Source organism: Crocodylus siamensis, chromosome 3 (assembly GCF_052110815.1).
Source record: "Crocodylus siamensis isolate JL-2025a chromosome 3, ASM5211081v1, whole genome shotgun sequence".
NCBI lineage: Eukaryota > Metazoa > Chordata > Crocodylia > Crocodylidae > Crocodylus > Crocodylus siamensis.
In genome coordinates, this window is record NC_143397.1 from 157,446,915 (window position 1) to 157,519,003 (window position 72,089).

Genomic DNA, 72,089 nt, shown 5'->3' on the forward strand with positions numbered 1-72,089 from the left:
CAGCATGCTGCATTGCCAGGCAGTAGTTGAGTCCCTTCTGTACATGTTAGCTTGGGTATCAGTTACAGCACCATACTCAAATGACTTCCTATATCACTGACCAGGCCATGTAGATGTAGTGTTTATAGAGAGAAAATAACTCAAAAAAGGGCATAAATGGGAGGAGACATGACACAGCACCTTCTTAGAACACTTTTGCATAGATAGGTCTGAGGGCATGGCAAGAAACAAACTGCAACATCTGTACAGTTACAGGTTCAGACTGATCACTGAAACCAAGTCTGAGTATAAGGTCCACACATGGGTAAACTAAGCTGGATCAGGTGGCCATTTTGAATCTGATCTTACCTCCCACTAACTCCCCCAAATGTCTGCACTTAGCCTTCAATGTCTGTTCAGGCATCTCCAAATAAGTTTTTCTACCAGGAGAACAAACCTGGGAGAAATCTCCTAAATTATTTGAATGTGTGTACACAGCTTCTGTGTATGTGTGTATATAGATTTTACTTCCTGTGGAGAGTGATATCCAAAAAAGTGGAGGTACGTGATCGTTTCTGAAAAAATTGCCAGTAATTATAATTATGTTTGTCTAGCAGAAGTGTCCCTTGTAATCTGCCATTTGTGAACATAAGAGCCAATTATAGATATGAAACAGGGAATGAGAAAGCCCTGACACTATAACATGTCTGATTACAAGTGGACACTCACTGTGGTCTCAGAGGTCAGATCTGGCTTCCGATTCAATGTGTACAAAGGAACTAAAATAATAACTGCCTCTTCTGTAGAAATAAGAAAGCATTTCTGAATGAGGCCATTAGAAGTGATACTCACTTGGAACATTTTATTTTAAATAAAGCATATATTTGCTTTTTAAAAATCTCTTCTGAAAATTTAACTCATAGCTCCCCACTTCAGCAAATAAACGCATATTTCATAGATTCCACAAACACTTGGGCTGGAAGGGACCCTGAAGTTTCATCGAGCCCAACCCCCAGCCCCAGGGGCAGGAAGTCAGCAGGGATAATAGGATCCCATTAAGATAAAAATCCAAATGTGTCTTGAAGGTGTTCAAAGTTGGTGCTTGAATTCACCTCCAGCAGCAGTCTATTCCAAACCTTGGGGGCTTGGACAGAAAAGAAGTTCTTCCTTATGTCCAGCCTGAATCAGTTGCAGCAGAGTTTGTGACTGTTCAATCTTGTCATCCCTTGGAGTGCTCTGGTGAACAGATGTTCCCCTAGATCTTGGTGAATACCCTTGATAAACTTACAAGTGGCCACCAGATTACCCCTGAGCCTGTGCTTTTCCAGGCTGAAGAGTCCCATGGCTCTCAGCCTCTCATCATAAGGTCTGTTTTCCTGACTTCTGATAATGTGTGTGGCTCTCCTCTGGACTCTCTCAAGCTTCTCCACATCCTTTGTGAATTCTGTAGCCCAAACCTGGATGCAGTACTCCAGCTGCAACCTCACTAAGGCCGAGTATAACAGGAAAATGATGTCCATGATTTGCCTGAGAAGAATCTATGGAGAAGCATATGAATGATAGTCCCTTAGCATGATATTGCCTGCCACCCCAGGATCCAAGCGGCAGGGTTGGTAGGGGGCGGAGCCACCAGCACGCACTTCCGGCCTAGCCAGAAGGCCTGATAGGCTGAGGGATCAACCGCGGGAATTTCAAACCACGGGATTTAAAAAGCCCATGGTTTGAAATTCCCCTGGCAGTTGGGGAGCAGGAGCAGAGGGAGCAGGGCGCACGTGTGCCACACGTGTACCCCCTTACCTCGGCGCTGAAGGCAGCAGCTGCGGAGGAGACAGTGGCGGGGGCAGCAACAGCTGATTCCCCCTAAGATAAGTGGGGCAGAGGGTACAGCGCAGTTGAGGTGGATCCAGAGGGGAATCCCTTCAGAGCCTTCTTAGCTTGCCCGACAGGGAGCCGCGTTCCCGAGGCACATGCAGGCAGCGTGTGCAAACAGTGAGTGCAAACAAGTGCACTCTGTAAGGGCGCACCAGTATTTGCGCCAGCGTTCATGTAAGGCGGGCGTGAGATAGCTACCAAGAGCGGCACCTCCAGCGAGCATAAGCTGTAGGCACGGCTCTGCAGACATGGTGCAGACTCGGAGCACAGCTGCCAGGAGTCCCGCCCTGCTGCTGCCACCTGCCATGGGCTCTTCTGAGGCCTCCACCCAGACGGAGATCATGGCAGGGTCAGTGGCTCCTTGCCCCCTGTCTGTGGGGGGGCTCAGTGGGGTCCTGGGGGAGGTGGGGCCTGGTGGTCCCCTTGCATGTCCGTCCTGTGCACAACTTAGGGCCCTGGAGGAGCAGGTGAGGGAGCTCCAGGCTGAGGTGAGCAGGCTGAGGGGGATCAGGGATGCAGAGGATGAAATTGATGCCTCTCTCTGTTATCTGCAGGCCCGGTCATCCACTGTACAGCCCCCACAGGAGATGCATCCAATGCAGGAGTGGCAGAAGGTGTCCAAATCCAGAGCTGCTGGGCCTAGAGTGGTGGAAGCTCTCTGGGTTCACCTGGGAAACAGGTTCGATGCCCTGGCAGCTGACACGGAGAAAGACAGAGGAATCTCCTCCAGTGAGGACGATGCCACTCCCCACATGACAAAGAATGAGCAAAGAGCGAACAACAGCAGCAAGAAACACCAGAACCTTGTCATCAGAAACTCCATCCTACAAGGATTGGAAGGTCCTATCTGCTGGCCTGACCCCATGACGCGAGAGGTCTGCTTCATGTCTGGGGCTAGGGTTAAGGACATCATGGAGAGGATCCCAGCCTACATCCGATCTGCAGACGAGTACCCCATGGTTGTTATCCACGTGGGAATGAATGACTTGGCCAGGGGCAACCCTGACCGCATTATGAAGGATTTCAAGGCTCTGGGGGACAAGCTGAAGGAGACGGGGGCACAGGTGGTATTCTCCTCTCTTCTTCTGGTGAGTAGGTGAAGACATCAACATGAGGCCTGCATTTGCGAGGTCAACCAGCACTTATGCAGTTGGTGCCACAAGGCAGGCCTTGGGTTCCTAGATAATGACCCATGCTTTCAGGCGGGGGACTTGCTGGGGTGGGATGGGCTTCACCTCTTTCCTAAAGGTAAGCATGTCTTCTCTTCCAGGTTGGCTGATCTCATACAGCGAGCTTTAAATTAGCCTCGCCGGGGGAGGGGGCCACAGGAAGATGAGGAGACACCACCCGAGCAAGACAGGTGACAAATGCAAGGAGTGCCCAGGTAAGAAACAGGGGTCCAGACAGTCTCCCAAATCAGGGGGTGGCACACACAGCTAGGCAAGGCCTTAAATGCTTATATACCAATGCTCGTAGTATGGGGAACAAACAGGAGGAACTCTCCCTCAGAATAGCCAGTTCAGACCCAGACATAATAGGGCTTACAGAAACGAAGTGGGATTCATCCCACAACTGGGCAGTTAGCATTAGGGGCTATAGGCTTTGCAGGCAGGATAGAGAAGGAAGGAAAGTTGGGGGTGTGGCGCTCTATGTCAAGGAGCAATACACATCCTATGGCAGCAGAATGGGGTCAGATCAGGGGCAAGCTGAAGTGCTCTGGGTCAAGATACAAGGGGGCCATGGGGAGAAGGCTCTAACGGTGGGGGTTTACTACAGACCCCCCAACCAGGGGGAGGAGCTGGACCGGGAATTTTTGGGCCAGCTTGCAGAGGCACTTAAGGCAAGGGATGTAGTTATCATGGGTGATTTAAATTACCCGGACATCTGCTGGGAGGAAGAGTAAGCCAGGTCGGATCGTTCCAGGAGGTTCCTGGCCGAGATACAGGACCTCCACTTAATTCAGGAGGTGCACAGTCCCACCAGAGGAAATGCCCTGTTGGACCAGGCGATGACCTGGTAAGGGGCCTCCAGGATCTTGTCCACCTGGGTGATAGCGATCATTGCTTGCTGGAATTCACCATCCAGCCCAGGGTGTCAAGGGCCTGCAGCAAGGCGGTAGCCCCAGACTTCAAGAGGGCCAACTTCAACAAGTTGAGGAGATTAGTGGGAGTGGTGCTGGGGTTCTCGAGAGCAGGGGAACTCAGTGCCCAAGATGAGTGGTCATTCCTTAAGGAGACGATACTCAGGGCCCAAGGGGTGACCATCCCAACAAGAGTGCCTGAAAGCCCCCCTGACTCACCAAGGGTGTCCCGGAATGCATGATTGCCAAAAAGGCGGCATACAACTGGTGGAAGGGGGGGTGTTATCTCCAAAGAGGAGTATACCTCCTCTGCTCGGGCCTGTAGGGGGGCTGTCAGGAAAGCTAAGGCGGACATAGAGCTAGGACTAGCATCCAAGATCAAAGATAATATAAAGTCCTTTTTCAAATATATAGGGAGGATGAAGAAAACACTGGGAAATGTGGGACCCCTGCAAGATTCTCTGGGCAATCTGGTGGTTGTGCCAGAGAAAGCAGACCTCTTTAACCAATACTTCAACTCCGTTTTCTTGTGCGGGGACCGGGACTTCCCCACCATGATGCAAGATGGACTTGAGGGGAACGCCTCCAGACCTCAGGTTGGGGAGGACCGGGTTAGAGAGCTTCTGGAGGGGCTGGACGTGTTCAAATAAGTGGATCCAGATGCTCTCCACCTCAGGGTGTTGAGGGAGCTAGCAGGGGTTATTGCAGGGCCCTTGGCATGGCTTTACAAGCACTCATGGTGCTCGGGCCAGGTGCCAGATGATTGGAAGATAGCCAACGTGGTCCTTATCTTTTAAAAAGGGAGGAGGGAGGACCTGGGCAACTACAGGCCCGTCAGTCTTACCTCAATCCTAGGGAAACTCTTTGAGAAGATCATCAAGGAGCACATCTACGATGGGCCAGCTTCAGAGATGATGCTTAAGGGCAACCAGCATGGTTTCATTAGAGGCAGGTCATGTCAGACCAACCTGATTGCATTTTATGATCAGGTCACAAAAGCATTGGATGCAGGTGTTGCCGTGGACATAGTCTTTCTGGACTTCAGCAAGGCCTTTGACACCGTCTCCCACCCCATCCTTATTAAAAAAACTAGGCATTGATGCCTACACAGTCAGATGAATTGTGGATTGGCTGAAGGGTTGTACTCAGAGGGTGGTGATGGACAGGTCATATTTGACCTGGGGGGAAGTGGGCAGCGGAGTCCCCCAGGGCTCCGTCCTTGGGCCCGCGCTGTTCAATTTCTTTATCCGCAATTTGGGCGACAGGGTGAAAAGCAACCTGTTTAAATTTGCTGATGATACCAAAATTTGGGGTGAGGTGAGCATGTTAGTAGGGAGGTAAAGACTGCAGCAAGACCTGGATAGGTTACAGGGGTGGGCTAACAAAAACAGGATGCGTTTCAATACTGACAAATGCAGGGTATTGCACTTGGGCAGTAGTAACCATCAGCACACTTATAAGATAGGAAACTCCCTTCTTGAGAGCACAGAGGCAGAAAGGGATCTTGGAGTCATTACTGACTCCAAGATGAACATGGGCCGACAATGCAAGGTCACGGTTGGCAGGGCTAACTGAACCTTGTCATGCATCCACAGGTGCATCTCAAGTAGGGCCAAGGAGGTGATCCTCCCCCTCTATGCAATGCTGGTCAGGCCACAGCTGCAGTACTGTGTCCAGTTCTGTGTGCCCCAATTCAGGAGGGATGTGGACAACATTGAGAGGGTCCAGAGGAGGGCCACCCGCATAATCCGGGGACAACAGGGCAGACCCTACAATAACAGACTGCAGGACATTAACCTGTTCAGCCTTCACCATCTATAAACTCACTACGGGGGACCAGAAGGGTTTGGGAGAGACCTTGTTTCCCCTAGTGCCCCCTGGCATAACAAGGAATAATGGCCATAAGTTGTTGGAGAGTAGGTTTAGACTAGACATCCATAAGAACTACTTCACAGTTAGGGCAGCTAGGATCTGGAACCAACTTCCAAGGGAAGTGGTGCTGGCTTCTACCCTGGGGGTCTTTAAGAAGAGGCTTGATGCCTACCTGGCTGGAGTAATTTGATCCCAGTTTTTCTCCTTCCCAGGCAGGGGGTCAGACTTGAAGATCTACAAGGTCCCTTCCGACCCTACTTCTATGATTTTATGATTCTATGATATACTACAATGAACTGCAAAAGAAAGAGATTTAATAACACTTATCCTCTGGGATTAGTGTTCATCTCATTCATCATGTGCTGTTTAGCTAATAGATAAGACAAAAAATTATTAAACTTTATCCCTCCAGTCACATAATGGAGTATGATCATTTAGGGAAAAAAAATAATTTAGAAAAATGACTCGTCCTTTTTCTGTGATAGCTAAAAAGTAACAAATATGACCTTTTTTAAACACTTTAACTTAGAGAGAAAAGACTCCCATTACCTACATTAGAGTACCTTCTTGTTTGGAGCATGTACTATTGTGGAAAAAGGTGGGTAGCCCTCAAGGGTTTGGAACCCAGATGCAGGCAGCCAGCAGCTGATAGTGTACCTGGCTGGGAGCCAGCAGGAAGTGATAACCCATGAATAAGGATGAAGCCACGAAGAGGCTTAAGAACACCAGGACAAAGCACAAGAGGAAGAGAAGGCAGGCTACTGTACTGGGGTTCTCCCCCAGAGTGAAAATTATACCTCTCAATACCTGGAGAAAGAAAGAAGATTTTTGACTTATTTATGTTTGTTCAGTTTATTGTAGTATAAATTGGTCTGAGAACCTGAAACTAGGATTGACTCACTTATGTTATAATGTTCATGCAAACCTTTATTTTAAAAACCTAACAAAAACTAAAATAGTATATTGCCCCATGGGGATGATAAGAAAGGGGCAGGAGACCCCTTCCCTGGTGTGGGTTGCAGCGGAGATAACCTGCCATGGCAATGGAAAAAAAAAAAAAAAAACTCTGAAGACAGGGCAAACTCACCCCTTCCGGACATAGCCAGGCCAGATGAGCCTCAAAGGGGTGGAGCACCTGCATGTTTTGTCAGCTGCTTTTCTCTGCAGCTGGGGCCAGCGTGCCCTCATGATGTCATCCCAGAACGCCGGTCAGCAAGAATAAAAGCTGGTAGTGGGAAAGCAGCAAGGGGGATGCAGTAGGGAGGGAACTGCAGGATCACCCCTCCAGGCCAAGCAGAGACCCTGGACACTCACAAGGAGGGGCTAGAGATGGTACTCCACAGGAGGGTCCAACGCCTAAGTTAAAGGGCCACAAAATATGAGGTAACAAGGGAGTCAGCCAAGAAGATGCCGAGAGGCAGCAAAGCCAACAAATGTACCAGAGTCTGAGATTTTTATTACATTAGAGAATGTATTACATGTATTACATTAGAGAATGATCAGGCTCTTGGGGGAAGGGAGGGATCCAAACTAGTTTGTGTTGTTAAAAGCACTGACAGAAGTGATGTTTTGTCATGAGATCAGCTGCTTGAAAGAAGCTGTACAGTCATTCCCTGGCAGAAGTGCATGGCTGCAGAGCACTTTAAAAGTGCCTGAATCCATGACAAATGAACCCTCACTATATGAGGATTCAGATGAAGGAGCTTCAAAGTGGAACACCTTCATTAACATCTGTCAGTCTCTGTGTGCAAGCAGGTCTGGGCTGATGCAACCCCTGTCTGCAGGCTGGGAGGGGGAGAGGTAGAGGATGCAATCCACCTGCTCCCCCTCCAGTGCAGGCTGGGCAAACCTCAGTCTACAGCTCCCTCACCCTCCCTTTACCCGCTCCCATCCTTTAGACAGCACCAGAGCTGGGAGAAAAGGAGGCGAAACTAAGGGAGAGAAGTTGCGGACAGGCAGGTCCTCCTGGATCTGCTTCAAAGTGGAGCTTGATCCCCCACTTCTCTGAACCAACGGTGAACATCAGGTGGGTCAGGGGGGTTGTTGTAACTCATAGCACTAGTTACAGCAGAGAGCTGCACGTTAGGACTGTGCAAAGCTTTTCCGGCTGTTTCATTTTGATGCTGTTTTGACTTGTTTTGAGCTTGAAACAACAAAATCAAAATGAAATGAAGGGCTTCAAAACAGCCTCAAAATAAAATAAGGCCAGTTGAAATATTTCAAAAGTTTCAAAATGTTTCAAGTTTCAAAGCAGCAGCCACATGGTGGGAAGCAGGGGAGAGCCAAGGCTGCACTTTAAGTACAGCCAGGAGGGAGCACAGCCCTGGCTCTCCCTGCCTCTGTGCTCCATGGGGCTGGTGGAGATCAGAGCACAACACTGGCTCTGCCCACTTCCCACCACCAGGCTGCACTCTGATCAGCTTCACCAGCCCCATGGAGCTTAGCCCGGTGGCAGGAGGTGGCAGAGTCTGTGCTCCACTCTGCCCCCCGCCACTGAGCTCAGTTCCATAGGGCTGAAAGCCACTGGGCAATGAGCCCTGTTGAGGGAGGTGAAGCACAGCCCCAGTGCTACATGCCACCTGCCTCCACTGGGCTGCAAGCTGCTGGGCACTTGCAGCCCAATGGAACGATGCTTTCAAAATGAAACTAAACTCAAAACAAAACACTGTCCAGCGAAACATCAGAATAGAAGTAGAAGCAGAATGGTGCTGTTTTGCATAACCCTACTGTACATCTCATGTCCTAAGTCATGAACCTGAAGAAGCCATGTTTTCAGCTGGTTGGAATTGTACATACCATCATTGAAGTTAATAAAGAAGTGTTAATTTATGGCTGCTTAAAAGCTGTGCCTCCTGTGCTTAAACCTGGTATATCTCTCTTAAAAAGGGAGGGTAATACACATCCATTCTTCTTTACAATCAGTTAGCACTAGGGAGGGAAATATGCTTAGAATCCAATCTGCAGGTGTGTTTTATATCAGAAGAAAATTCTATATACTGGGTTTAAGACTGCACAAGATTAATAAAGGTATGGTTCTTCTCATTGTCCATCCTTCTCTGTTTTATTTGTCACCCAAGAACAGCACCACATATTCCTGAGCACCTATATTCAAGGTCCAGCTAACATACAGTATTTCTAAGTTTCTCTTATTCCTTTCCGGGATAAGATAGTCTAGTGCAGTAAGGGTATTTTGACATCCTCCTGATGTGTATTCCACTGGTTGTCATGATGTCATAACCTTGAAAACTAATACTGCCACATAATAGTGTTTTAAACTGGTGCAAGCTACACAGAAATCTCAACAATTCAAAGATCAGCTTACTGAATGCCATTTGTCACTCATCTGCATCTGAAAAGAAGCATGTGTTTCTCAAAGGCAATATTTCTGCAGTAGAATATATTGGAATTGGAATAAGAAAATGAAGGTGATTCCTCTTAGGATTTCACTACAGTAAAATTGAAGTCAGTATCTTGGAAATAAATGTCTCAGGAAACAATTGGTTTTCTCTAGAAGTAGTAGTAAATTAAGCAAAGAACATGTGGTGTAATTGTAAGAATTCTTCTGTATCCATTGATAAAAATAATGCCACTCTTCCTCATATCACTATCAAGAAGAGTGCATTATGGACATTTAGATTTACATGAAAGATATATTTGTGGTAATTATTATCTCAGATGAGATTTGGCAACACTGATTTTTTATGTTTAATTTTCATTTCTGTAGAAAGACTGAAAACAGAATGAAATTCCTCATAGCGTCTCATTTCTTTTAACAAATCAGTTCCTCTTATTGCATTCTGTTTTATTACTCCAGTAAACTGTAGGCTCAATTTCATTTTTCAAAAGTATGCTTTGTTTTAAAACACAGGCCATATGTGCCATTTAAATATAACTTAATCCAACAAAAGAGGATTTAGACAGGATTTATGTGGTGCCTGGGCCATGTACTGGCCTCCTGGACAGGAGCTTAGGTCACACTTCCAGCAGACATAATCAATACTGTAGTCACTTATCACATTACAGAGTCAGATTGCCTGATTTCAAAAGACGTAACTAAAACATTTGTAACACATCCAGAGAGCCTGATTGTGATACTAATTTAAGAACATACAGCAGCTTATATGATAACACCCATAATGATGTTCCCTTCTGAGAGACTATTATAGCAACACACAAAAATTGAATTTTATCATTTTTCCTTTCAAAATGTAAATTACATTAAAATGTAATAAAGTAATATTAACTTTGTGAAGTCAAACACTTCAATATTAGATGTATTGCTGTCCATTGCAACTTCTCGTTCCGTTATGTATATATATTATGATATCATCTCTAACTACAGAGGGCACCCATCTCAATGAGAAATGTACCCTCTAGCTTCTTCTTTTCCTCCTGACCCTAGTATTTCCTTCTCTTGGCTAGTCAATAGGCCTGCTTCAACAAGGATTGCTAAACAGAGAATACTACCTACCTCATGGTGCGGTGGGATGTCAGAGACTCAAGTTCAAGCTCCTCTGGACGTTGCTTCCTAGACAAATACCCTAACCATTTAGCTATTAGAGCTAAAATGTGGGATGGTTCTCATCTTTTTTCTAACTCCTACTGGTGATGATTTTTGGAGGTTTTATAGACCAATTAAATAATATGTATACAGAGAGAGAGAGAGAGCACAAGCCTTCATGAACCCAAGTTCACTTCATCAGATTCTGTGAAAGGAGAACATATTGCAAAGTCTAAAGTGGAACAAGTTATTAGACTACAATAGGTGGCAAAGCTAGAGGGAAGGAAAAGGGATAAGGGAGTACTGTAAACAGCATACAAGCAAAGCTCTTTTTCTGTATATACTATTCAGTTAGTCTATAAAGGTGCATATCTATGCTACCTTCTGACTGACTTCAGACTAATACAGCCAACCATCTCTCTTTGCTCATGGATGTTATGTCCAGCTACAGTTTCATGACTTATGCACATACAGTGGTGTGCATATGTAGCTATCTACTTGACAAGCTAGTGTGCACCCTACTGAATATACTCAGATGTTTTGACATCTATGGCATCTAAACATATGCTCTGGGGTGGAGGGGATGCTTTAATTAAAGCAGCTCTAAGACCAGCTCCAATTAAAGTGCCTGCAGCATCACATGTATTCAGGGTCCCATGCTTCAAAATGGTGGTGGGGGCCCTTTAACTAAAGCTTGTTTGATGAGATTTAGTTAAAGCTCCACTGCCACCATTTTGAAATGTGAGAGTGCTGAATATATGTAACACGGAGGCTGCTGGAGTGTGCTAATTAGGACGTTCAGCAGACTCAATTAATCTGAGAATTAAGAATTCTGCTCAGTGTGTTCACAGTAGTGGTTAGGGTGGGAGGGACCTCACCCCTGTAATAACCAATACAGGTATCCACTACAAGTGCAAAAGTTGGCTTCAATAGAGTGCTACATATTTAAACGTGATGTAGATTTGGCCTCAAATGCCTTGCCTAGTTTGCGTTCCAAAAAAATGTTAACATCCTCAAACCTAAAAATAAGACATCTAAATTACTTTATCTGTGCCCTCAGAGGTCTCTGCCACAACCCAGTTCTATTAGATATTTTTCCATTGACTTCAGTGACAAAAAGACTGGACTTAATACCTACTGCCTCCTACAGGCACAAAATTCAGGATAGTTTTGAAAATTCTTTCTTGTAGTCATGGTGCAGTTTCTATTGAGAGTACTGCTGATAAACATGGCTGTGAGGGAGTGGGGCCTAGGAGCGGCCGTGAACTCCCTAGCACCCCCTACCACCACGTTAGGGTGGACTGGGCACCCTTGAATCCTCGCCCGCCACGACTTTGATGACAAATAAGTTGTATGGGAGGCTGCCTCTGTTCCCCTAGTTAACGGTACCGATGTTCCTGCCCCTACTCCGAAATGGGGCATCTCTATGCGCCCCGCCTTAAGGGCTATGCGTGCCTCCAACCTCCCCTTCAGCACGCCCCAAGCCTCGCAGCTGTTCCGTGGGATGTTGTACAGTCCCTCGCCCCTCTGGTGCCCTCTCTCTCTCTCTCGGGCACCCTGGGCTCCTCCCCCGCCTGGCACCCCCTTGGGCCGGGCTCCTATCCTCCAGCCCACTCCCTGCACCCTGGGCCTGTCTCGCCGGCATCCAGCTATTGCTGGCGCCCCCTGGGCCTGGCTCGCTACCACCGCCCTACTACCGGCGCCCTTGCTGTCGTCCCTCGCCTGCTCTCTCTCTCTCTCTGCCCCGCTCTGGGGCCTTGCCCTCTCTGGGGTCGACACCACGCACCTCGCGCTCTCTCTTGGCCCGCTCTAGGGCCTTGCCCTCCCTGGCTCAAACACTAGTGCCCCTCTGGCACTGGGCGGCCGTTGCCCCCACTGGGCAAATGCCGCCCGTATGGGCTGGGGTCTCTGACCCCTCTCGCCGCGCCTTGCCAGCGCAAACCGCGCCCCTCTGGCACAAACAATAATGCCCCTCTGGCACAAACAATAGTGCCCCTCTGGCACTGTGCCCTAGCTGGGCACCAGGAACCCCCAGGCTGCTGGGGAGCTCCCCTGAGGCCTCCTCGCTCCCCTACAGCCTCACCCAGTCCTCTGGATTAACTGTAACAAATTCAATCCCGATGGCTGCAACCCAAACAATAGAGCCTCCTGCTCATAATAAACTCCAAGCCCGTCTGGGGCTTGTAACCCTACCTCACTTTAGAGTATCGTGGTTCCCCGCCTCATCGCAGCGCATCAGCCCAACACGGCAGCAACCACTGACTCTGGCCGCTCAGCTCAGCCGCAGAGCTCCCGCTCCTGCGGCAGCCGGGGAGAACTGCCAGGCAGGCTCCGGCCTAAGCTGTTTATAAAGGCCCGGCCCTGCCCCCTTCTAGCCACCTGACCCACCTGGTCACCCTGGTAACCGGCACCTGAGCTGCCCGGGTGATTGGCAGCTCTGCCAATCACCCTCACAGTCACAGGGCACTTACGTGACTCCGTTACAATGGCCTTGTCTACCTATTCCTGCTCTATGTGTACCAAATGCAGAAATGAGTCCGTGAATTGGCCTTGAGAGCACCCACCTACCAGACACAGGCTGACAAAATGATTGGGTTTAATTCCTACCATTAAATGGAGACCCAAAACTCAAGTTTTTCAAAATTCTCTTTTATAGTCATCTTGTAGTCACTATTATTCATGGTTTTTTATTAGAACTTTGCTTCCTTGTCTGCCTGCACAACTGGTATCTATCTAAATCAGTTCTTCTTAAAGTATGTATACAACTTTCTGATTAACCTTTCAGTACAATAATTATAACAACAACAGTAACACACATGGTTGTTTTAAATAGCTTGCCCAGTTTCTTATTGTAATCTAGCTAAGTGCCCATGACAAAAGTAAGTCACCTGCTCCAAACACAAGGATTTGTAAAAGAAAAGAAGCATACCTGATCATATTACAAATGTGCAATTAAAGGGCCTGATGTTGATATTTACATGCATTTTGTGTTTAGCACCATCTCACTGCTTCATAATTAGAGCCTACTCCCATGAGGTAGAATGTAATTGCTCATTTTGTAGATGAGGTACTTCTGGATCAAGAAGTGATTAAAATATTTATATTTCACAGCTTGTTCAATTCACTTATATTATCAGATTAATTTACTTTAATTCACTGTGCATCACCACTTACACGGTTTTCTCCAAAAATGGTATTTGAAGTAGAATAACTTATGTCACCTATAGTTTTGCCTAATAATGTCAGTACTGAGGAAAGATAGATGCAGATATGGCTAGTCTTTTCCCTATGAGCAGAATTTTGTGCACCAGAGATAACATAATTGAAGATACTACTAGTGAAAATAATTTTGAGTCTAGGATCACTACAGAATTAAATAAAATAATAATAAAGATTTATTAGTGGCACACTTAGATAATTTTACTAGGCCTAAGCAAAGCTGGCATTTTTTTTTTTTAGTCAAATGAATGGGTTTGTAAATGAAGATTTTATCAATCTTCTTGATCTTCTACTCAACCTTCATAGTCTAAGAAACTAAAAACGAAAAGTTTCTTAGGAGATAACATTGAGTCTGAAACTGGACAAGTTACTGTTTTCTTTTATGTCATCAATTTTTGTGGTCCATCAAGAAAAAGAGAAAAAGAGAAAGCAGAAAAATGCATACTTGCCAGAACAAGTCTACAGTGTCTCTCTGACCAAAACGTGCCTCTTTGGTCCGTGTTAGTAATTTCACCTGACGCAAAAATGAAAGAACATCATGAAAAGAGGACTTCACTCAGCGACAGTCTCTCTGAAAAAAACAGAGACATCTAAAACTACAAATGGAAGTGATTCTAAATAAAGAAAACATTTTAAAATGAAAATGGAAATGAGTATTATTATTTTACATTCTGAGGCTGTGTCCAGATTAGCGCGGCTGTGCAATATGTGGCACCACACAAACATGTCTGTGGCACTACATATTGCACATTTAGATGTTCTCCTCCACACTGCAAGGGCATGCTGCCCCTTGCGTGGGCTGCTCCACCCTTTTTTTCATGGGCTTTTTTGACCCCTGGACATCACATGTACAGGTAGCACACACTGCTCAAAAGCAGAGCCGAGCCACACTGTGGCTGCCAGCCAGGCTCCTTGCAGCAGAATCAGCACTGCTGCTGCCCCAGGAGGACCCCAAGGCCCCAGTCTGATGCAGCCAGCCCAGTGCTGGCTCTAGACTCCCCTACCCCACCCAAGGTAAGCTGCTGCATGCAAAAGTACATGTGACATGGGCATTCCCCAGGGACAAGTAGTGGCAGTGCAAGGCATGCCACCATTACTTGTCTCTGGGGAACCAAACATCCACGTTCATCTTGACATGCACTGATGGTGCAATCAGCTTTAAGTCCTTCTCATTAATAATGGAGAAAAAGGAGGAGGGAAATATTCTGACACAAAATCAAACAGAAGGCTTAGATTCAGTCACTTAAAGTTTACACTTGATACTGTTTACCTCTGCAGATTTTTTGAAGTAATTTATTCTGCTTTCATCCTTATTAATATTATCTTCTTTTTTGATCTGAAAAAAAGATCAAGAACATACAATTCGCAATAGGTAATCAGGGTGTCAGTCTATAAAAGATACCTATCAGATATTTTCCTTTTCAGAAGAATTGAAAAATAAACACTTTGTAACATTTTTAGATGAACATGTAATGTTGTTTATAAGAAAATAAGTTATTTTCTTAGCATGTACAGCTAAAAACAGGAACTTATTCAAAGTTTGAGACTTACCCCCTTGCTCCTGAAGTGAGAATTCTATCCCTGAATACACTATCCAGAAATATGATGTGTACAGTCCTTTACCAGGTGTTCACATTGTTTTGTTTGATATTCAAGATTTTAAATAATTCTGTCATAAATGTGAGTGAGGATGGATTACTGTTGATTATGGTTCAAGATACAGGGTCAGTTTTTTAATTCACATACCATGTGACATGCTGTTAAATGGGGCTCATTGATAAAGAATATTTTGTTTTCAAAAAGGTGAAAAGTTTAAATATTTGTACATTATTTTTGCTCGAACTCATATAAAATCAGTCATTTCCTCAGTTTTATAGTTCAATATGGCCTTGTATAAAGACCAATGTAACTGTACAGTTCAAGCATTGTTATGTGCTTGTTTGAAATCTATTAACAAGTAGGAATTATACCATGAAACATCTGCCCTGCCCCTGAGGCTGGAGGTCACTCTTGTATTACAGATTTCCAGTCAGACACTATGGAAACTCTAAATTTTCCTGGAGGCACCAGGCAGTGGCAGATCCAGAATGGCAAAAGAGGGACGCAGTAATAGTGAAGAGTTCACTGCACATGAATCTGGCAGCCAAGACTGGAGCTATCACCAGTGAACTGGCAGCAAATGGTGGGTATGGACTGCAACCCCCTAAATCTGTCCCTGGCTCCAGAAAAGACACAGATCATACAGACATTAAGTTTGTCCTGGGAAAGTCATTGATGTTCAGATATTCCAGCTTTTTCTCCCAGAATAAAAATGGCTGACCCAGGAGAAAAATAAGCTGGGAACAACCAAGGTTAAATAACTCCCAGGAGAGTTTCTTTTGGAACAGCAAATATCTGTACATACAGTGATAGTGGCTTACATGACATCTGTCTTAGCCATACCCCACTACTGCTCATTTTGGGCCCTGTTTTGGCAGAGATGCAGTGACATTCCTTCCCTTGAGACCTCCCTCCTTCAAGAACCTATGTCTATGCCAACAGAAACAAGTATGGGTCCTGGGACTAATTTTACATCTCATCTTTTTCCAGAGTACAATTAGCTCAAATAACATTTACACTTTAAATGTGTGCTGACAATGATTATTTTTTCCCCAATTTATTTATTAGTGAAGAGTATGAAGTTTGGACGTAAACATTTCCCAAAGTGGCAGGCACTTGAAAGCTGGATGCGAAATGATCTTTAATACTTGGAAGAAGACAATTGTCTGTTTCTCTCAGAGGCACTAGTGTAGAGACCTTCTTTGATGCTGGCCTTAAAAAACAAAAATCTCAGAAAAAATTTGAACTTCAAAGGAAAAACCACACAAACACACACACAAATTCTTACAGTAAGTTAAAAAATGATAAAGGTTCCAACTTGTAATGAGATGCTAGTGAAAATAGCTCTGGAGATTTCTCCAGGGGCCTCTACTTGCCAAAGACAGACATAATATTTTCTCATTATTAGCTCTTCAGCAGAAAGAAAACAGGGTAGCATATTCTTTGCAGTCACAAGGAGGAAGGGGTATTTTAACCCAGTTATTTAGAGCACTAAAATGAAGGAAAGATGGCTGAGCAACATACAGTGATGCATAATTATCTGGGTAAAAAAGACAGACTATGATTTTTTTTTGTTGATTTTGCATCTGGAAAAGCTCTCTTGAGAAATCTTTTTTAGGAAGGTGGGGAAATAACTAGAGTAACTTTGTTCTCAAGCAGAACCTAAACATTGCTACAGTAAGCCTGCCAATGTGCTAAAAGAAACATATTTTCACACCCATCCAAACACAAGAAACAGGTGAGGTATCTTGTTGTTTTAGTCATATTGCTGTGTGGCAAGCAAATCATTTTCAGATTAACACCCATCTTTGGCAAAGTGAATTGTTTTAAAGTCATGCTTCCAAGCACAGAAGACAGCTGCCATTACAAGTATACTTTTTGTAAGCATGGTATCCCTCAGAAATACATTTTGTACTCCCACAAACATTTATGGGCTTTTTTATCCCATTTTCTTTTTAAAATGCATTAAAGTTTATTACTGCCAAGTGAAATCTTTCAAAAGTGCTTGAGTTGAAATCACAGTCTCACTGGGTTTTTATGAGACTTACATTTCTATCCATTTTATTGTGGAAATTCCTAAGGGTCTCTTCTTCATCCAGATCTAGGTCCTGTTGTTCTGCATATTATACAGGTATCTTGTAAGTGACCATTACTCTGCAAAGCATAAGTGAAGGGAGAAAAAATTATTTTGAGGGGCTGAGCATGTGCACGCTTGACTGCATACAACCTACCCAGCAGGTAAATCTGTGGGGGAAGGAGTGGGGGGAAGGGAAAGGGCTGAGGGCGGGGGCAGATCAAGGACCCCATGGTGAGGGAGGGAGCAGGGCACAGGCAGGAGCTCTCCCCCCATGCCCCTGGATGAACCACCGGGCTCTGACTGTCGCATGACCCAGCCCAGCTGGGGCCCCATTCACGGTGAATGGGCCTCAGCTCTACTGGGTCATGGGACAATCCCCATACTGCAGGAGGGAGTGGGGCAGGGGCAGGGATTAATGATTCACCCATGCTGCACTCCCTCCTGCACTGTGGGGGTCTCAATCTGCACCCCCTAGCCCAGTCACAAAGTAAATTAAAACGTATCTGCCATGCTGGGCAGCCACATACCAGGGCTACGATCCTGGCCGCACAAGCTATCTGAGTTTGCATGCCCCTCCCTGCTACTGCAGCAGCCTGTGGCCGGGCTACCCTGCAGCTATATCTGTTCCCCTTTGTTTGTGGGGGGCTAATAGCCTATGGCTGCACAGGGTTAGGTAATAGGAACACTGGATTGAGATGCAACAACTCTTGAGTTCTACTTCCAGCTCAGGTGTTTACCAATAAGCTTTCTCTGGCATTTATTAAATAAGTTATCCTCATCTGTAAAATGAAGATAATAATGTTAATTTATTGGAAGTAAGTGAGAATATGAGTTACATTTGGTATTGGTTTCCCATTGAAGCTAATGGCTAAATTCTTGATGACTTTACGGAAAACAGAATGAGCCTCTTTCAAATATCATAGAAATGTGGGACTGGAAGAAACCTCAAGAGATAATCTAATCCATTCCCCAGCTTTGCAAAAGGATCAAGTCTGACAGATGTTTATCTAATCTGTTCTCAAAAATCTCCATTGATCCCAAGGTAGCTTGTTACATTTAGATTTTTTTCCCTTTAACATTCAAGCTAAATCTTCTTTGCTACAAATTAAGCCAGTTAGTACTTGTCCTAACTTCAGTGAAAATGAAAAGCAATGAATCATCATCCTCTTTTAACATCCTTTTACATATATGCAAAATTAATATAGTGTCCATCTCTCTAGCCCAATTCCTCCTGCCCTGTCTTCTCTTTTCTAATTTTTACTCAGGTTGAAGAAGCCTTTCTGAGCCTGTCATTTTTTTCTCTCTCTCTTCTATATTCTCTTCATCTTGTCAACATCTTTTGGAGATTCTGGTGCCTTAAACTAGACATAATATTCTAGATGTAACTTCATTGGTGCCAGGTAGAATACACTAATTACTTTCCATATCTTACATAGATCAAACCTGTTAATTGACTTCAGAATTTCATTTTGTTGACTCAAATTTAAATTAAGTGCAGACATTTGGGGACATTACAGGGAGGTTAGATCAGGTTTAAAATGGCCACCTCATCTAAGGTAAATCAGGATAGGAGGCTTGGGAGGAAGAGGGAGCAAGCAGGCTGAGGGTGACTAGGGATCTGTGGAGGGATGGGTGGGCAGACACAACCCATGGGACAGGGCAGGCATAGTTCATGGGTTATGGGGGGCAAGCACAATCCACAGATGGTGCTCGGAGAGGGAGAGCAGACTCAATCTGCAGGATCTATGGTGGGACAGGCAGGGTTCGCATGGAGTGCGGGGGGCTGCTGGAGTCTAGGAGGGTCTGGCAGGATCAGGGGGACTTGCAAGGTCCACAGAGGTGGGGGTTGGGCTGGCCTGGCTGGTTCACCAAGGGGGGAGATGAGCTAGGAGGCTAAAAACAGTTTAGTGCTTGGTGGGGGGCTGTAAAAAGTACAGTCCTGGAGCTAGGCCCAGCAGCTGGGGCTCTGCAGACTCCATGCTCTGGTCTAACTTAGATTGAGTAAGTCTGATACTACATCAATCCAGGTTTATCTTAGACTGGGTTCCGCAATTTTTAGACCAGTATGTGTGTGTGAAACTTATGTACTTTTATGGATTTAGATTGATTTCTAATCACTAAGATCGAGTCTGAATGTAAGGTCTGTACCTGGGCCAAATTAAGTTAGATCGGGTTGCCATTTTGAACCCAATCTAATCTCCACCTAATAACCTCAAATGTCTGCACTTAGCCTCAGTTTACAAACAGCTACAGCTGCCTAGCTAGTTTTTTCTATATTTTGTACTTGTAAATTTAGTTCCTCTTTCTTCAGTGTAGCACTTTGTACTTGTCTTTATTGAATTTCATGTTATTGATTTCAGTCCAATGCTCCAATTTATCAAACTCATTTTGAATTTCAACCTTGCCCTCCAGAGTTCCTGCATCTCCTCCCAGCTTGGTGTCATCTGCAGTTTTATGAGAATACTCCCTATCTCATCATCCAAGGCACTAATGAAAATATTTGAATACTCCTGAACTCACAACAAACCCAGGCAAGATCTCACTTCTCAGTCTGACAGCAAACTACTGATTACTCTTTGAAGTTAGATTATTCAACAAGTTATGTACCCACCTTAAATATTAAAATCTAAAAATAATTCCCTTAATTGCTTTTGAAAATATGAGATGGTACAGTGTCATAATCCTTACTAAATCTGAGTTATCACATCTACTGATTTTGTAAGACCAGTTAATTTAGCAAAATTGAATTGATTTGACAGAATTTGTTCTTGACAAATTCAGGTTGGCTGGGTTTGTGGGGGGTGGTTTCTTTCTTTGTTTTTTACATGATTAGCCTGTGGGTGTACATAAATCATTTGCCTAATAATTGGTTCTAGTATATTTTCTTAATACTGAAATTAGGCATCCTGGTCTACAACTCCCTGGGTCCTGTTGTGTGTTCCTTTATTTTTCCCTCTCCAGTTTCTGAGACTTAACTAACATTCCATGAGTTTTTAAGGAATATCACTAATGGTGTGGAGGTTGCTTTATACAACAATGATGATAGGGGGTTCAGCATTGGTAGGAACTGAAGGATATTAGCACATTGTATAATGATGTACTATTTGGTTACCATACAAATCATCTGGTAACATAAGTGATTCATGGGACTTATGTTGGTCCTTTGTGCAGGGCTGACTTTGAAATTCCACAGGCACATTCTTACCTTGGGACTTGAGCTGTGTCCCAATTGTCAGGATGTTTATTTTCATAATGCTGCTAATATGTTATATCACAACAAAGGAGCAGTCAAAGGTAGCTATAAAGTATCTACCTAAAACACTGGCTTGTGGTTCTTAATCTGAAAAGCTCAGCATTGATTATTTGGGTAATTCAGGCTGAATTAGGATGAAAATTTCTCTTCAAAGTATTTCCTGTGAAAAAAAAACCTTAGAACTGATTTTTTTAAGCCTCTTTGTATTTCCATAAGATGAACACAAATCCAAAATTAAAGGCTGCAGGGTGAAAGAAGGGAAGTTGTTTAGTGGCATTTTAAGACAGCAAAGAGTATATAGGCAGGTAAAAATTGGTACTTCTGAGGACAAAGTTAATGTCTTTTTAACTGTAACCACTTATGCCTTATTAACTGCACTCATTTGAGATGTTTTTGTACTTTAGAGCTAAGTACAGGAGTTCAAGAAGCCTGAAACGGAAGAACTCAAACTTTTGAGCTTTTCTCTAAGCATCCAAGGTTAGGTTGGGAACAAACAGAACACGCATTAGCCCTTTGGTAGGGTGAGGATCAGAGCTAGCCTGTACAGACCAAGCCTAGCAGGTAGCAGGTGCTCTTGTATGCCTCTGGGCTCCCCAGGCTGCTGAAGACTCCTGAATGTAGTCAAACAGCCAAGGCCAAGCTACTCATGATTAGCTACTGCACGCAGGCCACCATGCCCACAACGCCCTGTCATCCTGACTTGCACATACCTTTGTTTCTCAGCCTGCATGCTCAAGCAAACAGGGGAACTCAGGAGCTGTGGCAGATCCTGCTGGTCCCCCTGTGTGAGTCTGGATGGAAGCTGTGGGACCTCAGGGCCAGCTACCCGTACCTGATGTGGCAGCAGCTTGCCATTGCATAAACCCTCATAGTCACAAGCCACTAGTAGGCTGTCCTGCACATGACCACCCTGCACCCACGAAGTGTGGCTGTGTGCCTCAGATACTAGGGTTGTGTATGTGTGTGCCTGCATTTGTGTACAGTGGGTGCACACATGCACACACACACACAGAACACAGACATCTAGGACATGACTGGGCCACCAACTTTTAAGCAACGGATGAGGATGATGCCCTCATTCTGTTCAACTCTGCATTCTCCTGGCTGCTGGAGAGTGGGTCCCAGATTTCATCAGCAGTGGTGTCATTGCCCCCCAAATTCTCATCAGAGGCCCAGCCTGCCCCCTCCTGCCCTAGATTATGAAGCCCTATGGAGGGCAGCTGGACTTATGGAAGGAGCACTTCAACTGGAGACTGAGTACATGTGGTGCAGGGATGGGAGGAGAGGCAGAGCTCCCACCAATGTTGATGGCCCTGGACCTACATAGCATCAGGCTTTCTGGATCTGCAAAGCCCTGGCTGACTGCTTCCTCACTTACATGTGCCAGGAGCCCTACCTGGATGAGTAGGAATGGAGGACTTCAAGTGCCCCTACCCTGGCACTGGGCTATGGGTCTGCAGCCCCGGGCTCCTGTGGCCCATGTCCTGGGTATCGCTGACCACAACCCAGGCTGGCTGGGCACCATTACCCTTGTCCTCTCCCTCTGTAACCCCCACTGGGGGTACACACCAGGGTGCAGGGTAATGCAGCCTGAAGAAGAGATTTGCCTCATTTTAATCAAATGTTGAAGCAGTCAAAATTTAGTTTATTAAAGAAAAGCTAGGGAACATTGTCTACTTCAGAACTCAATGCCCACTCAACGCACAGTGTGGAGTATACACCCTCAGCCATCACCTAGCCCCTGCCACATAGGAATAATCCTGGTCATGTTGCCCCAGAGAAAAAAATCCCCAGAGTAGCATTCACCATGCCATGGGCATCAGCCTTTCCCAGTACTCTGGCCCCAAAGGGAGTCAGCACTGATGCCACTGAAGGTTGTTGTAGCTGAACCCCATGCCATTTTTGACACTGTGCATAAACTGCTTATCCTGGCAATGAAACTCTCTCTGTTCTGTAATGGCATGGGTGGCCTCCCTCAGACAGTGGGCTGCCATCTGGATAGCCCATTCTTGGACCTTCACAGCATGTTCCTGGACCTAGGCAGCTCATTCGGGTACTTTGGCAGCACGGGTGTAAGCAATCATCAGCCTATCCATTCCCACCCTCACATTGAGTCACATTTGTTCCTTATTTTGCCTGCGCCATCTATGCACATTTCTCATGTCAGCCACAGGTGTCTGGGCAACCATCTTGGATCCAGCTTCTTGGCCTCCATAACTGGGCCTCTTGCATACAAATGGGGAGTCTGCAGACAAGGGAGACACTGAGGGAGCCATGGTGAGTCCTCTATTTAGACCCTTTCCCCAACCTGAGGCGAGAAGCCATACAGCTTCTCACAACTTGGCATTGACCACACTGTGAAATACCTGGGTTCCATCTCCCAGTGGGGAGAGCCAAGATGCTAAATAAGGGTCTGTGTTTTCACTGGGATTTTTGGTGAAAATCCTTTTCAGGTCACTCCAAAACCACACATTTGGGCTCTGTCTCCCACCTGGGAAACAATTGACCACTGGCTGCCATATCCTTCAGGGACATGTAGCCTTTCTGTGAGAGGTCTGTGCATTGGTGTGGAACCATGTAACCCAAACTAGCCCCCAAACAGACACCAAATGGGACCAAAAGATTTTTTTGAGTCTCACAGCCAAGGTGTAACCCACAGTCACAACTGGGGATATTTGCTGGCATGCCTCTTTGGCAGAGCACCTACATATGAGCACTACTGCAGTTATGGCACAGTAGAAACAGTAAAAAGTCCCCCTAGCAAAGCACCCCAACTCCCTCCCTTCCTCTTTTCCTGATGAAGCTCATCTCTCTGGGCTTGGATGAGTTTAATCAGGGGAATATTGGGAGCCTGGACCCGGCTGGTCAGGGATGTGGGGCTGAAATGACACTCCTGAAAGGATAAATCAGGGTGGGGGGAGGGTGGCAGCATAAGTACCCCACTTGTCCAGCCTTGTGTCACCCCTGCAATTTTGGGAACTTGCTGTTGCTGTCACTCTCACAGGTGCTGATACATCTCTAAGGAAAGGATAGAGGAAAGGGAATGTTGTAGGAGATCTGCTGGCATGCCACAGTGTGGTCCTTGCTCCTTCCAGGGATAGTCCAATTCCCTGCCCAAACCAGGGTTCCAGGACCCTGGTAAAGAAGCAGAGCAGTAGCGTGGGAGCCTGGCTGTCTGTGTTCCATCTCCCAGTTGTAGGACCTCAGATGCCTTGGTTTTATTTCCTAGATGTGGGTGCCTGGATGCCTGGGTTCCATCACCCAAGTGGGAGAGCCTGAATTCTTGGGTTTCCAGGCATCCTGGCACCCACAGCAGGGAGGGAGGGAGTTGGGGGCATTTTGGGGGACCTTTTTCCCATTCCCATTGTGCCATACCTGCAATAGTGCTCATATGTAAGTGCTCTGCCAAAGAGGCATGCCAGCAAAAAAACCCAGTTGTGACTCTTGGTTACACTTTGGCTATGGGATTCAAAGAAACTCTCAGTCCCATTTGGTGTCTATGTGGGGGCTAGTTTGGATTCCACACCAATGCACAGACCTCACTCAGGAAGGCAACATGTCCTTGAGGGATATGGCAGCCAGTTGTCAATTAACCAGATTTATGTTCCCATTCAATGTAACACAGACTGATAAGCCCACAACAACACTGACCCTGACATCTCAACTTCATTCCAGGACAGTGGAATAGAGGTTGGGGGGGTAGGGGGAGTGTTGAAAGGCATGGAGCTAGTGGGAGCATCAATAAATCAGTATCATCACACTTCCAACTGGACAATCATTGAGCCAAGAGCACAGTGAATATCAAAGTAGGCACATCCTTCCCCGTGAGCCTACCCCAAGCTACCAATGAGTCATATTAGACTGTTCCCTGACCTATAAATATCACATTCAAAAAGTTAGCAGTAAAGTACAAGTAGCTGTCTTAAGATGTTTAGCCAGCACGACATGGAGTACCAACTTCAAAGTGCTCAGAATCATCGCACTTGTAGTGGTATATGCCTCAACAAAATATTGTGCTTCTATATAGTCCAGGAGTTGTCACACTAAAAAGCTCAACACTGTACTTAACAGTTCACAGAGACTCATAACAGGATGCACAACTTGTACACACACATATCTACTCCTTATACTCTTGGGCATTTGACGAAGTGACATTGGAAGACAGACCCTAACTGCTTCCCTGCTGCCAGGTTTCTTGGCCCATGGAGAGCCTGGCAGGCTGCATCATGTGGCCCTGTTGTGGAAACAAAATGATTGGTCAGACTAACCTGGTCTGAAATCTATACACCAACACCAAACAAGTCCTCCCTTGGGCACGACCTTGACAGAGAAGCATGGGTTTATTTGAACAGACTGAGATCTGGATATGGGCACTTCAAAACAACACTGTACAAAATGAATGTCTTGGACAGCCTCCTGTGTGAATATGGTGTCCAACAAAGGGCACAGGACCTAATCAAAAGCTGCCCAGATGGAACAGATGGAATCTGCACACTGAGCAATAATATCAGAGAGTCATAGATTTTGAAGTTGGTATCTGGCGCCATACAAAAGAAGAAGTGGGACCCTGGAGCATTTGGACAAAAAAAACCCTTGCAGCATGCCAGGTGTTTGTGGGCTAGAAACCTGCCAGCAGTGCCCAAGCCACAGAGACCATGGAGTCACCTCCACTCAGGTCCAGGCCTAATCTTCTGGCCCAGCAGAAGTGAGCCACCCATACCAGGACCTGCTGGGGCAGGAGGAGCTATGCTAGGTGATGGCTAACATTTCCAATTTTTTTAGAATGTCAGTGTTTATTCAGTGCTTATTATTCAATATATTCAAAATAAGTGTGGCTAACTAGTTTACTAGAAAACAAAATCAGGCTTTTGTGGCTTAGTAGGGGAGCAGCTCTGTAACAAGGCAGTTTTCACACATTCCAGAGATAGAGATTTTTTCTTTTGGAAGTAGAGAGTGTCTAATAAACCTTGAGGAGAGAAATGGCCCCATCTCTCATGTATTCAAAAGATAAGAGTGCAGCTACAGGATTTAACCTGTCCTGGTACTTACAAGTCTCAATTAGGGATGGAAAGATTCCAACTATATGATCACATCCAACCAGATGCCTGGTATATGAAGTGCATGTGGATAGTACTCCCATTGGCTGGACACACTACGTCAGACTGGACCACCAATAAATAAGCACTAGCACACAATGAATGGACTAAAGGTATAACACAAGAGAGGAACAAAGACAGTGTGTTCATCACTCAGAAACTTCCTCCAGGCAAGACCACCACAAACTGAAGCAAGAGGCCTGCAGAAGGTGTGTATTCTTCTGTGTATCAATAAATGTCTCCAAGTTATCAACAGGATATGTTGTGATTAGTCATTTTAGGGATATTGCATTCTGCCCACAATAGAGTATCAGCTGCTGATTCTTAAAATCAGGCCAACACTAGGGGCTGACTGGCAGGGTGCCTAGCCCCATGGGTTGCCTGAGAGGGTGCGCCATGCCAGGGCCTGGCTCCCATGGTGCTGTGCCTGCACATGGTGGGTTCTCCCAGTCTCAGTGTAGATCTGTGGGGTGCTTCATGCTGGGGTAGGGGGAAAGGCCCAGGGATGTGGGTACCCCTGTGCCAGGACTGGTGCTGAGAGACAGAACCCTCTTCCCACCCCTCCTGCCAAGTCAGACTGTGGCTCATAGGTGGCTGGTGGGAACAAGGGATTTGAGGGTTAAAAACCGGGACTTCACTGCCTTGAGTCCATGAGAGCCCAGGGGCAGGGCCATCCTGGTGCTCAGGCAGAGAAGAGCTCTAGCCTAGGCTAAAGGTGCAGGGTGCCACAATGCTCCATGGGATGTCTGCAGAATGTGGCCTACCTTGACTCAAGATAGGATCTAGCACAGGTATTCATTACACCACCCTAACATACAGCACTGTAGTCTGATACCACATTTGTCCAGAGTTACCTTAGGGCAGGCTCCACTGTTTTTTACATGCTGTATGTGCCATGACCATCTATTTGGTTATGGCTGTAGAGTGCTTTGTGAATGCTTGCTGTGCAATAGGTATAACTTCTGTACCTGGCCTACATGACTACAAAAGCTGAAACAGCTTGGAAAATGTATTTTCAGAAAATCGAACCTAGCTATGCTGCCTAATTCCCATTTAAATCAATGGGAATAAATACGTAAATTCCTTTGTACATCAGGACCTTACAGGCTTTGTGACATAAGAGTATGACTAATTAACACCATGATGGCAATTGTCTTTATGTGGATTTTTGCTCCGTAATACAGGAAAAAGACTCAGAAGGACTTCCAAATTCATGGTCTGAGAAAACAAATACATGGAAGCACACATATGATATTAATTAGCCTTGCCCTGAAACACTGTTGCATGCTTAGTTAAAAGATATAATTGTTCTACTGCTCAATTGAAGTAAGTGTTTTACTGAAGCCTGAAAAATGCCTGGAGTATTTTTTTAAGGCATGTAAAACAATCTTTTGTTTCTCAAATGCAGCTGTAAGCAAGGTGCAATTATAAGGCAAAATGAGAAAATAGGTTTGGGCTGAATGAAGAAATTGGCATCTCCTCATATAAAAGTCTTTCCCTCTTACCATTCTCAGAGAAAACAATTAGAGGTTTTCATTTTCCAAAAATTTACTGCCTCATTTGTAGCTTCTCTCTTTTCTAAAAAAATACAACATAACACCTGGACACAGCCCACACAAACATTTCCACAGCATTGAGATTATGGAATCTGCCTATCATTTTCTAAAATTGATAGAATAAGCCAAAATATATTTTGAAAAATATTTTCAGGACAGTGCAAAACAATTCAATAATATCTGCAAAGCAAGATGTTACCAAATGTTAAAAAAAAGCAACACCATATGGAAATACCGTGTCATAAATTCTTGGTAATTTTCTAGGCTGATTTTTATAGCTACCAAATACCATACATAGAGTACTTTTCCCCCCTCTACTTTTTTCAATTGTATTTTATCATAAAATACTTTGTGGAGCTCTAAGATGGATAGATTGCAGTGGGTTCTGTTGGTAGGTGAACTTACTCTGTTTGCCTTCTATCCTTTTGTGTGCCCTGTGCACAGGAGAAAATACTAACAAATTATATCTGAAAATGTGTAAAGTTCACACAAATAAAAGGTATGTGTTGCTCTTCTTAGCAAAACACTGCAAACTCCCAGGGCAAAAGGAGAGGCACGGCTTTTGATACCAACATAGGAGGAGTTGAAAACACTAGTGAGGACAGAGAAATATTGCAATGGGCCTGGAAAGGAAATAATCAAATGAGATTGATCCTAGGAGAAAAAAAAAGACAGCTGATATATGTGGGAAAGAATATTCTGAAAGCAGCCATTCAAAGGCAGAAAGAAAGCTACAACTTCATTTTAGCTTTCAGCCAATGATCTACTTTGGGAGTTGTGAAAAATTGCACTAACCTAGAGAGAGCTTCAGAAGAAAAAATAAGTCTATTCTATACAATTCAATGCCATGTAGGGAACAGACAGAAGTTACATTTGTTGCATAATCAGCCCCCTGAAAGCACTCTACATGACACACATCCACAGTTACACATTCAGATGCCAAATTAACTCATATCAGATAACAAAGGCACTCCCCGTGGGAGCATCTTAGAAAATTTCTGTTCCTGAGGATTAATTTGTGGTGCAATCAGGGCTGGCCTAATGGGACCCATCCCTGCCCCCAGGGCTGCCTGCAGGAAGAGAAGGTGGAGAGGGAAGAAGGAATGCGCTGCAGGCTGGGGTTTGCTTGACCTAAGATGGAGAGGGGGAGATTAGATTGGAAACCCCACACATCATGGGCACCCTCAATCCTCCTCTCTCCCCCGCACCAGCTCAGGCTGGACAAACCCCAGCCCACAACTCACTCCCCCTCCCCTCTCCCATCTCCTTTCCCACAGAGCTGGGCAGGGCTGGGGAAGAAAGGCAGCTCCTCCACTACAGGCAGGCTCCTTGGGCTCCTGCAGGCTGGCTCAATCCCACCCCCAACCCAGCAGGTGAATATTTCTTGGGTCGGGGGAGGAGTCTTCTAACTCATGGCACTTTATGTAAGTGCTGTGATTTAGAGAGGGGGTCTGCACATCTGTCAGTGCCTGTAGAGATATCAAACTACCTCTGAACAAGGTAGATTGTTAAATAGTATAGTGACAAGACCATTAGCATGACATTCTGCTTGAGAATCCTGTGTTTCATTTTTAAAAAGATACTCTGCTTCTGGTACCTGATGTAGCTTTTTGCAGCTACCACACCACTGCATTTTTTAGCAAAGTCATCTGTGAGTCTTTCTGTTTTAAGACATGCTCACAATGAGTATGGCATTGCACTACCTGTTCCAGTTGCACACCATCCTCTGCTCAGTGCATTCATCTGACAAGTGCTGTTGGCTGAAGTGCAAGAGAACTGTGGCATTTCCCTGAGATTCCTGAGTTGCCTTTTGTTCCTAGGGAAGTTAGGAGGATATAGTACCAGCTTCTTGTGCCCACACTGCTCCTTCCAACATACCCACACTGTCCAGGCATAATCTTATCCTTTAAGATCAATAAACCTAAATATTTTAGGAATAATACTGAAATAAAGTATAAGTACATAATGCTTTAGAAAACCCATGCATATTTGGGTTAAACATTTAGAGATCCTATATTTTGGAGGTTTGAACTGAGACACTCAGAAGTTCTGTATAGAGAAGGCTTGGAAATTACTACAGACACTGGGTACATCTACACAAGACGCTTACTGTGCATTAGACATGGGCAGTGGGGTTCCGCAGGGCTCGGTCCTCGGGCCCGCACTGTTCAACATCTTCATCAGTGATTTGGGTGAGGGGGTAAAAAGCACCCTGTTCAAATTTGCTGATGACACTAAGAATTGGGGGGATGTGGGCACACTGGAAGGATGCAACAGGCTACAATCACACCTAGACAGGTTACAAGGGTGGGCGGACAAGAATAGGATGGGATCTGGGGGTCATCATTAACTCCAAGATGAACATGGGCCGGCAGTGTGAGGAGGCAGTTAGGAAGGCCAACCGTACCTTGTCATGCATCCACAGATGCATCTCGAGCAGGTCCAAAGAGGTGATCCTCCCCCTCTATGTGGCACTGGTCAGGCCGCAGTTGGAGTACTGCGTCCAGTTCTGGGCACCGCACTTCAAGAGGGATGTCGACAGCATGGAGAGGGTCCAGAGAAGGGCCACTCATATGATCAGGGGCAGCAGGGCAGGCCCTATGAGGAGAGGCTACGGGACCTGAACCTGTTCAGCCTCCAAACGAGAAGGCTGAGGGGGGATCTTGTGGCCTGTTATAAACTAGTCAGGGGGGATCAGCAGGCATTGGGGGAGTCACTGTTCCCCCGAGCACTGCCAGGAGTGACCAGGAATAATGGTCACAAGCTGGCAGAGGGTAGGTTTAGGTTAGATATCAGGAGGCGCTACTTCACAGTCAGGGTGGCTAGGGTCTGGAACCAACTTCCAAGAGAAGTGGTGCTGGCTTCTACCCTGGGGGTGTTTAAGTGGTTAGATGAACATTTTGCTGGGGTCGTTTGACCCCAGTATTCTTTCCTGCCATGGCAGGGGGTCGGACTAGATGATCTGCTCAGGTCCCTTCCGACCCTAGAAACTATGAAACTATCTAGCCTCCTCTTAAAGACCCCCAAGGTAGGAGCCAGCACCACTTCGCTTGGAAGTTGGTTCCAGATCCTAGCCGCCCTGACCGTGAAGTAGCGCCTGCTGATATATAGCCTAAATCCACCCTCTGCCAGCTTGTAACTGTTATTTCTAGTCACTCCTGGCAGTGCTTGGGGAAACAGGGACTCCTCCAATGTCTGCTGGTCCCCTCTGACTAGTTTGTAACAGGCCACTAGATCCCCGCTCAGCCTTCTCTTATGGAGGCTGAACAGGTTCAGGTCCCGTAGCCTCTTCCCATAGGGCCTGCCCCACTGCCCCCGATCATGTGAGTGGCCCTCCTCTGGACCCTCTCCATGTTGTCCACATCCCTCTTGAAGTGCGGTGCCCAGAACTGGACACAGTACTCCAACTGCGGCCTGACCAGTGCCACATAGAGGGGGAGGATCACCTCTTTGGATCTGCTTGAGATGCATCTGTGGATGCATGACAAGGTGTGGTTGACCTTCTTGACTGCATCCCCACGCTGCCAGCCCATATTCATCTTGGCAGCAATGATGACTCCAAGATCCTTTTCTGCCTCTGCACTGACAAGAAGGGAGTTCCTCAGCCTGTAGGTATGGTGCTGATTATTCCTCCCCAGGTGCATCACCTTGCACTTTTCAGTGTTGAATCCCATCCAGTTCTCATCTGCCCACCCCTGTAACTGATCTGATTGCAGCCTATTCCTCCCTTCTAGCATGCCCACATCCCCCCACATCTTAGTGTCATCAGCAAATTTGAACAGGGTGCTTTTTACCCCCTCGTCCAAGTCACTGATGAAGATGTTGAACAGTGCAGGCCCAAGGATGGAGCCCTGGGGGATCCCACTGCACACATCCCTCCAGGTCAAAAATGACCCATCCACTACCACTCTCTGGGTGCAGCCCTCCAGCCAGCTGGTGACCCATTTGACTATGCAGGTGTCGACACCACAGTCCCTCAGTTTCTTGATGAAAATGGGTTGAGAGACAGTGTCGAAGGCCTTCCGAAAGTCCAGAAAGACTATGTCCACTGCTTTCCTGCATCTAAGGATTTGGTGACCTGGTCATAGAAGGCCACCAGGTTGGTTTGACAGGACCTGCCTCTAATGAACCCGTGTTGATTGCCCCGAAACATAATCTCCACTGCTGGCCCCTCGTGGACATGTGCCAGAATAATTCTCTCAAAAAGCTTGCCCAGGATCAAGGTAAGACTAACTGGCCTATAGTTTCCTGGGTCCTTCTTCCTCCTCTTTTTGAAGATGGGAACCACACTGGCCCTCTTCCAGTGCTCTGGCACCACACCAGAGCACCACGAGTGCTCGTACAGCCATGCCAGGAGTTCCGCAATGACTGCCGCTAATTCCCTCAGCTCTCTGGGGTGGAGATCATCTGGACCAGCTGATTTAAATACATCCAGTCCCTCCAGAAGTTCCCTGACTAGATCCTCCCTGACCCTTGGCCTAGGTGCGTCTCCCCTGGGGCCTGAGGGGGGCCCAGTGGGGCGGATGATCTGGTCCCTGCTCAGGAAAATAGAGGCAAAGAAGTTGTTAAATAGATTGGCTTTGTCGTCTGGTATGATGACCAAATTTCCTAGCATGTCCTGCAGGGGCCCCTTGTTATCCGAAACCTTCTTTTTGCCCGCTATGTATTTAAAAATATGTCCACAGTTAAATTTAGAATGTATGTCAGTAATAAGATTCTAAGTATAATACCAATTGATCTTCTGGGACTGTCCTTGAAATACTGAAGGCAAATATCTACACAGTTTTAAGAATAAATTAGATCAGTTTATACAAGAGATTATAAGGCTTGGATATCTGTGATAGTAATTGACTTGACTCAGGATTCAGGAAAGCCCTATGGACATATCTATATAATGATGGTGGTGTATCTCAGCTAGGATGGGCCCAAACACACCTTGCACGTGCCCTGCCTTTATGCACACTACAAACTAGAAAGTACGCCCATGTTCCCAGAAGCTGTTCTTATAGGCTGAAAACAACATCACCTTTGTGATATCATATCATTTTTTTTTACTGAAGTACAAAACCCCAGAAAAACAGATATCCATGCCCTTTGTTGCACCACAAATGCCCCAAATTGTGGGCATGACAATAAGTAGTATAACTTTATGCTGTTTTTTTGTGGAGGACATGTTTGCTTTATGGCAGGACAGCATGCACAGTCAAGAGCTGCCCATGCTTTCCAGCTAACCTGGGCAGGTGCTACTAGGGCTTCCAAGGCTAGATCCTGTGTTATAACCCCAGTTATAACTGGGTAACATAGGACTGAGCCCTGTGGCCTGGATGAACATAATTCATGTGAAAGAATTTCCCATGGTGTCCAACCCGTTCCCACCTTACTTTTAAAGCAGAAATGGCTACAAAAAAAGGGAACACAAAGCCTGTTTATTTTATTAATGTATCAGGCTTTAACACTTGTGTAATTCAGCTCATTAAGCCGAGCTCAACTTTTTAACTGGATTGGTTTGCCATGACACTTCGAAAACTGCTTTGTTCTTTAAAAAAAGGGAGCTTCACTATTTAAGGGTTTCATTGCCAAATCACTACTGTATACGAGTGCTTGAAATGTAAACACATATAATTGACTGCTTAGTTTGTGGTTCTGTTTTTGAGGTGAAGGTTACTGCTATCTAAAAGCATTAACTCTTCCAACAAACAAAAGCCTTTACATATGTATATTTTCATTAATAAGGTAACCGATGCTTTTCTTATTTTTTCCTGGTGAAAAGGCACAAGAAACATTTTTGTATACATTCAGTTTCTCCTTTATAGGACCAAGAATGAGTTTCAATGATTTTCCTAAATTAAAGAAAGTTTTAATTTAAAAAAAAAAGATTTCAGACTGGATTTAAACCAGTATAAATCAGCCTAACTATGCTCAGGCAAGTAGAATGACAACACCCAATTCTGTGTAGCTTTGGAATCTTTAGTAATTTTAAAATAATACTGTTGATTTATGTTAATGTTTTTTAAAACTAAGTATCTGTTGAAATGTTCACATTTTTTCAGTTAAAAAAAATTCTTGTACATTTTCAGAAGTAAAGATTTTGTTTAAAGTAGCTTTTTAAGATCTGACAAATTCACAGTCATATCACTTATTAATGAGCTCTCAGCCACCCTTTGGATAGCCATAAGCCTGTAGTGTTAACCAAGCTATACTTAAAGGAAAAAATTGCTTGACCCGGAGAAAGGTTAGCTCTACGCTACAGGGATTCTAATTCTCAGTTTCATTAAAGAATTAAATTGGATTGAAACTCTTTTTTTTTTTTTTTTGATTCTGCACCACAAAAAAAGAATGTTAACCTCACTTGGACTTGCTGCTCATCTTCAGTATTTTCCAACCTTTTCTTCACAGCAAGGGCAAAGGTCTCTGCATTGATATTCTAAAGGGAATCTGCATGACATTGTTAGGAATGGGCAAATGATCTGAAAGTCCCTACACAGCCAATATGATTCTGATTAAAGCTTGGCATTTGTTTTCTTGTTCTTTGGAGCAGGCAGCATGCTGCCTAGAATTAGAAATATAAAAGGCAGAGAAACTTCCTACTGTGCAGAGAGAGTTTCTCTTCCTTCCGCTTTTCACAATACAGAAAAGTTGGTAAACTTTTTTATTTCTCAGTTGAGTATCAGATCATTAAAATGAGGTCATCTTTGTTTTCCTTATTAGAAGGTGGTGGTGTTATGTCTCTCAAATATTATTCCCTAGATGTATGGAAAGATATACTTTATTGTATGTATATACTGAAGTTCTTAATTGATATTTCATCTTCAGCATTTCTGGCTTGAAAATCACAAATGATTTCTCTAAGCAAAAATGAAACTATAGTTTTTTAAGGAGTAAAAGTGGTGGGCAAGCAGGGCACCAGCCTTAAGGTGCCAACTTAGAGGGGACACAAAAATGGTTCCCCTTGGGGACTTTTTGCCATGTCGAGTATTAGGAACCCCATTCTTCAGCAGCAGCAGCTGAATGAATGGCACTGAAGCAGCAGCAGTAGCAGCAGCATCCAGGGTCTTTGACTCCCAGGTCTGGTATGACAGACTACCCTCCCTTTGCCTCTCTTTCCCCTCCCAGTTTGCAAGTGGGTTTTGCCCAGAGCTCAAAACCCATTATTTATATCTCTGGAAAGTTCATTTAGTATGCTGATTATACGTTAACACATTTACTTGAATACATTAATCTGGAAGAGGGAACCTATGTTGTAGAAAATACTAACAAGTTTGTGTGAGAACAACAGGATTTGGGGGCCCAATCTAAAAGATTTAAGCACGTGCTTAACTTTTTGAAAGGTGAGAGACATGTCTAGGTAGTTCACTGTTTACAATTAACCACATATAGCTCAGTGCAGAATTGGGACCTTGATTTAGTTTTCAGATTTAAAAAATCACCTGAGAAGTTGAACTTAAGCTTCAATGCTTCCTCAATGTTTTCCTTTTGCTTCCCACTCATAATGACGGCCAATAGATGTTGTAATATTGTTGAAAATATTATCAGACTGAACAATCATCAGAGGAATCACATATAGTTTAAGGAGAAATTACCAGAAATTTCTTTCTTTCTTTCTTTCAAAATGGCCACAGACAGGAGTGTTTGCTTAGAGCTCAGAAATCTCCTTGGCTTGTGAGCCTTTCTCCTTCTCTTGCCTTGTTTTCCCTCCCCCCCAAACAGTCTGACCCCTTTCCCACCACAGTCCCCCACTTTTCATTACTTTTCCCTGCCTTTTTTCCCCTTTGCTAAGTCCTTTCTCCTGCAGTCACCCTCTCCCCCGCCCCCAGGTTGTATTTTGTTTTCCCTCCCTCTCCCTGCAGCTGCTCTGCTGCTTGTTTTTCCTTCCCTTCCCTGTTACATTGCTTACCTTGCCTCTGTCCCCTGGGGTTAGTTTGTTCCTTTGTTCCCTGCCAGGACTGCCCATCCCTCACCCCTCTGGTTCCTTGCAGGGTTAACCCTTTTTTTGCTGGAATGGCTGAAGGCAGTTCCTAGCAGTTCACTGCTGGGGCTTCAGCCCCTCTGGACCTGATCTCTGGCTTCACACCCCTCCCTCCACTGGAGTGGAGGAGTGCACTGCTGCTGTGGAAGTGTTCATAGGCTGCAAACATGACCTGTATGCTGCCCCGGTGGGTTCCATCCCCAGCATCTTCCTCAGCTCACCTGCCTTAGTGTATGAGGTTGCGGTAGCTTGTGTCTGTTGGGAGTGTTTTTTGCCTTGCATGACATGTGAGCCATTCATGTGGTAGCCTTGAACATGCCTCCATTTCCCTCCAATGACAACTCACTGACCTCCTGCACCTTCATGGCATGGTTACAGGACCAGTTCATAGACTGCTGCTTGGCAGCAAGATCCCTCAGTTCCAGCATGTCCTACCCTTTAAAAGGCAACTGTTTATGCTTCTCAACAGGGAGGGTCAGGGTTTGTCTCACTCCATGTCCTTCCTGCTTGGCTGAGGGCCTCTGTGGCCAGCTCTATGAGAAGAGGTTGAGGGACCTGAATCTCTTCAGTCTCCGCAAGAGGAGACTGAGGGGGGATCTTGTGGCTGCCTACAACTTTATCAGGGGCCACCAGCAGGGACTCAGGGAAAGCCTGTTCACCAGGGCCCCCCTTGGAGTCACCAGGAACAATGGCCACAAGCTGAGGGAGGTTAGCTTAGGTTAGCTATTAGGAAGAACTACTTCACGGTAAGGGTGGCCAGAGCCTGGAATAGGCTTCCCAGGGAAGTGGTGCTCTCACCTTCCCTGGAGATCTTCAAAAGGAGACTGGATAGGCACTGGATATGACCCCTGCCACCCCCAGTGCTCCTTCCTGCTCATTGCGGGGAGTCAGACTAGATGATCTGTGTAGGTCACTTTCGACTCATTGATTCTATGATTCTGTGCTTGATGGGCAGCGTTACAAGGTCTACTTCACCAATGGGGACACCTCATGTTTTAACTGTGGTAGCAGGTCCCACTTTGCTACCCAGTGGCTGAAGAAGAAGCTGGTCACAGCAGAGCCACCTGTGACTGCACCCAGTGATAGTTCATTCGGCTCTGGTATGTCAGCCCATCAGGTGGTGGGGAAGGGCCTTCCTCCCAGTCACTCCCTGCTTCATTGGAGTCAGCTAGCTCTGTGGCGGTGGACTGCCCCCCCCCACATCTCCCCCCCAGGAGAGGATATGGCCTCTCCTGCTGGGAAGGGCAAGTGCCAGAAAAGAGGGGTCTTCTAAAAAGGCCTCGTTATCCCCTCAAGACCTCCCCACCACTTCAAGGGAGCTGAGGTTAGCAACCAGGACCCTCTCTCTCTGCTTGCCTCCTTGGCATCCCTCACAGACCCTGTAGTACTATGGTGTTGACCTGGGGGTAGGGGAAGTGGTCGTGGAGTCTGATGGCCCTCCCCTCCCCACCTCTCAGCTCCTTGGGGATGATAAGGTTGATATGGAAGTTGGACCCTCTGGGAGCCGCAAGCACCTCCAGGAGCAAGAGTGCCTATCCCACAAGAGAGCCCCACCCAAGAGATCAGGGACTGATGTCCACCCCCAGACCCTCTTGGGGGATGCTTCCTCCACAGGACCTGATGCTGCGAATCCTAATGAAGGGTCAGGTGCTCCCCCTGGGGCTCAATGGTTCTCGGTACCTGATGTGTACTACTCCTCCTCCTCAGAGTTGGACTTTGATTCTGTCTCTGAGGATGAGTTGATAGAAGCCCTCCCTCAGGAGGTAGTGCCCCTGATTCAATTAAGGAGCCTCCCTCAATAGGGAGCATCCTCACCCCGGAGGCAGAACCTGTTCCTGCTTCTGAGGAACCTCCCTATGCTGGTTACCCCATTGACTGCCTCATTGAGTTTCTAGACCAAACCAAGCACCACCGGAGGATTCACAGTATGTATGTATGTAAATTGTTCCCAGAACCTGAGACATTTGTGGTGTCTGCTAAGACCACAGCAGTGGTGTTGCACTTCAATCCAGGGATGCAGCATTATATTTTTCACCTTTTTCACCTTAGTGATGTTGGGTGCTTGTTATGAGATGCACCAGCTGGGGAGTTGTAAGCCCATTTTTTCCCTGTCCTGCACGTTTGCTCCTCTCTGCTATTTCTCGCTCTGTTTTTTGGCTTTGCCTGTCCTCCCTTCTACAGCCTTCACACATGGCTGCCACAACCTTTCATTCTTTTAATGCCAATGGCTGCAGAGTGCCTATGAAGCAGACATCACTCTTTGATTTTCTGTGCCAGAAAAAGCTGGACATTGCCTTTCTGCAGGAAACACAGCTAATCAAGCTGACTGGCATGCCACCTGGAAGGGTGGCAATTTCTTGCATCATGGCACCTCCCTCAGTGCAGAGATCACAATCCTTCTAACACCACAGCTGACACTTGACCTGGCAGTAGCCCAAGAGGTCATCCCTAGCCTCCTGCTCACCATTCGTATTCTGTTCACGCAACATCGTCTCCTCCTAATGAACATCTATGCACCCACTGCTGGATGAGAATGGACCGCCTTGTTTGAGACACTGGCTGGCTTCTTGCAAAGTGCAGCTGATGGTGATGACCTTCTCCTCCTCGGCAGGAACTTTAATTACACAGTCAACACACGTCTTAACCAGAACAGGCTGGAACCCCATCTATCTTCAGCCCAGAAGCTGTGGACCACTTTGGAGGCAGCAGACCTTGTTGATGTCTGGCACCGTCTCCATGCCAATAAGAGGCAGCATACCTGTCTGAAGGTGACTGCCAGTGGGCTCTCCATGACATGCTTTGACCACTTGTAAATCACCAGGCACCACCTACCACTCTTGTACAGCAACCACATTACTTGGGCAAGACTATCAGATCATAGTCTGGTCTCTTGTGTGCTGAGCCTACTTGTCAGGACACATTCCTGGACACCCTATTGGTGCCTCAACAATATTCTGTTGCAGGACACTCACTTCCATGACTACTTTGCTCACTTTTGGCAGACATAAGAAGCTGCAAGAGCCACCTTTCCCTCCTGGAAGCAGTGGTGGGAAGTGGGAAAGGTGCAGATTAGAGTTTTCTGTCAGCAGTACACACAGTTGGCAATGAGCAAGCTTCGCCACCATGTTTGGAAGTTGGAGGAAGATGTGGCACATCTTGAAGTTGCCTTGAGTGATGCTGGTGGTGATACAGGGCTGCTCAAGAGTCTTAAGCTCCACAAGAAACATCTGCAGAAGCTGTCAGAGAGTAAAGCCCAGGATGCAAGGACCCGCACCCACTGCCAAGAACTGGTAGAGATTCACTTTTTCTCGTGCCCCAACTCACTTTTTCTTCAGCCTTGGGAAATGACAAGCCGCACGGAAGGTCATTGCTCATCTTAAGACCCCAGGTGGCCAAATGCACACAGATCCTGTTGAGATCTGATGCCACGCCGTCACCTTCTACCAGGAATGGTTTGCAGCTGAACCAATTTGCCTAGAGTCTTCTAGGTGCTTACATGATGGCCTCCCTAGGCTTTGCTCATCAGAGGCTGACCATCTTGAATGAGAACTTTCTTTGGAGGAACTCAAGGCTGCTGTTGGGGAACCTCACCTCAGGTAAAGCCCCTGGTATCAGTGGGTTGTCTGCCAAGTTTTATAAGACCTTCTGGGCTCTTCTTGGCTCCTGCATGTCTTTCATGAGAGTATCCCGGACCAGACAATGCCAACCAGCTGTCGCGGAATGGTTTTCACCCTACTGCCTAAGAAAGGAGACCTTTGCTGCATCAAGAGCTGGTGACCAGTGTCCCTCTTGTGTGCCGATTACAAGATCCTGGCCAAGGCTTTGGCTAACCGGCTGTGCACCATTATGACTTCGATCATCAGCCCTGAGCAGAGCTACTGCATGCCAGGCAGGACCATCCAGGACCATCTGTTCCTGCTTCAGGACCTGTTGACAGGTGTAGACCTCTTCAATCTCAACATCAGGCTTATCTCCTTGGACCAGGAGGAATCCTTCAATCGGGTCAGCTATGACTATCTGTTTTGGACCCTTGAGGCCTTTGGCTTCAGGCCCACCTTCACCTCTGCCCTCTGCCTCCTTTATCAAGACATTTCAAACCTCCTGAAGGTGAATGGCATGCTGTGCGCCTCATTCCCAGCCTGCAGGGGCATCCGCCAGGGCTGCTTTCTGTCGGAAATGTTGTACGCCTTGTCCATGCACTGCAGCAGCACCTGACCGGACTAACTCTTTCATCTGCCTCCCGCTCAGTGGGTTGCCTATTGGTTAGGCTGACAGCTTATGTGGACAATGTAACTGTCCTCATCATCACCCAGAGTGATTTCCAGTCACAGCTTCATAGGGTCGGAAGGGACCTGAGTAGATCATCTAGTCCGCCCCTCTGCCATGGCAGGAAAAGTTACCAGGGTCAAACGACCCCAGCAAGGTGTTCGTATAACCTCCTCTTAAAGCCCCCCAGGGTAGGAGACAGCACCACTTCTCTTGGAAGTTGGTTCCAGACCCTAGCCACCCTGATAGAGTAGCACCTCTTGATATCTAGCTTAAATCTACCCTTTGCCAGCTTGTGACCATTATTCCTGGTCACTCCTGGCAGAGCTCAGGGGAACAGGGACTTCCCCAGTGCCTGCTGATCCCCCCTGACTAGTTTGTAACAGGCCACAAGATCCCCCCTGAGCCTTCTCTTCTGGAGGCTGAAAAGGTTCAGGTCCCATAGCCTCTCCTCATAAGGCCTGCCCTGCTGCCCCCTCATCATACGAGTGGCCCTCCTCTGGACCCTCTCCATGTTGTCCACATCCCTCTTGAAGTGCGGCACCCAGAACTGGACACAGTACTCCAGCTGCGGCCTGACCAGTGCTGCATAGAGGGGGAGGATCACCTCCTTGGACCTGCTTGAGATGCATTTGTGGATGCATGACAAGGTACGATTGGCCTTCCTGACTGCTTCCCCACACTGCCAACCCATGTTCTTCTTGGAGTCGATGATGATTCCAAGATCCTTTTCTGCCTCTCTACTGACAAGGGAGTTCTCCAACCTGTAGGTATGGTGCCGGTTGTTCCTCCCCAGGTGCATCACTTTGCACTTGTCAGTGTTGACTCCCATCCTGTTCTCATCCACCCACAACATGTCTAGGTCTGACTGTAGCCTATTCCTCCCTTCTAGAGTGCCCACATCCCCCCACATCTTCGTGTCATCAGCAAATTTGAACAGGGTGCTTTTTACCCCCTCATCCAAGTCGCTGATGAAGATGTTGAACAGTGCGGGCCCAAGGATGGAGCCCGGCGGAACCCCACTGCCCACATCCCTCCAGGCTAAAAATGACCCATCCACCACCACTCTCTGGGTACGGCCCTCCAGCCAGTTGGCTACCCAATTGACTGTGTGGGTGTCGACACCACAGTCCCTCAGTTTCTTAATGAGAACAGGGTGAAAGACAGTGTCGATGGCCTTCCGAAAGTCCAGGAAGACTATGTCTACTGCTACCCCTGCATCTAAGGATTTGGTGATCTGATCATAGGAGCCCACCAGGTTGGTCTGACAGGACCTGCCACTGATGAACCTGTGTTGGTTGCCCCTAAGCATGAAATCCCCTGCTGGCCCCTCATGGATGTGTGCCAGCATAATTTTCTCGAACAGCTTGCCTAGGATCAAAGTAAGACTAACTGGCCTATAGTTTCCCGGGTCCTTCTTCCTCCCCTTTTTGAAGATGGGAACCACGTTGGCCCTCTTCCAGTCCTCTGACACCACACCAGAGCACCACGAGAGCTCGTAACGCCGTGCCAGGGGTCCTGCAATGACCTCAGCCAATTCCTTTAGTACTCTAGGGTGGAGATCGTCCGGACCGGCTGACTTGAATACGTCCAGTCCCTCCAGAAGCTCCCTAACTAGTTCCTCACTAACCCTTGGTCCAGGTGTGCCTCCCCTGGGGCCTGAGGGGGGCCCAGCAGGGGGGTTGCTGTTTCAGTCCCTGCTTAGGAAGATGGAGGCAAAGAAATTGTTAAATATGTTGGCTTTATCAACTGGTGTGACGACAAGGTTTCCTAACGTGTCCTGCAGGGGCCCCACATTACCCAGAACCTTCTTTTTACCCCCTATGTATTTAAAGAAGGACTTCTTATTGTCCTTAATCTGGGAAGCTAGTCCCAGTTCTATGCCTTGGCCTTCCTGACTGCCCCCTACATCCCTGAGCAACTGCAATATAGTCATCCCTGGTGATGTCCCCTCTTTTCCACTGGGTGTACACCTCCCTTTTAGCTAGGAGACATTCCCAGATGCTTTGGTGAGCCATGGAGGCTTGTGTGTCCTCCTTCTGCCTTTGATCCTCATTGAGATTACCTCTCTTTGGGCTTGGAGGATCATCTCCTTGAGGAGCGACCACTCTCTTGGACACCTTGCTCCCCTCCCCTCTGGGACCTCAGTGCATCCCTGCCTAGTCTCCTTAGCTCAGTGAAGTTTGCCCTCCTGAAATCTAGAGTTTCTGCCTTGCTGCAGGCCTTTGCCACCTTGCGCTGGATGGTGAATTCCAGCAGGCAATGATCAGTTGCCCAGGTGGTCAAGCACCCGTAGCCCCCTCACCAGGTCATCTCCTGTGGCCAGCACCAGGTCCAACAAGGTGTCTCCCCTGGTGAGGCTGTGCACCTCCTGGGTTAGGTGGAGGTCCTGCATTCTGGCTAAGAACCTACGTGAGCAGTCAGACCTGGCTGACTGCTCTTCCCAGCAGATGTCCGGGAAGTTCAGGTCCCCCATGACTACCACATCCTTAGACTTCACTACCTCCGTGAGCTGACCTAAGAATTCTTGGTCAAGCTCTTCCCCTTGGTTGGGAGGTCTGTAGTGGACCCCCACCATTAAGTCTCTTTCCCCTCGACTGCCTTGTATTCTAACCCAAAGCACTTCAGAGTGCCCTTCCTCTAATTCTTTATTAATTGATGAGGATGTGTATTCCTCCTTAATGTAGAGTGCCACGCCCCCACCCTTCCTCCCTGTCCTGTCCCTCCTGTACAGCCTATAGCCCTTGACATTAACCGCCCAGTCATGTGTTGAGTCCCACCAGTTGTCCCTTGGTTAACTGTCAACAAGTCTATGAGCATGCCTCTTCCACACATGTGAACTGGACCAAGAGTCTTCCTTAACCCTCTTTGGGCCAACCCTCTTCTCCCCGACTTGCCTGGGGGTCTTTCCAGGTGTCAGGAGGGCCTCAAGGCCCTGGGGGTGTTCCTTAGGCCATCGGTCTTCTTGGCCTGGAACTGGGAAGACCTTGGTGCCAAGGTGGAGGCACACCTGCAGCAATAGCGCTAGTGTCTGCCCAACCTCTCCTACCATGGGTGGGTCCTCATTGTTAATAACCTGCCAGCTGTAATGTTTTGGCACCAGTGTGCCATGTTGGACCCCCCGCCAGACCTGCTTGAGAAGCTCCAGTGACTTCTTGTGAGCTTCTTTTGGGATGGGTGTCACTGGCTCCCCAGTGCCATTCTTTATTTGTCGGTGGCTGAGGGAGGCCAGGGTTTAGTTTCATAGTTGGTAGGGTCAAAAGGGACCTGCATGCCCTCCAGGAAGTGGGTGGCAAACTTGCACATGCCCAAGTGGGCAGCAAGAGCCTCAGCTGACAATGAGTCTGACTCAGTCACATTGAGGAGGTGTCCTAGCCTATGTGACCAGAGTAGGGAGTCAACAAGGCTGCTAGAAGTGAGGCTTGGTAGCCTGCACTGCTGGGTTGGGTTATGGACATGGGGCTCTTGCAGTAACTGCAAAAGGCTCATCTGCTGATATGGCAGCTGCCCTGGAGAACCACCTCCAGGCACAGTGAACTCTTCACACTGGAGATGTCTCAGGTGAGCCTTTTCCACCACTGCCCATTGTCCCAGTTGTGGATGATGACCTGGGTGGTGGGCCTAGCACCTTATTCACTCTTCCTGTGCCTCCTGACAGTGACACCAGCATCTGCTTTGATGCACTCCCCCAGAAAGCGCAGTATCTGTGGGTGATTTGAGTTCACCATGCCCATGTCCTTGCCACTTGACACAGTGCGGTAGAGGCACGTAGCAGTACTGGCGCTCATAGATTTCATAGACATTAGGGCTGGAAGGGACCTTGGAAGATCATTGAGTCCAGACCCCTGCCCCAGAAAGTCAGCTGGAGTCATAGGATCCCAGCAAGATAAACATCTGAATTTCTCTTGAAAGCATTCAAAGTAGGTGCTTGAACCACTTCTGATGGGACTATTCCAGACCTTGGGGGCTTGGACAGTAAAGAATTTCTTCCTTATGTCCAGCCTGAAATGGTCTTGGAGGAGTTCATAACTGCTCAACCCTGTCACCCCTTGGGGCACTCTGGTGAACAAACATTCCCCCAGATCCTGGTGAACACCCCTTATAAACTTATAGGTGGCCATCAGATCACCCCTATGCCTGCACTTTTCCAGGCTGAAGAGTCCAATAGTTCTCAGCCTCTCATCATAAGATCTGTTTTCCTGACCACTGATCATGCACATGGCTCTTCTCTGGACTCTCTCAAGCTTCTCCACATCCTTTTTGAATTGTGGAGCCCAAAACTGGATGCAGTACTCCAGCTGCGGCCTCACCAAGGCCAAGTACAATGGGAGAATGACACCCTGGGATTTGCTCGAGAAATATCTATGGATGCAAGCCAGCATTTTGCTCGCTTTACTAGCAGCAGTATCACATTGAAGGCTCATGTTCATCTTGTGGTCAATCATGACTCCTAAGCCCCTTTCATCTCTAGTGCTAGCCATCGTAGCATTGCTGAGTCTATAAGCATGCTGCAGATTTTTCCTCCCAAGGTGGAGAACCTTGCAATTTTTGGTGTTTAATACCATCAGATTCTCATCCACCCATTTCCTGAGCCAGCCCACCCCATACAGCACATACTTTATAAGCCCCCATCTCCAAAAAAACTAGTGACCTCCAGTGGCAGTTGCTACATGAGATACTGGCCACCGGCACTCTTGTCCACCACATAGACCTAGCTGTATCAGCAGCCTGTCCCTTTTGTCCAGGGGGAGTGGAGGAGGATTTTCATCATGCCTTCCTCAGATGTCCCCAGCTCTCGCTGCTATTTGCAGCCCTCAGCCCCTTACTTGAGGCGCTACACTTGGCTTTCTTGGAGGCCATTTATTTGTTCTCCCTCCCCTACTGGGTGGCCAATGAGGGTGTCATCTGCCTAGCCAACTTCTTACTCAGCAAAGCTAAAATGGCCATCCTCAAGAGAGTCACAGGAACCAGCTTGCCAGGGCCAGCTTAGGTGATGCCCTGTGGGTCTTCCAGTTTTTGGTGCAGGCCTTCCTGTTACTAGAGTTTTGAGCATGCAGTCCTCCAGTGGATGGTGCCTGCCTTCCAGGCACATTGCACAGTTCAAGGGGTGCACTGTAGTGTTGAGGTTGGCTGTTTAGTCCCCACACTGTGATAGGTAAAGTTGCCAGTCTGCTTCTGACTCCAATGTCCACATCATTAATGAAGATGTTGAACAATATGGGTCCAAGGACAGAGCCTTGGGGGACCCCACTGGTCACAGGGCACCAAGATGACTGACTTCTGTCTATTACCACCCTGAGGTAAAGTCAGACGTCTCACAGGCTGATGTTGTACTGGGTATTTTTATTTTTAGCCTGAAGGCAGGCCTTGCAAGCCAAATCCCCAGGCTCTGTCTGTTGTATCAGGGCTCCTACATGGGCTTTATTTTGTTTTTTCCTTGTTGGATTGTTATCCTCCTTTTCTCTGAAATCAACCTTTACAAAATAGTAAAAAAAAAAAAAAAAAAGGTCTGTCTGTCTGTCTTCTCCAATACACTGTACAGTGCATCAGAGCACCTCCCTGCATTGTGTATAGGCAGCCTGTATTACCAGGTACTAAATCAATGTGCAATAACCAGCACTGCTGTGCAGTAGCACTAGCACATGTCTTTTAAGTGATGCTAATGTGCAGTAGACTAATACTACTATGAATTAGCACATTAGCACAGCTTTTGCCATGACGCACTAATACACAGTAGAATGTCTACTGCGGATTTAGCATCTTATGTAGATATGCCCCCTTAATCTGAAGCCAGGCAGAAGGCAGGGCAGGGAGGTAGCTTAGAGACTAATTTGTTTAGAAAAGGCATAAGCTTTTGTAAGCCACAGCCCAAACAGTGTTTTTGTTTTAAAAATATTAAATATAAAAATTCTAAATGAAAACTAGAGCAATTCTCATTTTGCAAAAAGCTAAAAAAAATTTTATTTCTCTTTCATATTGTCTATTTTAAGTGGTCAGTTTAGTCACAGTTTACATAATAAAAGTGACTTAGGGACACAGGGGTAGATCCACAAATCTGATCTTAAAGGAGCCAGCAGCACAGGACCAGCAAACAGGTCAGAAAAGGGGGAGTTTCAGTGAGAGTTAGAGTGAGGAGATAGCTGGAGAGATTGCCTGGACACTTTTTTTCTCACCATTCCATCATGGTAAACTTGTTGAGTAAGAGCAGGTAAAGAGGAAGAGGAAAGTACAAAATAATCAACAGGATGGCTGGAACACACCACAATGCCAAAGTCCCTGACTGCCAGCTATTTTTCTCCATATACCCTTGTGGGCTCTGTCTGGCCACAGCTACTTACCATCAAGGCTTCTACCCAGGATCTGTGCATATCTCTACCAGAGATAGCCAGATGGAGGTGTCCTTGTGATGTGAGAGGTACTTCCTGGTGGATTCTCTCAGGAATCAGATCAAAGAGTTGAAGGAGGAAGTGGGTAGGCTCAGAAACATCCATGAATAGAAGGCCTTAATTGACTCAAGGCAATCATGGAAGACACCTCAAGCATCATGGGAGTGGGACAGCTAGAGAAGGCATTGGAAGACACAGAAGACACAGGTACTCCAGAAGATGGAAGCTGGCCACTTGTTACCTCTGGCACCAGATAGCACTCCTCTTCCAGACCTGTGGCTATACAAATGGAAAACAGGTATGAAGCTCTGGCATTGGATAAACAGGAGCCCACTCCAGTGACAAGAAAAGCCAATCCATGCACATTAGGAGTAGGAAGGATGAATACCACTGTTGCCATGAGGAAGTGAAGAGGGTGGTTGGTTGGTTGTTTAGTTCATCCTGTGAAGCACAGAGACATCCATCTGCTAGCCTGAACTGTTGGCTCAGGAAGTCTGTTGCCTGCCAGGATCCCTCATCTGAGATGTCAGAAGAAGGTTGCTGAGACTCATGTAGCCCTCTGACTACTACTCCATGCTGTTCATCCACGTGGGAAGTAATGTTACTGCCAAAGGTGACCTTAAGCATATGAAAAGTGACTGCATGGCTCTGGGAACAAGGGTGAAGTATACAGATTAATGGTGTTCTCATTAATCTTTCCAATCAAAGATAAAGGTCTGGCTAGGAGCACATCCTGGAGATCAACAAATGGCTAAGTAGATGGTGTTGCCAGTAGGGCTTCTGCTTCTTTGACCATGGAGTGGCATTCCAGGAAGATGGATTGCTGACAAGAGATGGGGTCTACCTGATGAACAGGAGAAAGAGATTCTTTGCATATAGGCTTGTTAACCTAGTGAGGCGGGTTTAAAATTTGGTTCACTGGGAGATAAAATAAAAACCCAAAGTTAAGTAAGAAGCCTTGGGACCTAGATAAAAACTTAGTAAAGGGAAACAATAACAGAAGCCTTAGCAATATTCTCAGAGAGAGGATAGGACCATCCTTTTTCTGAGATAGATACCTGAAATGTCTATATATGAATGGAAGAGGTATGAGAAACAAACAGGAAGAAATGGTCCTAGTACAAGCACAGGATTATGATGTAATTGGGATTATGGAGTTATGGTGGGATAATTCATACAACTGGAGTTATGGTGGTAGATGGGTATAGATTGCTCAGGAAGGATACACAGAGGAAAGTAATGAGGAGGTATTTTCCTATATATAAAGACTAGCCAATTGCCTGTCAGGAATGATGGTGGGGGTAGTGAGCAGGGACAGAGCAGCACCACCCACCACCCCGCACTGCCACTGTCTCCCAGGAGCAGGAGGAACCTTGACCCGCCAACCCCTCCGCCCCCTCAGCCAGCACCCTGTGCCCGCGTGGACCTGGGGGGGTGGGGAGAAGGGGGCCAAAGCCAGTGGTGCTGTCATGATGGCACTCCACTGTGCTGCTGCTGCCACTGCCGCTGCCACCGCCACTGCCTCCGACTCCTGTCTGGAATGCTCTTGGAGCACTCTGATTGGTTGTTTCAGCATTACAGACAGACAAACTAAGGCTTTTAATATATTAAAATGTATGTGTTCTGTGATGCAGTAGAAAGTGGAAGGTTGGCTTATTGAAAGCCTCTGGGTATAGATCAGAGGGAAGAGCAGCAGAAAGGATTTCATGGTGGGCATTTGTTACAGGCTTTTAAATGGGGTGGAGGAGGTGAACAAGGGCTTCTTTAAGCAACTGAGAGAAGCTTCCAAATCACAAGACTTGATTCTTATGGGTGACTTTAATTATAAAGATATCTGCTGGGAGGGAAACACAACAGTGTTTAACTAGTCCAGAAAATTCCTCAAGTGTGTTGGGGATAGCTTTTTGATCCAGAGGCCAAGTAGGGACAAGGTTTGTCTTGATTTACTGCCCAGACAGGGAAGCCAACTAGGGACGAAGTTCTTCTCAACTTACCGCTCACAAACAGGGAGGAATTAGTTGAGAATATGAAGGTGGAAGGTAACTTGAGTGACAGTGGATGCATCTACCTGTGCCCCTGACTGCGTGTTTGGTACTGCTTTAAGAAGTACTAAATGACTGCTCAGTACCTACCAGTACTGTGCAGTCCTAACAGTGCATAGTTATTTTTAGACACTATGTCACCATAGCAACAAGCTATGGGAACATAGCTTGTCATTACGGCAATGTAGCATCGACGTCACCATTTGTGCCCACTAATGCTATGTTGCCATAGTGATGAGCTATGTCACTGTAACTCATCACTATGACAATGTAGCATCTCATGTAGATGTGCCCAGTATCTGTGAAATGATAGAGTTCAATATCCTAAGGGGTAGAAAGCAGGAGAGCGGCAGAATAAAGGCACTAGACTTCAGAAAAGCAGACTTTAACCACCTCAGAGAAGTGGTGGACAGGATACCCTGGGAAGTAGGTGGGAGGGAAAAAGGAGTCCAGGAGAGTCCAGGTTGTATTTTAAGAAGGCTCTGTGGATGGGAGGAGAGCAGTGGATATGATATATCTTGACTTTACAGGGCTTTTGCCATTGTCTCCCTCAACAAGCTAAGGAAATACAGAGTAAAGGAATGCACTGTAAGGTGGATACATAACTGGTTGGATCATCATGCAAAAAGAGAAGTCATCAATGGCTCAAACTCTAGTTGGAAGGACATATCAAACGGGGTTCCTCAGGGGTCTGTCCTGTATCTAGTACTGTATAACATTTTCATTAATGATCTGGACAATGGGATTGAGTGCATGGTTAGCAAATTCGTGGATAAAACCAAGCTGGGTGGACTTACAGACACTGCAAAGCATAAGGCTAGGATCCAGAATGACCTGGGTAGATTGGAGAAATGGTCTGCAATCAATCAGATGAGATTTGATAAGAACAAGAGCAACATTCTACTCTTGAGATAGAATAATTGCATGCACAATTACACATTTGGGAATGACTGGCTAGACTACAGTACTAGAGAAGGACCTGGTGTTTACAGTAGACCATAAGCTGAATTGAAGCCAACAGTGTGCTCTTATTAAAAAAAAAACTCAACAGCATATTAGGCTTTGTTAACAAGACTGTCCCTTGCAAATCAAGGGAGGTGGCTTCACTTGGAGTAGTGTCCAGTTTTAGGCCTAACTCTACAAGAAGGATGTGGACAGTTTGGAAAGAGCCCAACATAGCCATAAAAATGAATAGAGGCCTAGGAAGCAAGACTTAAAAGGAATAGCTTAAAGAACTATGGTTATTTAGCCTTTAAAAGATAAGGCTGAGGGGGGATTTGATAATAGTCTTCAGATACCTGAAGGAAAATTACAGAGAGGCCTGTGTCCAAAGGCAATTTGGTGGTAGATTAGGAGGAACCTCCTGACTACAAGACTGATCAAGCATTGAAACAGGCCAACTAGAGAAGCTGTAGAATCTCTTCCATCCCTAGAAATTTTCAAGAGCATTTTAGACAGACACATAGCTGGGATCATGTAGTCAGGGATGCTCCTGCCTTTGCCAGAGGACAAGATCTCACGAGGTCCCTCCCAGCCCTACATTCCTATGATTCCTAATTTCAATTTTAGTCATTTAAGTCTATAATATGGCTTTTCAAATTCACTGTTCAGTTGCTACCTCAATTCTTGAAGCATCTAAACTTCATAGGTACCTATATTTCTGGTAACTAAGTTTCTCAGATGCATAAAATTCTGCTTCTGGCTATGTCCAAAAATGCTTTCCTCAAAACAGTGCTGAACAGCTGGGTCCCTATCACTATTTCATATTATGTATTCACTGGAAAAGGAACTGGAACTCATGTTTTATTTTCTCAGGTGATACCCCAACAATTAAGTTAAAGTGTCATACTTTTTCTCCCTCTCTCTTTCTCAGACTGGTTCAATGGAATAAATCTAATGAATGGATTAAGAGTACTCTAAAGGCATACTCCAAGGTAGTGGAAGATATATGGTATGTTCAAATTACCACAGCCAGACCAAGGCCAATAACTCAATGCATGCTTTAAGCCCTACATTTTTTCAGCCCTTTATTATGGATACTAAGAATCTCTTCTTGCTTTCAATCCTGTGCCATAGCAAAGAATCAGAAAAGCTTTTGTCCACATGCATCTGCAATTTTCTCTGCCAATGAATATTTTTCACTGGATATAATTCAGCTTCTTAAAGCTATTTCACTGAAATATTTATGTTGTAACATCTAATAATACTTTCCATGGGCTTTCCAGGCTTAGGTCTTTTCTAGATTACCATCTGCCAGCAGAATTATGGTTTCTGGGAGAGCTCTTCTGAAAATCCTGTGTGGTCCTTGCCAGTGATTCTGATGCCTCACACATTTCTGGAGAACTGCCAGTGCTGGTGTGGAAGCAAAGCCTGACCTATTACGAAGTGATGGAAAGGAACCTTACATAAAGAGAGAAAGAGTTTCTCCCCTAACATTCCTGCTCCCCTTCCCTATCATCAAATTTGGGAGGTGATGTTCTTGAACTAAAGAAGGCAGTGAAGTCTAGTAGAATTTAGCTTCAGGAGAACCAAGCCGGATTCATCTCTGTTACCAACCAGTTGTGTGGCAATTGCCATGTCTGTTCATATCCCCATGCCGCAGATTCTCCCCATTTTACAGATAAGTAAAATTATAAATTACTTTTTGTGAAGCAAATTGGAAGAAAAATCCTTACGGAAGAGTTTGTTGTCATTGTTATTCACACATATGTTTGTGTATGTACAGAGCATGCTGGGTTATGGACAGCTAAGAGGAAGAGGGTTTTTTGGGAAATTGTTGCCTTTCATAGGAATTCATGTTTTTTAAACCTTCATAGTCAATTCTGGTATAACTTCATTCCTGCCTAAGACTACAGGCACTATGCTTACCTTGTGCCTCTAGATATTGCCTTTACTTCTATGGCCGGGTTGAGTTACCTTCTTGGATTCTCTCAGGTAGACTACTGCATAATACTAATTATTATCATATACATTTAATTATAATTGTTAGTTTTGTGATAAAAAATAAGGAAAATTAATTTTAATATGATTTTATATTTTGCTAGTCTTTGTTGATAACATTTCATCTAATAGTGTAGAAATTACATGTAAATCAGTATGTATAATTATTTCATATTACATGTTGATTGCATTATAACTAAGGTGTGATTACTAAGATGCTGTACTGCTATGATAAAGAAATAGTAGGTAAAACCTATGTATTTGACAAGTTAATAGTTTTCTTGTTCCTGTACTATAAGGCAAAGGCTCGTAAAATTTAAATTAATAATGAATTTACTATAAATGTCTAGTGTGTGCACTGAACTTTAAGGAAAGCTCTCTGTCAATAGTACTAGGGAACTTGTCATGATACAATCCTATGCTATTTGCAGGAATATAGAAATAATCACACTGTACCAATTAAAGTTTATATTATGTATTTTAGACACTATGGGCACATCCAAATGTATGCACGTGCAGTTTTTGGTGCCTCAACACTATTTAATGAGCCACAAACTGCACATGGCATATGTGCAACTGTTTGCTGCACTGCAAATTTGCAGCAGAGTGCCAGAATTTTATATTGGGAATTCCCCGTATCAAAAAAAAGGCCACAAAAAAAAGTAGTGCAGGGCATGCTCCAGGAGCAAGTGCCAGTACAACTGAAGGATGGACCCTCCAGGGAGATGCTATGGCTGCTGACCAGAGCATCTCCACTGTTTTAGGTGTCACCCAGCCCCTCCAGCATGATGGGAGCTGGGAGCTGGAAGAAGCAGGAAAATGTCATTTTCCCTGAAGTGGGGCATTTTGCCTCTCAGCAAACCCTGTGTGCAGAGGCATGCGCAGTGCTACAAAACAGTGGCACATATTTGTGATGCAGCAAATGCATGCCTCTGCATGTGGGGAATGCACCCTATGTAAGCAACTGAACACTTACAGGATATTTAAGTATTATAAAATAAGTCATTACCAATTATTGTGGGTATATGTCAGACCAAGACTGACAAGCTGAAAGATGTTTTCCATGAGAATTATCCTTAATGAAGGCTGTCATTTGGGAACTAGATATGATGGAGGAGACATAAGTAAATGGAGTATGCAGTAGCTTTTTGGTTACATGAAATCTAGGTATTTAAACAGACTTTTGGGGGGGGAAATGAATTTCAAAGCACTTTGAAAATATGACTCTGAGTATACGGTATGTTTTGGTATTAAATTCAATCCTGCATCTTGATTGCACATAAAATGTAACTCCCTTATGGATTATTAAAGACTAAATTGCTGCTGCCTGTCTTACAGTGATACAAGAGAATACCCTTGAAAGTAAGCTGCCACAGAGTTGCTGAAATGAAAGATACATATATCCACAGACTGAGATGCATAAGCAGCTCCCATTCATTCTCTCCCTTCACTATTATTGATTTGATCTCAAAAAATTTGCAGGCTTCCCCTAACACTCTTGTCTGATTTCCCAGGCTTGTTCCCTATACTAAGATGTATAGGATACTTCATCTAGTGACACCAGTTACAGGGTGATGGCTTGTTTATGCATTTTAAAACAAGGAATGTTTACTTCAGTATGAAAGATGGTAGGAATTTGAACTGTCCTTGGATTTTTCTGACATCAGCAATGACACTGACTCCTCTAGTTGGGAATAACAACCATCAAAATGAGATTATTCAAGCCACGGTAAACTGCAGTCCAGTCCAATATAGCTAGTGGCTGTTAATTTATGGCTTGGGCATTTTCTCTACTACCAGGGAAAGACTCCTGTCAATTTATACCCAAGCAAACAGCATCAGTGAAAGAAACAACAGGTTCCTGGAAAGACAAAAACAACCAAATAAAGGCAGAAGAGGGGAAGGGGAAAGAAACTTCTACTATATTCAGCTCTCTGTCCCTCTCTCTCTCTTCCTTTCACAGTAATCAGGATATACTTTCAGCTCTAGCCTCAGAGAGAAAGAGAGAGAAATAGGAAAGATAAGACAAAAGCCACATTTTAGTTTAATCCTTAATGGATGATAGGTAATGTAATAGAATCAATATCCACCCATGTCATAGGCCAGATCCTCAGCTGGTGAAAATTGATTCTGCTCCAGCAAAGTGAACAGGGTTATTTCAGTTAAATCCCACTAAGGATTTGGCCATGTTTTTTTTTTTCTTCACAATAAACAGCCATGTAAAGTACATTAAAATTGGCTGAAGCAGACAAGTAAAAAAGTGACTGGGTATTCTGGGTGGCTGCTGCATAAAGGGGAAGTAGCCACCCCTGGTTGCCACTGCTACCACATCACAATCACACAGATGCAGCAAAAAACATTATTTTTGCCCCCTTTCCCTCTCAGTACCTGGGGTGTTTGCCCCTGTCACCCTACCCTTGTTACACTACTGGGTGCAGATCTCTTTGACTTCATTGGAGCTCCGCTTATTCACACCTGCTGAATATCTGATCCATTTTTCACCTCTTCTCTTATCTCTTCATTTTCACTTCCTATTGATATCCATACAAACGCTGGACTAATATCATATTTTATTGTGTACCACATGCCCCTAAATAAGCTGCGCACCTTGTTTTGAGAAGACCAAACAAATTAAAAGAACCACAGAATCGTGGCTGCATTCTGACTGCAGAGGATCCTGAGTGCAGGATTGAATCCTGACACCAGTGCTCAGCCACAGCTACATATTTAACTCCCACACAACAACTGCCAAATTGGTAGCAGCTTTTAGCTATTCAGTCAAAAGCAACTACCAGTTTGGCAATAGCAATGAAAAGGTTCAAATTAAGTGTGATGCTGTACTCTGCCCCTCTCTCCCTATGGATGGGAGAAAATCAGAGCCCTGGCAGCCATAACAGTATCCTTATGTCTATTATGGCACAGACAGAAGGGTTCCCAATTGTAAACAATTAAGATGTCTGCCCCAATTTTGGAGAGCTGATTTTGGGGAGAAAGGTTTTGTGTGGTAGTTGAGTAAATACAGGTTGCATCTACATGAGACATATACTGTGCAACTGCCTAATTAGGTCCACAGTCAAATCGCAGCCTCTACATGTGAGGCCCTATTAAGCTATAGGAAACTAATTAACTCTGCCGTACATTAGTGCTTAAAAATGCAAGTACTATCCTGTGGTGGCATTCTTTAATGCGCAGCAGAGCACATGTAGGCACTGCTGGCTAGCCCCACACTGGAGCACCCTCATGCTCAGCCAGCCCCCCTCCACAGCACATTCAGCTGGGTCAGAGCAGCCCTGAGCTGACAGGTTGACCCCCAGGTTCCCCTGCCAGGTGGGGCTGCTCCAACACAGCTGAAAGTGTAAGCAGGTGCACATCACGGGTGCACATATAAACAATATGCGCCAGAGTTTATTCATTCACACTAATTTCATGGACAGATATGCCCACAGTGTCACAAATTGCATACCAAAGGAGACACTGTAAAACACTGTCCTAGGAACAGTAACTTGAAGTTTTATTAGTCAAGACCACCGCCAATCTTGTGAACTTCTCATAAGAGCTAAAATTTCGTTACATTTTTAACAAATATAATCCTTTTGCCCTAGAACAGATCATTCTAAATTATGGTTGAGAGTGGAAAACTAGAGTAGGTTTATGATTAGGAGTCAAATAGGACTGTCAGTGCAGCTGATAATTCAGAGTAACCCCAATATAATCACAAGAGATATTTTAGATATACCTTGGTATAAATCTGGGCCGAATTTGGCCCTAAAGATTGAGATTCATATGGTCTAGCATGTTGACAACACTGCATTTTGGACAAATTCTGTTCTCAGGCACAGAAACAAGAATTTGGCCCTTGGCAACTGCAACAATACAACAAAAACCACACTGTGTGATTCAAAGCATTGTTTACGTAGATTCACTGTGACTAGGAAGGTGATGTGTGTTCTTTCACATAGCACCTCTAATTTTTTCATTGCACTTGACGTGAAACACATTAGTAGGAAACTAATTACATTATAGCTCAAATTTTCCAGGTTTAACTCAATTTCTTAAAATTAACCCACCTCTAAAGCAGACAAGTAAAGGATGGTCATTTTCCCATTTTCTTTTCTCTCATCTCATTGAAACCTTCCTTAAATGAACTTCTAGAAGGATAAAAGGTGTTTCTTCATACCAGTTTCAATGATTTTTTTCCTAGAGAAAAATAAATTCAAGAGTAATTTTTGACAGGCAAGAAATCATACCCCATGCCTGAAAACAATTTAATTCAACAGAAATGACACCAAGAAAAAATATAAAATTGCTCTGGTTATTTTTTTCATGCAGTGACAAAGATTATTAGCTTTTGACAAATGACACATTTAACATTTATTAATTCAACTTCCAAGCTAGAATATCACAGCTTCTCTCACTCCCTGAAGGAAATTGTGCATTATATCCTTCAACTATAGGAAAGGAGAACTGACATCACATAGAGGCAGTGAATTGATCCCCACTTAGTGACGCACCCCTATTTGGGAAGGGCAGAAGTTTAAATCTATTTCACATCAATGTAATTTTAGCATGTGTTGCACACAAGCAATCTTCTAAATAGGAATAGATTTAAGCACATGCATAAAATGCATGTGCAGATGATACCAAGCTGGGGGGAGGAGGGAAGTAATAGATATGCTGGAGGGTAGAGTCAGGATTCATAGAAACCTAAACAAATTGGAGGATTGGACCAAAAGAAATCTCAAGAGGCAAAATAAAGAGAAGTGCAAAGTCTTGCATTTATGACAGAATAATCCCATGCACCAATTGTACTGGGTGTGGGTTCTTTTTAGTTGACTGGCTCACCCATTACCCGTCTCAGAAAAGGAGTTTCCCCTGTTTAGGCCTTGTCCACCATGACTTGTATTTACAGGTACTGCCCTGGTGAGGAGTTTTGTCATGAGCAGCAGTGCACGAGTTGACGCTGACAGGCTGGCTTGAGTATAAGGGTGGTTCAATGCTAGGGTTGCCTGGCAGGTAGTTCCACACTGAAGTACTCTCGTGCCTCAGGCCATGAACAACGCATGGCCCCAGAGGCTGGGAGGGCACAGCGACCACCCACAGGCAGCGGTGTCAGTGGCAGGGGCATGGCAGTGGCAAGCAGAGAGCTCCCACAGGTGGCCGCAGCAGTGTCAGCAGAGGGGATGGCGAGAGATGACTGGCCGCAGGCGCCACCTGCAGCAGCAATAGCCAATTGCAGGGGGTGTACCGCCAATCTCAGAGGGTGCACGTGCACCCATGTGCACTGCCTACACATCGCCAGTGCTCCAGGCAGCCCCTCCACAGCACACTCACATCAGTCAGAGCAGCCCTAGGCTGGCAGGCTGACCCCTGAAGCCCGCTGCCAGCATGGACTGCTCTGACCAGGATCCATGTGCTGCACATGAATAAACTCCAGAGCTAATTGCTCCAAAGTTATTTGTTCCTAGGTACACATTTTAACAGCATGCCTGGGAGCAAATAACTCCAGAGAAATAAGCTCTGGAGTGTATTCACATACACTAATTGCACATGTAGACATGCCTAGTTTTTTCAAATTTGTTTCTCTCTTCCATAGGCTTGGGGAGAGCTGGGTCTGAGAGTAAGGAGCAGGGAAGGGGCTGCCTAAACTCCCAGATTAATTTTACCTACTTTAGTAGTGGGAGGGGGATAAATTCAAGGCAAACTTTCAATAATTAGATTCTATGCCTTGAAAATTACAACAAAATTCAGAACTTTTCCATATAAAGCATCTAGTTATTGGGGGTTTTCTTATAACCAATGTCCCCTTATATTCAACTAAATATGGTATTTCTCTTTGAATAGGATTGAGGGGAAACCAGTGAACATTAATTAAGTATACATTAACAAGTATTAGCACTATAGGCTGTTATTAGAGAACAAAACCAAGTTTATGTAAATCTAATCCACTTAATGGATTGTTTATTTTGAGTCTGATGCCCAAGCTCCATTCTCCACTAAGAGTAAGAGGATTTGATTATGAAATAAATCTGGTGAATGTTAAAGTACAATTATGCTAAATGATTTTTCAAATGATCCAGACAATGTCTTTCTTTTCTTCGGTAATAATAAGTTATAAAGTCATATTGTATGCCAGAAATACACTGAGCAGATTATTAAACTAGCTCTAGGCAGTGATGGCTGGAAAACTAATTTTACCGGGGCTTCTAATATTTCACATCCATTTAAAAAGAGCAATAGAACAAATAAACACCACGCCAGATGTTCAGTGTCAAAGCGACTGAGTTCTATTTCAGCTGAGCCTAGCAATTCTTGCAGGGCATCATGGGAGATGACATCTCTTGCAGGGCAGCAGATGAAATCAGGTGTTGAGCACAGAGGGAGCACAATTTACTCTAAACAGTTTTATCGGTCTCAGCAAAAATTTGTTTCACGGAGAGAAAAAAAATAATCCTCCTTGCAAACAGAGATGTTAATAACTTTACAAGATAAATGCTTGCCTTCCTCTAGACATTAAGCTATTTTTTTTGTGCAGGCTTTGCAAAATTTGCAAACTGAATTAAAGAACAATTTTCTATGTCTTTGATATAATAACTATGAAGATGCACTCAAAGTATGCACAGATCTGCAGGGGAGGTGTAAACATAGCTAGTGTTTAATTGGCAAACAATAGCAATAGGGTGGGGGGGAGGCGGGGAGTTTTTGCATCTATTTATTGCCTTCCCATTTTTATCTTCTCTTCATGACTCCTTTAGAGGAAAAGAGAGTTGACATCTATGCAACAACCAGAGTATGCAACAACTACTAGTAAACAAGTCACCAAACTATTTACAAGCTAGTACTAGTAGTCAAAATATATCACTGCTATCGTAAGTCATCAGTTTCATGGTATAATTCTTTTTTTCCATAAGGCATATCAATAAGTACTAAGCAACCTGGAAATAAGGAAAACATAAAAAAGAAAGAGATTCCTGCCTAATTTAAAATCACAGACACTACTGTTCTCCTATCTCACATGCATACCAGTCTGGCTTCTTTATTATTTCATCCAGAAAGAGCACAAACCAACTGCAGATGCTTCCTCAGCCTGATGAAAGGTATTTGTATCCAAAAGCTTGTAAAGAAGAACTATTTGAGTTGGTCTAATAAAAGGTTTACCCAAAGAACCTTGTCTGCCAAGTTCTTAGACCAACATGGCTACAACCTATACCCCTGAAACTGGTTGGTAGATGCATTTAAGCAAGCAAACACTGGTAACCAGACAAAAAAACATTTTCTAGGCACATGAAAGAAATTTAGGAATCCAAGAATACAAAAGCAATACTTACCAAGTCTTGACCTCGCACTCTCTTTAACACTGTCTAAGGATTTTCTCAGGCAAAAATGTACTTGGTCTGTTACTTCTCTTTGTGGAATTTGGAATTAACATCAATATTTAATATGTGTAGAACTGGGTGTTCAAGAAACACGTTTTGGTTTCCCAGCTCCCCAAAGTTTTATATTTTAGGCTATAAAGCAGATTAGGAAATATTTCATTTAGGTCAGCTGGCAGCTCATCTCTCTAGTTTTTGGTTGCATTGTTCTGTATTCCTGCCAGTGGAGTACATGTATATACAAGCACTCATACTAAACAGGTATTAAAGAAAAGGAGACTAAATAGGTAGAGCAAAATGAAGTAGTCTGGGTGATAAAATACATGCACAAATCATTTCCATATTGACCTGATGAATGTCAAATACTTTGGGTGCATCTACATGTGCAATTAATGTGCATGAATAAATTCTGGAGTATATTGCTCCAGAGTTTATTCAAGTACAGCACACTGAGCCTGGTTGGAGCAGCCCCAGCTGGCAGAAGCCCAGAGCTTAGTGTGCTGTGGAAGGGCTGGCTGGGGCATGAGGGTGCTTCAGCATAAGGCTAACTGGAGGGCAGCCCCTACAACAAAACATGCTCATGCCCCAGTCAGTTGGTCTGCACTTACATGTGCACTGTTGTGAATGAAAAACTTCAGAGCAACCTGGTACTTATAGTGTACTATTACTAGCCTACTCTGGAGTTTATTAGTATCATGCACCCTAATAAGGGCACACATGTAATGCAGAAACATTTATTAGTTAGTTAGGTAGCTCTACAGCAAACTTCATGTAGATGCACCCTGTTTGAATTTAGATACACTGGGACTGGCCTAGAACCAAATAACCTGTTAAAGAAAGGGTAGTAATCTGTGAGATTGATATTATAGTCATAATAGTACAGTAATATAATAATAAACCCTGATTGAAGACCAGTCAAGACAAAGGACTGCCTTTGAATATCAGCCTTAAGAATTCACGTACATGTGAATTCTGCTTCAAATGGCAAACAAAATATATGACAGAACTGAAGAAAGAGAACGATGTCCCAATAGTAAGTGAGAAAAGGATCAATAATGAAAAGTCATGGAATGCAAGGAAAGAGTAGTAGGGAAGAAGTAAATGAAAAGACAGAAAAGAAGAAGGAAAATAATGTTATATTAAGCATTGACAGCAAAAGAAGAAAGGAAATTGCTGCAAGACCAGTTGGGCATCCAAAGGCCCTATTTCGGTCTGAGCTGTTATGCAAGATCGGAGCTGAAATCACCAGAGATGAGAGACTAAGAAACCATTACATAGCATTTCAGTTTCAAAGTTGTTTTCCATTATATTTGTAGCTAAAGAGGGAAAGTGAAGAATACCAAGAGTTATTGTGTGTTTCGCCAATATTCTGTTTCTGTATTTAAAGTAAGATCTTATTGGATTTCACTTCTATTCTTAGAATATAATTTATAACACTGTAACAGGGGACTCCTTCCCCGTTACTCAAGAGAAGGAAGAATAGGATAGCAAAGCGAATGCTGCTTGCAAGAAGCCGAGTTAAAAGCACTGCAGGACTCAGACTCCAAACTGCAGGAAGCTACTGAACAGGGGATGAGCAGCACCTGGGCTGTACAAGCCAATGACTGAAAGGGTGGTTAGGGAGAAAGGGCCTTATAAATGTGAGCCTGGAACCCCAAAGCTCAGATTCTCGCTATGGAAGGAGCTCTACAGGTGTGCAATATATGAGGAGCTAAACTCTAGGTTTTGTTTCTTTTCTTGTTTAGGGTTTGTGTTAGACTGAAGGACTAGATTGTGGGTGTAGGGGAGGAGGAGACACTTTGGGTTCCAAGTCCTTCAAAGGGGCAGGCTGAGTAAAATGAGCTACGGCTCCCTGAACAGGATGACCCAAGCCAGAAGTGCTACCAAGGGGAGCACCCCAGAGATGTTCCATACTGTGAGGGGCCAACGGCCACACAGAGCCCTGCCAGGGTTGGGGACACAGGGGACAGCTAGGGTTAAAGCCTAGGGTGAGGGGTAAAGGATCCCAGCTAGTGAGAAAGAGAGTGTAGGCCAGGGGAAGCCCAGACAAGAGAGAGAGCCTGCTACAGTTAGGGATGAACCAATCAGCAACCTGATGATGAGCAGGGTGGGGCAAGGCACCAAAAGTCAAACTCTGGGCATCTGAAGGCAGCCCCCTTTCTCTCCATCCCCAAATTTATTAACTGTCTCTCTTCTCCTCATATTTTAGGTTGTTTGATGCTGTGGGCTCACCTAAATGACCAATCACATTCTTACATAAGATACATCAATAGTTAATTTCACCAGGAAATAAATATTACTTACTCACATGTCCTTCAAGGGGGAAAAGTTTCCTGCACTGTGTATTTTTTACCCCTTTTTGAACTCTACACTAGGATATCATGCATGTTTGTTGAAGGAGAATGTTGATATTTATAGCCCTGATGCTAAGGCTTCCTGAGAGATCCCAGCCAAACGAAAACATACTTTCTCCATTGCAAACCTGTTCCACAGTGTGATCACTAATAAACTTTTTCTTCTTATTTTTCATGCAAAAACTAGGCAGCTAATATGTAGAGCACCCAAGGGAGTTGGAAAACAGCCCTTCTTAGGAAGCCCTCCAAGGCTATATACTATACTAAAGATCATGCTGTCAGGTGTGACCACTGATAGCTTCCTTCAGTGGCAGCTTTTTCTATCCTTCAGATATCTCTGGTAACCTTGTCTGTTTGTAGATGACACCTTTTAGTGGGTTTAAAGTGGGTTAAATGACTTTTGCGCTGCCTTAACGGAATTTCTGTTTGCACATTTGGCGGTGTACTGTGCATTAATTCCAGCCACTATAGCACATTCAGCGGCATAATACACCTTAAATGACTTTGGGATGCAGCAAATGACTTTGGGGTGCTGCAAAGTAAAACACCTCCAAGGAGTTTCCTACTCTACAGCCATGGAGGGAAGTACTAGGCTCTGTGTGGTTCAGGGGCTGTGCAGGCAGCCAAGCAGCAGCCCAGAAAGCCAGGCTCCACAGGAAGAAAAAAAAGCAGCAAGCCTGATGTTCCCCCACACACACCACCACCACCCCCGCAGCCTGCCTGGCTGCCTGCCTGAGCTTCTCTCTGTGGCTGCAGTGCCCGCTGGGACTGCCCAAGCCAGGTGCCTGCGGGCGGGTGCTGCCTTGGGGTCGGGGTTGGGGGGAGGTCGCTGCTGCTGCAGAGGGAAGCACTAGCTCCCCCTGCAACTCAGGGACTGCTCTGCCTGCCAGCATCTCACTCTCTCCTCCCTGCCACCAGAAAGGCAGGTAAGGCTCCGACATAGGTGTACATGCCACGGGGGTTTACTTCACCTTAAATTGAAGCAGTGTTTTTAAAAAACCACCACTTCAATTTAGGGAGAATTAAACCCCTATGTCATCTACAAATGCCCCTTGAAACAATAGAACATTCTCAGGTTTATTTAAAAATGCACATCAGTCATTATTAAGGTATCTGCTACCACTTCTGGAACAGAACAGCTTGAAAGCTGTGTTGCTAAAGTCAGTTGTGGAAACATTAGTCCATGCCATTCTAAGGGTATATTTTTTCCCGTGGCATGATATAAATGCTGCTGCTGGTTTCTTCACCTAGTACTTTTCAATACCAGGTTCAGCCACAAAAATGAATAATGTGCTTCAGCTGTATAAGCATCTTTTCCATACTTCAATTAGATACTTCCCTGCCTCCCAATTAAAGCTGCTAAAACTTTAAATCAAACTACTGTTTTAGTAACTTGACTTTGGTTGAATATTCCCTTCATTCAGTCAACAGAGATTTGCATGTTCAGTATGCTCTTTGTGTGGAAATTCTGCCTTTTCACACTCATTTCTTTGTCATTGGAGTCCAATTTTTTTAAGCATTTTGAATTTCAGATGCATGGTCCAGGTCTGGGACTTTTCTTAAAAACCATTCTGATAGATTAAGCCTTTTAAAGTTTTATTAGTGCTTATATTTTATATTAATTGTATGCTGTACCCCCAGGTATTTGCACAAAAGGGCATTTTAGAAAGGTAAATTCAACTGATGGATGAATTTCTCTGCAGAGGTTTATTAACATTTTTGTCATTTTATCCCATTAAATACAGCAGCATCCCTAGGTGATGATAAATGCAATAGCAGCACAGATTTCACACAATGATGGCAACCTGGTCCCAATAATTTTCTCAATAGTGGACTTACAGCAAAAATTAAGCATTCAATGTTAAAAGTACTTTATAAAAAGAAAAAATATATATTCATTTTTTAAAAAATCTGCTTCAGCTTCTGCCCATTTTTCACTAATAGTCTAAGAAATGAGTCTGTTAGCAGGAACATTCCCGCAATGGCATATTTAAGTGGCAAAATTGTGAAGTGCAATTATGAATTTACAATTGAATCATTTGTATCATAAACTTGATACATCTGTGAAAAAGAACAGAAACAAATTACGTGATGTATGAGGCCTGATCCAGGGCTCTCTGAAGTCAGCAAAAAGGGACCCAGCAGACACTGCACTATGCACTGTGTCCTGTCAAAAAAAAAAAGCTTGAATTATAAATTTTGATTACTAATTATTTAGAATGATCTGTTCATGAACAAGCTTTAGAGGAAAATATGTTCACAGAAATTATTCAGCAAACTACTTCCACTGCTGAATTACTTTGAGGAAATTACAATTTATTTATGTTCCTGGCTACCTAGAAACTGAAAAGAGACAAAAATCATTGAATGACTTATTCATTACAAACTGTTCCCAACTGAGCCGGTGACCTTCTTTCTCTCACACTCTGTAAGTCACTTAATTTAACTGTGCTTACATTTTACTTACCTATAAAAATACTTCTGTTGATGGGAGTCTGAGATGCATTATAATTAAATACTTTAAGATCCTTGGACAAAAAGTACTAATGAATAGTCCAAGAAAGTAAAGCTAGGGATAATGGAATGGAATTGAGATAGGGAGTGTCTAGGGCCATATATCAGGAAAATGCTCTTATTAATAAGCTCTATTTAAACTTTAGAATAGTATCCTCAAATAAGTAATAGAAACTTTACTTGTCTCTTTTAGACATTAAATGAATGACATACCTCAGAATATATTGTAGGGAACAACCTTTTTCTGGCAGGGGCTAGCCAAGATAATTTAACACATCTTATCCATATCTAACTCTTAACATTCCTTCTGGTTCATATTGACTTAACTAGGCTGGCCAAAATTAGTTTTTATTCCTTTTAGTAACATTATATTTGGTAAAAATGCAAAACATCTGCATTTTCTTATACTTCATACAACAAGTTGTCGATAAGGTGCTCAATTTGGAAACAAAATTTTTGCTGTAATAAGTAAGTGGAAGCAAAGTTGGCCTGGTCCTGACTGATATATTAAGCACAAATGAGAAAACCTGCTGTTGAAACATGCTTACTATTGTCTGCCTTTTTAAATTACAAGAAGGCACTGCTGTTCAGAAGTGTGCATGTGGTGAAGACTGCCCTTGTTTTGGTATCAAAAAACCTCTGGTTTCCACAGAGCAGAAAGAACACAACTTGTTTTCCAGATTTCAGGTTGACCTTGCTGGCACTTAGAAAATTTCTGTTTCAGTTTATAAACAGGCTTGGTTTTAATCTAGAAGCATTTTACTGAAAATCATATGAAACATCAAGGTGTCTTTTTTCTGATCAGAATGCTGTTTTCTGATTACAAGACACTAAAGCTGTGTCTTGCTCATAGATGAGTACTGCATGGCATTCCCAGATAAGCTGCTGTTCATTTTGAACATATCTTTATTTTCCTTTTCTTGAGAAATAAATGTTTTTCAATAAAAAATAATTTTTCCCCAGTGTGCAACTTGAGTCTCACCAATGGAAAATGACCAGGTCTTTTCATGTTCCTGACATTTAAAGGAGTGTTTTTCTTTTGGTGACCCCCTGAGGGCTACCAACCCACAGTTTCATGAATCCTTGTCAAAATACCTTATCACTTTCTGTCTACAACCAAGAATAGCATTATCTCATATGAAATCCAGCCGAACAAAGCGAGCAAGGACCCAAAGGCATGATAAATTTAGAGCATTCTTTAATATTTAAAGTTCAAAACAGCATTTTCATTCTTGGCTTTAAGCATACTTTTTATGGTTGCCAGTTTAGCACTTCTTTTTACAGCTCATACAAACAGTATGTATAAATCCCCAATGGTGCAATTGAAACAATGACGTTACACTGCACTGCTGTGGTTAATACTTTATATCTTCCCATAATGCTGTGAGTTTCTGGCTAAGTACAAGAGCTTGGACTTAACCCCTACTATCTTACATATAAACACCATACCTTGGAAAAATTATTTTAGAAGGAATGATGACTAGTAAATAGAAGACATCACTATAACCAAACTTCCATACATGGCCTGATCTAAAGAACAAAGAAGTTACTGAAAATCCTCTTCCAATGGGCATTATCTCAAACTGTTAATTCTTGTTAAAAATTGTTAGCATAGAAAAAAACCCTTTTAATTAGCCTAGTATTAGGAGTTTGTGCTGAGATATTTGGTTATAATTAAGGCTTAAACTCTTCATCAGCTAATTAACATTTATCTTAAAAATTGTTACTGGGTGAAAACCTGTGGGATTGTGTTAAGATCATAACAGTAATTTTATTTCCAGTGAGAAAGATCATATGCCAGAACTATAGCTGTTACCTACTGCTGTTGTGTGGGCATATTCTGCTGTCACAGTGCCCTGAGTGAATTTGAAAGTATTCTGCAAAGGAATTATAAATTGTAGTGCAGTGGTTCTCAAACTATAGTTCATGGAGAACTTGTTGTTTACAGAGAACTGACTGGGCACACAGTAAAGTCTTATTGTTTTCAGTTGCTAACTGAAAGAAGCTGATGTACATAAAACAAGTCCTTTTCGTTTTTCATAAAAATAGTTCCATTAAATACTAGGTTTTTACAAGTAAGTGATCCTTTTATTTGTCTGAGGTTTTGGTATTACTTCACCAACAAAACAGAAGGTTGCTTAGCCAATTGTGGGAAGAGGAGAGAATTCATAAGACATGCATGTGTATATGAACTTAAAACACTGGTCGCATATAAGAACATCATCCCTATACAAATAAATAATCAGAAGCTTAGGCAAAATTTTCAGTTCAGAGCTTCCCATCCATCTCATCTCCAAAATTCTGCTTGCCTTCTGTCATTCAGCACTTACATAAGCAAAAAGTTTAGGACTCCAATTTTTTCTTGACTAGGGAATAAATGCCCTAGATTTGGATTTCACCCACATATATTTAAATGTTTCTAACTTTCCCCAGAGTTTGCCATAATAAAATTAAATTTATCCTGCTTAAAGCTGTTGCTGTTACTCTTTTCATCTTACTTCAGTAGCTGTTCCCATAGTAAACCTTGTTGTATTGTGTTATAAATTCGATTACATCTTCTTTAGGAGTTTGACTGAATTATATTACTTTCGATTACACCAAGGTAAATTAGACCAGAATCTGGCCCTATATGATTAATTATTTGGCATTTCCTTTTAAAGACACTCGCTGTAGCAGGTTCAGTGCAGACAAATGCAAAGTGCTATACCTCAGAAGGAATAATAAAAAACACAAATATAAAATGGGTGTCACCTGGCTGGATGGCAGCACTATGGAAAAGGACTTGGGAATCCTGGTAGACCACAGACCCAATATTAGTCTGAAGCGTGATGCAGCTTCACAAAAGTTGAATGTGGTTTTGAGATGCATTAATAGAAGCATTACATATAAGACACAAGAGGTACCTCTCTATTCAGCTCTGGTTAGGCCTCATGTGGAGTACTGTGTGCTGTATTTGGTTCTTTCCTACCTTGGAGATCTCATAACAACAGCAGGCTCCCAATGCCTGAAGAAGGGTGCTTGTGCCCAAAAGCTTGCAAAGAACTTTATTCCAACCACTTTGTTGATCTAATAAAAGATATCACATCTACCCGAAGAGCCTATATATGTCCTTAGACCAACACAGCTACAAGCAACAACCCTGCAGTTCTGAGTTCCACATTTTTAAAAGGACATGGAAAAATTAGAGAAAGTCCAGAGGCAGGCAACAATATAATAAGGTAAGTTATTTGAGAGCCTGAAGGAGCTAGGCATGTTCAGTTGTGGAAAAGATGCTTAAGAGGGGACATGATAGAGTCTTTAAAGAAGAGGGAAAGCACCTTTTTTCTTTTGCTGCAGAAAGAAGCACATGGACCGACCAATGGCCTGAAGTTGCAAAAAATTAAGTTTAGATTGGATATCTGGAAAAAACTTCTTCATTGTTAGAATAGGAGGCAGGGGAATAGACTGTCTAGGGAAGCTGTGGACTCTCCTTCACAGGAGGTGTTCAAGAAGATGTTGGACAGTGGTCAAGGATGATCTAAGTGTAGTTATGTCTATATTCTACTATGAGTATTTCTCATGCTTCTGGGCTTTGCTAGTTTTGCCCTGCTCCCCACCACTCTTTCTGCTGCATGTCAGGGTGTTTTTAAGCCTTCCTCAGGGGCATTCAAGGTTGGCTACAGCCACGGCTCAGGACTTTGACTGGGGTGTGTCAATGCTTCTGCTGGGACTGGAGGTTCCTGGCTAGGGGGTTCTTGCTCCTCTGCTTGGGGTCAGACTGATCAACATATTTGGGGTTAGAAAGGAATTTCATCCCATGGTCAGATTCTGTACACTGGGGTAGGGGGTTTGCCTTCCTTGGTAATAGGGGTAATGCCTATCTACCCAGGATCTCTCAATCATATATTGACAACATTTTGAAGCAGGACATTGACTGTAGCAGGTTAGAAGACATATGAGGAAACAGTCCATTTAATAACAGCTTGCAATATGACTTAAATCTTAGGATAAGACACTAAAAGAAAGCATAATGAATAAAAAGAAGTGGGAAGAGAGAACAAGCCATTCTTCCGAGCAATTAGATAAGCAAAATTGTTTCTTGATTTATGGATTATACAATGAAATGTATGGGATTACCACTTGAAATGCAAGAGCAGGGAACTTCACACAGTGGCTGAGCAATATATTCTTATATTTCACTTGAATGGTTTTAATGCGGGGTAGATAAATAAAGGGAGTTTTTAAGATATGGGTACTGTTCCGTAGATTGGAAAGATTGGAAGACTAGAAAAGGTAAAAAATATTCTTTCCTCACTATCATCCACACTAAGAGTCTCTGTGGGATTGTGCTGGTACCGGTAGGAAAGCATGATTAAAATATCAGTGTCACCAATCCTGGTTAAGGAGCATAGCTGCTAACCTCAGATAAAACAGTACTTCTTTTGCTGTACCTCTCATGGTAAGGAGGCCTCTTAGTTAACACAGTCATGATCTGCTGGTTAAGAGTGTGAAACCCAAAGGCTATATAGGAAGTTAAGAAAATGTATGCCTTCAAGAGAGATTTTCTTTCTGAAGTTTTGGGAGAGTTTGGCAATGTTCATACTCACAAGGATAATCATATAAAATAGATGTAACAAGGAGCCAGAGGCACAACAGCAGTAGGCAGAACTTCTTGTTAGAAGAAGCATCAGATCAGGGGTCTGAGAGTCCTTATGGTGGGGCTTGCAATACAGCAGTACTATAATAGGGCAGAGCCTGATTGGGGAATGAAAGAGTCTCTGTGCTACATCAAGGCTAAGAGACTGCCAGAGACCTTAAACCAGGCAAATTACTAAAGAGGAACTGTGAGCTAGACATTTTATGCAGTCAGAGGACTTCATTTTGGTTATAGCTGGAGGGATGAACTTTCCTGTTATGACTTGCATCAGTGGACCAGATTGGGACTAATCAGGGGAAGCAGAGATCCCAGTTTGACTGGGGGACACACCGCTGTTAGGGGTCAGGGCTTGGGGCACAAAATGGGTTTAAGCCAAGGCAGGTTTGAGCTTAGACAAAGACAGGGCCAGGGGCCCAATGCCCAGACAGGGCCCAGACAGGACACAGAAGGAGCCAGAGGCCCAGCGCCCAGACAGAGTTGAGACAGGGTCAGGGACCCAGTGCCTGGACAGGGCAGACTTAAATGGGGCAAGACCCAAGCCCATAAAGGGGCCAAGGATCAGGGCTGAGAGGAAGGTCAAAATGAGATTGGATCCCCAAAGCCTGGTCTTGCATAATAGACAGGGCTGGAGGGCCCAGCTAGAGAATAGGGGTGGGAGCCAAACAGGTCAAAGCGCTGATAAGGTACAAAAAGGTTGAGAGCAGCCTGACAGGGGACTGTGGCAAGCATCCCAAAAATGCTAAAATGTTAACACCTGTGAGGCATGGATACAGCTGTAGGGGAGGTCAGAAACTATGTATAGCCTTTAAAGTGACTTATGTCAGAGAAGGGGCCTATGGGCCACAAGGTCCAGGTTTCTGAGCAGAACTCAGAGACAAGTGGTCTATAAATGAGTTATAGACTGGGAGGATATAGGCTTACTCTGGAGACCCTGGGCCAACCTTCTTTAGTCTCAAGATCTGAGAATAACAGCAAGGCATAGCAAGTGAGACTGAAGGGAAGGAGTAAATACCTGGACAGCCAAAGTAAGAGCAGGAACTTGGCAGCTACCAGGGGCAGAAGAGCTGCTCCTGGAATCCAGTCTTGGCAGAAGAGGGTTTCAGTTAACATCTCTAACAATGATGGTAAATAACAATAATGGTTAACAGCTTTTCCAATGCACATCAGTCCTAAGCAATACCCTTAGCATTCTTAGACTGGACCAATTCTGAGAACAGTGAGTCAACTGTTCATTGCTTTTTTTATATATAAAATACGGTTTTCTAGTGTTGAGTGAGGAGTTGTGTAAATAAGTAAATAAGCAGCAAAGAACAAAATAAAACTAGCAAATAGATTTGACATGTAATTTAAATTGAACAGGAAAGCACGACACTGATTCTTGCTTGCCATGCTTCATTTGTAGTCATTTCCAATCAGCAAAAAGGAGTGTGAAGTTGGTATCTTCAGCAATCCCTTACAGTTGAGGATGACTGTCTTCCATGATTGTTTTATCTGTGTGTCCAAAGATGGCTGATGAGACCTATCTGGTATCAACAGACACTACTGAAGCTTGGACATGTGTTTCCATGTGGGGTGGGTGGCACTAGATTCTTGTTCAGGTCTATGACATGCTGTTTCTGCCACTCCCACTTTTCTATCTCCTGTTGTTGTTGTGAGGTTTCAAAGTACTGAGATCCCTGTAGCAGACTCTTCCTCCATTTGGGGCAGTCCTGGGAGATAACCTCCCATGAGTTGACATAGATGTTACATTTTTGTTTAGGTGGCCATGATGACATCCCTGAAGTGCTTTCACTGCCTTTCTCTTGAGTGTACACCTTGGCTGAGCTCAGAAAATAAAACTTGCATCAGAAGTTTGGAGTCGGACATCCAGATGACATGGCTGGCCCAAGAAGCTGATGTTGGATAATCATCCCTTCAATATTCATAGTATTTGCTTGCAGGAGGATGCTAATGTTGGTGCATCTATCTTTCCACTGAATTCAGAGGATCTTCCATAAGCAGCACTGATGGTACTTCTCCAACAACTTTAAATATCTCCTGTATGTTGTCCATGTCGCAGCTCCATACAGCAAGCTGGGGATCATGATTGCTTAGGAACCATGAGCTTGATTTTGGATCTGATATCATGATCTTTGAAAACCTGTTTCTTAAACCACCCAAAGGCTGCTCTTTGAAGTGACGTTGGATTTCTTTCTCAATGTCAGCCTTCTGCAGGAAATAGCTTCTGAGGTACAGGAAATATTCAACATTTTCCAGAGTCTCACCATGGATCTGGATTACCAAAGCTGGGGACTGTTCATTAGGAGCTTGTTGGTGGAGAACCATAATCTTCTGAATGTTAAGTGTCAGTCCCATTTTCTTGTATGCCTTGGTAAAGACATTGACAATTGCCTGAAGGTCTGCTTCTGAGTGAGCGTACAGTACAGCATAATCAGCGTACAGGAGCTCAATGCGGTTGGGGTGGTCTTGGTTTTGTCTCAGAATTGGCTGAACATAAACAGCTTACCGTTCATTTGGTAGGTTAGCTCCACTCTGGCTGAAAGCTTATTGGTGGTCAGATGTACCATTACAGCAAGGAATATTGAGAAGAGTGTGGGAGCAATGATGCACCCATGCTTAACTCCCATTTTAACTTCAAAGGGATCTGTGACAGTTCCATTACTGAGAACCAGCACTTGCATGCCATCGTGGAGCAGGCAGAGAATGGTGACAAATTTTGATGGGCATCTGCAATCCGCAACACTTCTTGGCTGGCAGAGTCAAAAGCTTTCATGGTCGTGTCCAGACTAGCGTGCACATGCCTCTTGCCCTGTCTCAAACCACTTTGAGACAGGGCAAGCGGCATGTGCGAGAATGAAAAAAGGTTCCCCGTGCTGCAACTTTGCAACACGGGGAGAAAATTAGACTGGGATCTAAAAAAACAAAGTTTAAAAATGTGGAGCAGGGCACGGTCCAGGACTGGGCCCTGAGGAAACTGGAGGATGAGTCCTCCAAGGAGATGCTCTGGCTGCCAGAGTGTCTCCATGGTTGGCCCCTCCCCCTGGTGCTGAAGCAGCGTGCTTCAGCACCAGCCATTGGGTAGTCTGGGAGAGTGAGGCTCTGAGCTGGCACCTTGAACCCAGCTGGCTGTGGCTGACCTCCTTGTCAAATGGGGACAGGAGGACATGCTTTGACAGTAGAAAGCAGGCCACCACACCAGGAACATTTTCCTAGCAATAGTTAGCCAGGTGGCCAGGCAGGGGACACACATAGCAGTAGTGCCACACAGAGGGCCAACCCTGGAGCCACAACCCACTGGCAGCTGGCCCAGAGGATGCCTCATCCTTGTCTGGCAGGTGTGCAGCACGTCATAGGCAGGCAGCAGCCCCAGACTGCTGCAGTGGGTAAAGAGTGCAGGGAACTCTCAGGGCTACTTCAGCAGTCCAGCTGGCACAAGGGGTAGTGTCCTCAGATACCAATTAGGTGGGCCTCAGAAGATCCTGAGAGCGAGTAGCCCTGAGCTACTTGCCAGGGTGGCTTTTTGTACTGATGGGGCCAGGACAGGGCAGCTTTTTAGACTACTAGGGACAGCTGCTGGCCCCAGGCTCTAGCTCCCCCTGGCTGAAGGAGGAGGAGGAGCCAGGCAGGGTTATTTTGCCCCAAGTGCTACAATTTGCTCCTCAACAAAGTGCATGTCCAAGAACATGCACTGGGGCAAAAAGCCCTGGCTCAAATTTGCACCACTTCTATTTGAGCTGCTGCAAGGACATATGCTTGCATTTGTGAACACACCTCATGAGGTCAAAGAAGGCCATGTAGAAAGGTTGATTCCTGGAATTTCTCCTGCAGTTGGTGATCTGTGAAGATTATGTCAGTTAAGCCTCTTGATTCCTTAAACCCACACTGAGATTCTGGGAGGAGCTCTTCAGCAAGTGTAAGTAAATGGTTCAGGAAGGTTCTCACAATATTCTTCTCCTGCTGGACAGAAAGGTGATCCCTCTGTAGTTTCCAGAGTCAGACTTGTCTCCTTTCTTGAAGATTCTCTCAATCATAGCATTCCTGGGGTCATCTGGGATTTCTTCATCATTCCAGATCATTAAGATGAGGTCATGAAGCTGTGATGTGAGCTTCTCTCCCTCCTGCCACAGGGCCCTGCAGGACAGGCTTAGCAATCTGTTGATTGCAGCAAAGGAAAAACTGATCTGTCCAACAAGTTCTTTGCCTCCATATTTCTGAGCAGGGACTGGGACAACTCCCCCACTAGGATTATGGACAGGCTCAGGGGACACAACACCATGCATAGAGTCAGGGACAATCTAGAGGGAACTCTTGGAGGGGCTGGGCATGTATAAATAAGCAGGTCTGGATGCTCTTAATCTGAGGGTACTGAGGGAATTGGAGGAGATCATAGCAGGGCCCCTGGCATGGCTGTATGAGCGCTCATGTTACTCTGGCCAGGACCCAAATGACTGGAAAAGGGCCAATGTGACCCCCATTTACAAGAAGAGGAGAAAGGAGGTCCTTGCTAACTA

At 44.7% G+C, this 72,089-nt stretch overlaps 1 long non-coding RNA gene across 2 annotated transcripts; it reads right to left on the reverse strand.

Annotated features, from left to right (window-relative positions):
• Positions 1–13,968: 13,968 nt before the first annotated feature.
• LOC149869034 (uncharacterized) lies at positions 13,969–58,083 on the reverse strand. 2 transcript variants are annotated; one of them, XR_016441061.1, is made up of 5 exons: positions 58,030–58,083; positions 54,772–54,901; positions 17,171–17,276; positions 14,794–14,859; positions 13,969–14,037 (listed from the first exon to the last, which is right to left on the reverse strand). It is a non-coding gene; the product is annotated as an uncharacterized LOC149869034 (long non-coding RNA). The 2 variants fall into 2 exon arrangements; XR_016441060.1 differs by lacking the exons at positions 54,772–54,901; positions 58,030–58,083 and adding an exon at positions 34,999–35,136.
• Positions 58,084–72,089: the final 14,006 nt, after the last annotated feature.